The sequence below is a fragment of the Nipponia nippon genome, unplaced genomic scaffold (assembly GCF_047370975.1).
Source record: "Nipponia nippon isolate SJK-2023a ecotype South Korea unplaced genomic scaffold, ASM4737097v1 scaffold_3, whole genome shotgun sequence".
NCBI classification, from domain to species: Eukaryota; Metazoa; Chordata; class Aves; order Pelecaniformes; family Threskiornithidae; genus Nipponia; species Nipponia nippon.
Genome location: NW_028262347.1, coordinates 107886686 through 107958774, shown reverse-complemented (window position 1 = coordinate 107958774; position 72089 = coordinate 107886686). Strand labels below are relative to the sequence as shown.

Sequence of the window (72089 nt, the reverse complement as noted above, 5' to 3'; positions counted from 1 at the left end):
AAATGATTCTGTGATTCTATGATTAATTTTGAAAACCATTGTAGACAGTGAGTGAGCCCTGGTTCTCCCCTGCCCTTCTGAAAAATTCCCCTGTATATCCCTAAGCTCAGTGCACACAAGTCCAGCCCCCTCCTGCCCTCCTGCCCGCCGCTCCCCCCCTCCCCCCCCCCCCCGCCCTTTGAAGCCCAGAAGCACTTTGTTTGGAGTTCTGGGTGTTTTCTTGCTTTTAATAAGGGAGTGAATTCATGTGAAGGCCAAGTGCTATGCTATAAGAGAAAAATCAAGAAAGGGCCAGTGAGACAGCAGCATTCAGGGAAGTACTTTTGTAGGACCCTGTGCTAGCCTCATTGCTTCTTGAGAAACATCTTTCTGGGTAGTTCTCTGAAGAATTCATTATTCCACCCAGTGACTTGAATTTATCCCATATAAACCAGATATATTTAGAAAAAGTTGCAGTCAAAACCATACGATGCCATCATTGATTTACGCGCAGAGCAGCCACAAACGAGCAATGAAGTTAAAAAGTAGTAAGAGAGGTCTAGCAGATAGGCAAAGCACCAAAATAAACATTCTGATAAAATCACAGATTCAGCAAACCACCAAACCCAACATGTTCTTGGGAGTTTGGCTTTATTTGGATTAACTAAGTAAACTTGCTAAGAATGTTGTTAAACTATTATAATACTAAGGCACAGAACACGACCAAGGACAGTTCAACATAATCTGGATATCAGAATATCAGGATCAGAGAGAAAAGGCAGATCTTATTGTAGCTCAGTTACGCTTTGCCCCCATCATGCAAGCTTAAAAATCCTTCTAGAAGAGCTGCCCTTTCCCACAATCTGTGTCACTAAAACTAGATGCTGCAATGGTATTTGTGCACCCGGAGCCCTCAGCTGCTGTTCCTCACATCATGCCTTCATATTTTATATGAAATTGCTTTCATTTCAGGAAACTGGGCTCAAACTTGGGAAAAAAGTACAGTAATGCAAGTGTATAAAATACTGTGCCGTCTTAATGGGACATGGCAACTTGGCAAATAACTTCTCATTAGTAAGGTTTTTGGTCAACTTGGTTCCCATTTTCTGCTGCAGGATAGGAAATGTTAGATAAATAATACTTTTGTTTTGGGGAATGTGGCCTCATTATAACTGGGGAATCCAGTGCCATTACTGCTAGTGGCTTGGGTGCAGATTCTGAAACTCAGCTGCTCCCTCATTTCCCACACCCCAGCTTTGAACCTGCTCACAGATGAGGGAAGTGGGTAACCCCTCCTTTTGATCAGAAAAGGACAGTCACAGGCTCTACTCTGTGATAACAAAAAATGATTTTAAGTGGACAACACTGCTGCACAATCCATTGCAATCTGCAAATGAAATAGAAGGATTTTCAGCAGCATGGTTTTCTTGTATTTTCAGCCTGTGTACAGAACTAACATTTAATTATATCTTTTTGGGTTAAGAACATCTGAAAATAGCCTCCAACTGCAATTATAACCCGTGGATGGCAGACGTATTTCCAGAGGTAATCATCTGTTCTGGGCAGAAAATGAGACTTACATGGCCTGAGACCAAGATCCAATTTTAAAAAGACTCTTAGAGAAATCATTTCTAGGACGATGGTTTCTCAACAGCTCTAAGTCAATCCAAGTGCAAGGTGCCACCAAAAAATTCACTCTGCCCTCCTCCTTCGCCTGTATGTTTCCTCCCTTCTCGTGGGCCTGTGTGACCAGATGGGGATAGGAGCAGGGCACTCATCCAGCTGCAGAACAGACTCATTCTTTGCTGGGTTCAATTTTCAGCAGCCCAGGCTGGGATAATCCCAGACCAACAGTCTTATTTGCAAGAGTGCTTTTGAACAATTCAAATACTTTTTTACTGCTGTAAAAAAATACTTTGGTTTATATTGCAGCAGCAGCTCAGGAGGATGGGAGCTCCAGTGTGCTAACCACACAACCCTGCGTGGTCCCTGTTGCCTACAGCTTGCAGCCTGAAGCCCTGCACCCGGCGACGGACTCTTGGTCTTGTGCAGAAACCCTTTGCATGACTGGGAGCCGGGCTAAAAGGACCTGTCTTTATGCTTCCAGCTATAACGTCTGTGCCTGAGCAAGAGTTCCAGCATGAGAACTCAGGATTAATAGACAGCTATAAAAAAAAAAAAATATGGCAGGCAACTCTTATGAGTAACTTCAATCAGAAACAAAAGCTGAATGCTGTACGAATGGGGAAACTTCGGTCACAGGAGACTGTATAGCGGTTTTTTCAAATATATGTTTGTTGGCTATGGCTGCCTCAGTCTGTCAAATCAGTATTTTCTAAATTAAAAGGTATTTATATAAACAGAGCATAGTCTCTAAGGTGCTGTTTATGGTCTGTCTGGTATAAATATTTATGATCATTCTAAAATTAGTGATTTTTCTAAAGTGTGCTTTTGTTTAATATAGCTCATGACAGTTTCTATGGTAAATATGCAGTTTTGTTTTTTAAGAGAGAAACAGAGGCAACAGAGGAACCCACTGTAAACAGCACTACAATGGTGGGTAATCAACAGAGGCTTGTTCTCATTTAATACTAAGCCTGCTTCTTGAGCACAGTCTATTCATATTCAACCATAACTGGGAAGACTTGATCTTGGATATGGTAAGTGCTCCACAATGCTTGGAGAAACAATAAACTTCCATGTGACATATTCTAGTTAAAAAGCTGCTGTTATGGCATAACTGCGTATGAAAATACAGATAAATAAACTAAATAATACACTTACATGGAAACAGTTTTCCTGCATGGAACCCTCTGTAGGCTCAGTGATAAGCTCCATCTGTCTGTTTAAAAAAAAAAAAAACAAACCAACAACCTTAAAATTAATCATTCTGTGATGTAGTGGTCAAAACTGGGCTGTCCTGAGACAGCTTTTAACATCATTTAGGACTGGATTTAATGTTAAGAGGAACGTTGGCAGGGTAGGTGCTTCTGCAGCAGCAGCTGGGATTTTCCCTGGGCATTCTCAGTTCTGGCAGTCCAGGGTCCTGGCATCAGCATTACGAGGATAAAACTAAGCAGATATTCCATTTCCCTTGGAATTAAAAAGTTTCCATGCAATATGTTCTCAGAATATACTCCAGCAAACACCCCCTTTACACAGGCTCTTTCCTTCCAGCTGTATATACTATACTTTGCTTCTCAGATCTTTTTCATGACCATGTAATGCAAAAGGAACAGTAGCAGCTCTCTTAACAGGGACAAGAGGGACACAGGTTTTCCCTGAAGGATTTTGAATTATCGAGTTGATTTTCCATCTCCCTCTGCTTTAACACGTTGCTGCTTTGTGCAGTTCTGGAACTTCCTGACTGTTCTTTTTGGATAGCAGTCCGCACTGTGCAGCGAGCTGTAGGCTGGCTGCAATGACTGTCTGTCCTTAATAACTGCTCAGGTCGGAACATTTAAAAGCACCGTAGTTAGGCTTTCTTTCTAGTCTCTTTTAAAATGCCTTGGTAAAAACACGCTCCAAATACTCTGACGGCAATAGCTTACATGTCCTTCTGTACAAATCTTAAGGTACACTTAAATATCTATCAAAACCCAGAAATATGGAATTTGCTGCCAAATGTACGTGGGACTTGCAGGCTGTACAATTCAGCATTTATGTGGTAAAATTGAAATTTCACCTGTCTCTTCTGTTCAATAGTGTCACCTGTGTGTAAATACACCATTTGCAGGCTCATAGGTTTCACTATTTGAAAAACAGGCCCTTCTTTATTCTCTGTTTATTAACTATACATTCATAAAACACCCTATAATTATTTGAAAGTATATATAACTCCTGACAAGCTGTGGAGGGTAGGATGCTTCCAGGTAACATAAGCATTGAGTTTCTACTGCCAAAGTCGACAGCCGTATCTCAAATGTGCTGAGAAGCAACTGTTACTGTTGACTGGACAGTACTGGGTTAGGGTTCCAGTGCGCTGCAATAGAGAACATACCTTGCCCTAATGTTCAGCCATGGCCGGAGCACCTGGTTCTTAAAAAGTAATTCAAGATTGCTAAAATTAGTCATGCAAATTTTTTGCTTGTCTTTCAGCCTGGTGTATTCCCCCCCCAAAAAAAAAAAAAAAAAAAATTACTGTTGGCATTTTCATTCTTACCTTCATCACATTAGCAATGGAAAAGTAGCTATAGATTTTAACTTTGCTTGAAATTTTACTGGGGACATGTACAATTGGTTTTCACAAGTCCATTTCTTAGTACTTTTCTCATTATTGCTGAATAAATTTTGTTCCAGGATGTCTGGAAAAACTGACAAATGTTTGCCAAACTGTCTGTAACAGATTATGAAAGTAGTTGTGAGCTTTGCTGGAGTCATGAGAAAAGTTTATCTTTAATTACAATTCAAACATTCTAAATCGAATTATTTGACTATAAATAAAACACCTCACAGCTTCCCAGTCTGATCTCAGCAATTGACCATCTCTCCCAAAGCCAAATGAATCACTTATGCTTCAGGTAACTGAGATTCATCTTGGGCCATTTTCTGCAGATAGCAGTTACTAGATCATACGGAGAAAGTTGCTGAGCTTATGGAAGCTCGGCTCTGAAATGAATTCCTGCTCCCATCACCTTGTATTCTCTTTGCAGCTACTAGATCTAGTCCAGATTTTTTTATCTGTGTGTGCTGCAGCAATACCATGCTGGACTGACTCTGGCCAGAGAGAACATTGCATTCTGCTCCTTTCCTCCTCTGGCACACACTGTGTGTACACAGCTAATTCAGTTCACCCCTTGCTAACTTGGTGGTTTTTTCATGCTGCCTTTTCCCTTCCTCGCCTTCCTTTTTAAAGCTCTTTCTCCTTTTAATAACATCTGTACAGTTTTCAAGTGTTTCTGTTTGTACTCATCTTCACCTCTTTTCTGTCTGATCTCTTGCAGCTCTTCTTTTGCCATGAGCTGCATTTCCAATGTTTCTCTCTCTCTGCTTGTTAGCAAGCCCTGTCAAGACTTGCTGTTGCCACTGGCTGCTGCTCAGCTCACTCTGCAAAGGCTGCTTCTTATTACGTGGGTATTAGTCAGCCCTGGAGAGAAGGGCTGCATTGTGCGACAGGTAGGGTTGAACCCTGACCAAATAAATCAAGCTCCATTTTGCTTCCTTTCAGAGATCGATTTATTTTGCTGCAGCCCGCAGCAGAACTAAAGGAATCGAGTCTCAAGGCCATCTTTAGACATGGAGATTTCTGGAGTTTGTATGCATAAGCTGGCTCAGATTATTTTCTTAAAATAGGACAAACATCAGGAAACCTCTTACAAACAGCAGCAAAAAATTATGCAAGTACAGAGAAAGCCCAGTTGAGAATTAGCTTTTACTGATTTGACTAGATGAGGATTGACTGTTGCCCAGCATCTCAAGAAATGGCTGGAAATTACACCAGAATTGAAATCTCCCTTCTGGGATATCATAAAAGAAACTGTGAAAGAAAAAGCTAGCAGCTACTCAGGGAGGTGGTAAGAAAGACACAGAAGTCATTCAGGCTGGAACAAAACACTCTGTTTTTTGGAGATCAGCTCTTGCTTTTTTAGAAGCAGCTCTCACACCTGGTCGTGTTCAGTTACTACCATTCAATGATCCTGGATGCTGTGCACTTCCCCTTTGCCCTTCTTTCATTTTATCCCTGTTACTGAATGTCATCGGGGAGGTTACCTAGGGAAATTATATATCAGTGGTTCTGCAAGCTCTGGGGAAAGAAATCGGGGAGGTAACGTGAAGAATATTGAACGTCTCCTAAGAGCACCTAGGACTTCTGCCCCTGTTCCAGGCCTGAACCGTAAGAACTGAAACATCCTTCCCCGTTATCACACTACTTTCCTTACCTTCTGAGTTGCCATTCTTCCAATATTAGCATGTAAAGCAATAGTTTATGTTACTTCTTGCATGCCTGGGTAAAACCTAGCCGCAAGAGCTGCCCTGATAAGTCACGGGAACCAGCCCTGTAGTCTAAAGAGCAGTCCTCTTGCTAAGCTGAGTTTCTCATTGAAGTACATCACATCTGACAGTAAGGGCTTTCCTGGCAGCTGACTAAATGAGCAGCATTGCAGCACTTTCTATTAGGGTTTATAATGACTTCCAAGAAGGCTTCAGTTCCTCATTTGCTCAAGATACAGTGACCACCACAGAAACAAGTCTCACACTGCTGCTTTCAGGAGGGGAGAAAGAGCTGCCCCTTTCCTTCCCTTCAGATTCTGCTGTGGAATGAAAACCAAGGCACCAGCTACACAGCACCAGCCCAAATCCCAGTGAGCAGGCTCCCCAGCTGCCAGTGGATCCTCCTTGGCATGAAGGAAACACGGGGAGAGCGAAGCCCCTGGACTTGGGGAACCAAGATCAGGGTCTCACTCAAGTTTGGAGAAGGGCTGGAAACAGTATCAGTCCACTATTTACGTGTGAGAGTGAGACTCCTATCTGTAAAATCTGCCTTTCATTTATGTCTGAATCAAAATATTGGGCATTTTTGGGACCCAATATCCTTTTTGTTGTTACTGCAGATAGCATAAGAGACCGTATGCAACTCATGCAATTTTTTCTCAGCTAAGACCTGCAAGATTTGCTCAACTGTGAACTCCTGTGGACTCTCTTCTCTCTGTTTGAGAATAATTCACTCCTACACACTTTTTCTCAAGCTATGCGATCCTTTTCCCACATGACCATGTAAGCATACCCATGCCACGCAGCAATATATATAGGAACAGAGTACTGAGAGGAAGCACTGGAGTCTGCTGCTGCCTCCTGCAATAGAAAGAATGCGATCACATGGAGTTCATCTACTTACTCAGATCTGGTGTCAGAAGGATAATTCGCGTCCTCTCTGCAGAAGTAAAAATAAATAGGGTTCAGGCCGAGTTCAACAACCTAAGGTTGCATATCAGCAGCTCATGGTTTTCCTGGGAGAAGAGGCACTTTTCGAGTTCCCACTAACAGGAAAGCAGTCAGATAAAAGCCCAGGGCATGGATGAAGGGTCACAGTGCTCACACTGAAGTCACTCATACCTTTTGGTCGTGACTTTAGTGGGTTTTTGTGAGCCATGACTACAGCATCTTTTAGCAAGACTGCCTTGAGTCACTGGCCTGTCTATTCAAGATCTAGAGACGTGTAGAACCTGAGCAAGTTTATAGAATATACTGTTCCTGTTCATGTACTGCATTATGAATTGTAAAGTGCAACTGTGGGTAGACTGTCAATTAATTTCTATCTTAAGCTCTCTTTTGAATAACAAAGCTGTATTAATAAGTAGTAACCATCCCTTTGCCAGATCTTGTAAGTAAAATCTACTCTTAGTGTAGAAATACCAAATGAGAGTAGTAAACAACTGCAAATTATTATGAACTTCCAAATCCCTGACCAAATTAGGTCATCCAAACAGCGTCCCTTCTTCCTCTGCGTCTTTTCTGTTTACTCTCATTTCCATTCCTGGTTATATTGCGTAGGAACACGGACTTCAGAGCAAGAGCAAAAGCAAGTTTGCTACGGTCCTCCACTCCAATCACTTTAGCAAATCTCAAACACAGAAACAATTTAAATTCACGTATGACAATTTACCATGAAGATGGGGAGCTGGCAAACTGTAAAGCAGCCAGTCCATGGCTACAATTCAGTCTGCATGAGCTGACAAACTGAATGATTAATGTACATTAGCGAATGGGAATGAATTTGTCCAAAATGGAAGAATCCAGGCGGTAGTCACTGAAGGGGGAAGAAACGGATTCTAAAAAGAATTTGAGATCACAGGGAGTAATTAATTGAACATCGTATCGTTTATAAATACCTGATGGTTGTGGTGAGCACTAAAGAAGAATGAGCCAGACTCTTCTCTGCAGTGACAGGACTGTGACAGGAGAAGAGGCAATGGGCAAAACCTGAAACACAGGAAATTCCCCTTAAACATAAGAAAAAGCTTTGTCACTGTGGGGTAATCAAACACTGGAATAGGTCGCCCAGAGAGGTTTTGGAGTCTCCATCCTTGGAGATATTCAAAGCTGGAGTGGGCAGAGCTCTGGGCAACCAGCTCTAGGTGGCCCTGCTTTGAGCAGGGGGCTTGGACAAGATGACCTCCAGAGGTCCCTGCCAACATCCACCTCTCTGTCATTCTGTCAGAAGTTGACTGTGGCTTTTCAGTACCTACACGGAGATTGCAAATACGAGAATAGAAGGACCAGAAACTTACCCATGTGACAACATTCAAGAACTAGGAGCTGATACCAGATGATTTAAGTAAACCGCAAAGTTTTGACCATCTAACTTGCTGGAGCAATTTGCTAAGACCTATGGTGGATACTCCATCAATGCCAGTTCTGAAATCAAATTAGACATTATTCTAAACACCGCCATTTTATTCAACTAGGAATTAATTCAGTAAAAGCTCTGGTCTAAGCTGTAATGTGTTTATATTAGATTCTTTTTAATAATGGTCTTTTTATTAATGGTCTGTTCTATCGAAAGTAAATTCTTATACTTTATAAAAGCACATTGCTGGGGCCTATGTTCCAGTGAATGTAAGTATCTTGGTGCATCTTTTAGCTCATGATTTTCATTACATTCTTTTGGCCTCAGAAAATTGAAAAAATAGAAAAAATATTTTTTGCATAGCATTGTCACCATATAGGAAAAACCTACAGTGAGAAGATCAGCTGATGTATTTTTTTAACTCCATAAATAGGTCTTTGAAGAAATAAAAATACCTTTGAAAAAGAAAATATAGCACAAGAGAGCCCTGTACAACCCATATTTCTCCCTGGGGTACCCTGCAGTATTAGTCGTCACAGGGAGAAAAGTATTGGTGCATCTTTTAGGCTGTGGTTTTAAAAAGTTTTTAAGAATGAAGAAATCTCCTAAAGTATAACTGTAACGATGATGCCAAACTTCAGTAATGCTTGTAAATTTATGGAAAATGTGCCCACCTCCTTCTGACTACAGGGGATGATCAGGTGTCATGGGCACAGAACAGAAGCTTACAAAGATCTTTTGAATTTTAAGCTAGCTCGAAACACGAGGGCGTGTGCATCTGTGTGGTGCATTTTCTCGTTCACTGTGTCACTGGGACAGCAGTCAGTGTATGTAGCATGTTGCACATGAACAGAGTGCCTTAAGAGGCCTGATTCAGTTCAAATATTTATTTTGTAGACTGTACATCGATTAGGTCCATGCAGCCTCTTTGTCCATCTATAGTGTGCTGCAAGCATTGATGTTACAGCGCCCAGTTTGCTGCGCATCCTGCTTCTAGGAAAAGCAGAATATCCTTCCCATCCCTCCCTTTGACTCTGGCAATTTTCACAAGTGAAGGTGGTGCAGCTTGTCAGCATCTTCCGTGGGATACCTGGGTGGTGACAGCCTGGGCTCCACACTGGCATGCGGCAGACCAAGAGAGAGCTGGGGGCTGTTTTTCGCAGCCTTATGTCAGGCAGCCAGACCAAATCCCTTTAGACACAAAGAGGACATTTTTAGAATAGCTAATGCTCAATCAGTGACAGGCCAAAGTGATGTGTTTCAGAAAATTGCTGCTCAGGAAGGAAGACTGGAGATATGAGGGAAAGAGGATTCTCAGCTTTACAGAGCCATGTTAAATACATGCTAAAGCTTTCCAAAAAGAAACAAAGTAAAACTAAGTTGGCTAAATGGAGAAAAAATTCTTACAATCCATTAAAGATGAAACCATTCCAATTTTTTACTAAAAAAGCTGCATTCAAAACCCAGGGGAGCAGAACTGTCTTGATCAGCCTCCATGTGTTTACTAACATGCAGATGTCTAAAAATATGTATTTGCCAATCACAGGTTAGTCGAGTTTAACAGATTAGAAAGAAACTGTAATGTCAGTTAAAATTTAACAGTCGTCTTCTAACTTGTATGGCTGCAGACTTTGAAGCCATGCCCAAAATAAAGTAGGAGTTCTCTGTGGGACTAACCTGATTTGAGCATGGTTAGAGGGTAACCTTTGAAGGACTGCCAATACAAATGATCCTTCTTGATAACGTCTGCCTTGAGCATTGGTGAAATATCTCTTGGATCTGATTCACTAAACGGTTCTGTCCTCTCTGAGCACCTTTCAAGTTAAAAAAAAAAAAAAAAATCACAGAATTTTAGCGAAAAGTTTACCCTAATGATAAGTTTAGATTGTTGACCTAAAATGGATTGCCCAAGCCCTTTTTATGTTTTCCTGAATAAAGATATTTTCTGTAGCGTGATGTTAATTAATAACTGTCTGATGGGCTAATTTGCAGACCTCAGGATGGGACTGAACAATCAAAAGCAGAATCTTTTCTCACTTAGTCTGCATTTTCTGCCAAAATCAGTCTTTTGGACCTCTGCTTCAGCTCTCTTATGATGAATTTAGAGCGATGAAGGCTGTTCGCAAAAATAGTTAGATTTGCTTGCTGGAGCTGGGATGTGAAGGCACCGATATTCTCATTCCCTCTTTTTCTTCTTCCTTCCCCAATACAACAGTACTATTTTTTTAGGTATGCAGCTTATGCTGAAAGTACCACAGAGCCCAGATGTAGATGGCTACAACTACGCAATAGAGAATTTTAGTCCACGCTGAGCTTTATGTGTGGTTTAGATAGATAGTACTTTGTCAAATGGGAGCCTGAACGTGCATTGTACCTACCTTTCCTTGCAGCTGGGAAGGTGAAGGGAAACACTAGGTACATCTTTTTGGTCCATTTTTCTCTGTGTAGTTTGTGCTAGTGCACAGATTTGAGAAGGTTTCACCTGGAAGCCCAGGACAACCATTTCCCTTCATTTGCAGCAGGGTTTCCTAGACTTCTGAAGGCTGCTCCTCCTGCTTCAGGAAAAGGAGCAAGGTCCTGGCACTCGGCAGTTTTGCTGTGTGCTGCTGAAGCCCTGCATGCTTCCTCCCCAGCCCTGGCCCACCTTGGATAACCCCGAGGCATGTCACGACTGGTTTGTCCTTTGTTTTTTCAAAAACACCACCTCAGATTGTCCTTTCAAAAAATGCCCCCCCCCCCCCCCAACAGTTTCTCTTTAGTGCCAATATTTTAAGATGTTACTTGTTGCCAGTGTTAATATCGGTATTCGCCCCATCTATACACCTTGTGTATGACACAGATTTCTCCTGCTATCCTATTAGTGACATCTTATCACATTTAAATCCAATTATCGTTAATTCAAAAGACAGCCAGCAGTGGATAGCTTTTCTATGTTTTTAGAGGCTGGAGTAGAAGTATCACAACTCTATGTTTCTTTTTATGGTAATTAAGTGCTGACTTCATTCCCGGGACTGAAAGGATGACCCTTCCTCTCTAGCTCAGGTACAGGGCCCCCAGGCATCACCAAAATGTTACAGGGATCTCTGAAGCCCTGCAGTGAATTTCAGCCTCTGCTCCACATTGGAGATGCCACAAAGCAGACTTCCAGCAGACTGAAGTCTGACTTTACTGACTCTGCTTTCAGTAAAATGGTCCCTAACCGCCAAAGCGTGTCAGCACATCGCAGTGCTTCAATTCCATCAGCCCTGTTCAGCAGCACGTGTAAACTTGGATTTTGTGATATGACACTTAAACATTAAGTCATAAGACATGCGAGGAAATAGTAATAAAGCCATAAGCCTTTGTTGTGGCCTCTGCAGCATTAATGTTACTGCAGTAGAAAGCAGAGATGACTTTTCTAGTTATGGAAGAAATACAGCTCTTGACAAAATGGTGTGCCATATATGAACAACACGAAACGCTTACGAAATGTGAGCTGCTTCTTTTTCTTAATGTATTTTAGAACACATTCTCCCACTAATGTCTTCCAGAAACATACAAGACAGCCCTGCTGCAGCTTAATAAGCCATTCCTTTGCTCTGTGCTTTTTCTATTTCAACACGCTTTCCCAGATGCCACTTTCAGCTGAAAGACATGCGCTGTTTCCACATTTAGCAAACAAAAATGTAAACACTCCCCAGTTTAACGAACTAAAACCATGTCATGAACTAGAGGTCTTCCCTTCCTCTCCTGCCTCCCCAAGCAAGCATTTCAAGTGGCCTCTAAGCAAACATTTAAACTTCTTTAAAGGCAGTATTGCCAAAAAAGAAATCAAAGTGCCTTTCATTCTGTCTTCATACGTACTAGCTATTAAATATGGAAATATCCTGGAACTCATTAACTGACAGGCAGTCCTATTGTCATTTCAGTCCCACAAGAATCTGTTTAGTTTTTACAATCTCAAAGAACAGTAAAAAAAAAAGACAGATTTTGTTTAGCAAAAATGCGTGCACGTTGTTTACAACATTCATAGCAAATGTAGGAAAATATATAATCCTCACAGCTGATATATTAAAATTATTTTGCTAAGAGCCATGAGGTCAGGTGGCCAGAGTTTTCCAGAAAGCTGGTACGTGAACATATAGATGCACTTTCTGGCTACAGAAAACACAGACTCACCTGCAAACAGCCAAAGTGCTGCCTGGTGTTGCATACAACCCTGTTCATGTGATGTGACCACACAGGTCTCATCCACCCACGCTGGAACTGAAGCCAACCCTGAGTAGTTATGCTACAGAGTAAATCTTCACTTATGTTTTACCAATGAATATTTATATCCCAGAGGTACACAGCTGTGATATGAACTCAGACACAGAGAGGATCCATGCCACCACAAACACAAAACACAGGAACTAAGAGTGATATAGCTCTTCCAAATGCAGCCCGTCAGTGCACCCCTGAATTTTGAAGGATGCCAATTGGAACCTCTCTGTTGACTCTGAGTTTCGTCAGAGCTGTTGGTCCTCCCAGTTAAGTGAACAGAGGCAGCTGTTTGCCGTGCAAGAGCAAATGCCTTACCCAATTCTTGCTGAAGTGTTAGGAATAAGAAAACTGTATAAGGTGCTTTTGTTTCAGTGGCCAAAATCCTCATTCTGCATGATTTGTATGGCTAGAAATTACTGTGTCTTATTTCAGTAGTGGACTAATGTAGCTCTGACTGGGGTTAATTGGCTGTGTTGAAAAGATAACATGTTGATAAGGCTCATGTTATCTAAACAAGCTATTTTGCATACTTTAATGTGAGGTAAATGGATATTGCTGAAAGAAAGGAAAAGACGGAGCTAGGGCAAACATTCAGCTATTTCAGGCAAAGAAAAGCCAGCTGGGAGTGCCTGTGCCATACCTTTGGTATCGAAACGTCCTCGCTTTCAGCCAGTGGGTAAGCCTGATTCTGGGCTGAGTCAACCTGCTCACACATCACTGCTGGTTCACGGTGTCTCTCTCTCCTTTCCCCTAGTCACCCAGGGTGTGGGAGGCATAGAAATCTGGTGCAAATTGCCAATATAGGAAGTCCAGGTGAGGTCCTGCCAAGCAGGGGCTGCCCCCAGGAGCTGGACTCTTCCCTGGCCACAGCTTTCCCCTTTTGAAGCAGCTTCAGGATTTTCTTGCCCAAACATCCCCAACCCTGCCTGCGCTTTCCTGCCTTTGCCAGCATTATTTTCTTGTTCTGTTAAACCCTTCTTTAGGGAATTTTGTGACTTTAGGGAATTTCAGTGGTGTTAATGATCCTAGCAGCAGTGCTGGGGCTGCAGCAAGTGGAATGCCAGACAGTGCAAACTTGACCACACCTTACCAGTTGTTGTTGAAGGGAAAGCAGGGCTGTTGCGGTAAGGAAGTGGTGGCAGACAAAAGGCAACTTGGTAAAAAGGAATGACAGCAACACTCCTAGCACCCCAGCACCTGGCTTTGACCCAGGAATAACGAAGGCTGAGGCTGGCTGGGAATTTGTGGTATTGTTACACTGACTCTTGCAGACTCACGACATTATCCTATTTGCCCTCTACAAAGCTTCCCATGAAGAAACAAAGGAGTGTCCTGAGATAATGCTGGTTTATAGCAGAAAATCACCATCAAATACAGAGAGATTGGCTGTACTTTCTTACTATACAAACTATGTACTTTCCTGTACTGACCTCTCAAATAAAAGAGGGCAAGGCAGTGCTTGCCATGGAAAGAAGTGTTTCCAATCCAGAGGATTTTAATTCTTTACTTTGGCCAATGTACTATTTTGCTCTTAGTTCCTGACTGATTTGTCTTGGATTTTAAAGGTGATTGCGAGTTACAAGAATGCATCCAGGTTTTCAATGGACTTCAGCTTAGATAATATTGTGCAAAATATACCTGAAATAGGAAAATGCCACAAAAAGAAATTTTTGAAAGCACTGCAGTCTTTATAACTGATAAAAAAGAAAATCTAACACATGCCAGACAAATACACGTAGTATGTAATGATACATGTCTTCCTTGTGTTACCCTGGTTTGGATTCATTCTAAGTAAGTGCACTGGAAAGACTCTTTTCATGGGCACTGGGCTGGGACCACACTGATATTATCAGGATGGAAAAAGTAACAATCTATTATTGCAAGCAGAATAGGCTAGTGACAAATACTGGTTATATCAACATTTCCCAATACCTTTTCTCACCTGTTTTTGTTGCCTCTTCTGCTTGACTGTACCTCCCCTTCTATCTATTGCATCTGCCAAAGAGGGGGTAACCACTGAACTTCTGACAGTCCTAACCCGGGAGAAAAAAAAAAAGCAATGTTTAGTGGTACTTGCCACTACAGAGAGTGGAAATCAGGGGTCATCAGGAGCCGTTGTATATGGGTTAATAGTCACACACCATTTTGCACATCTATTCATGCTGGGTAAAGAGAGAAGTCAGTAGCACAGAGATGTGTGTTCCAGCTACCAGACTTGTTCTCCTAATGCAATGCTAACAGACCATGTCCTGGAGAAAACTCTTTCTTTGGGGAACATAAACACCCTTCTGCTTAAATATGGTGAAGATTTGGACAAAGAAATATTCCATGTGTGAACAAAGTCTGCTGCTGATTTAAGAACATTTTTTTAAAAGCTGAATATGGATCAATCTGAGGGGAGAATGATCAAGAACAGATTTATCGGGTGAAAAGGGGGCTGCTCTAATACTTATTCAGCATCATTCTTTATTGATGCTATCAGGTTTCAACATCTGACTAGAAGTCATGGGTTTAGCACCCCTCAAGCGTAAAAGCGTCACTGTCACACTATTTTAAGAAAATTGCAAAGGATGCCCAGAAACACAAAGCTTGTTTCTTAATCTATGAAGACATAATTGGGAGTAGGCTGAGCTAGATGCAGAGAAATATGAAACAACCATATAAAGGCAAAGAAAGTCTATTGTAATCACTGGCTGAGTTAAATCTGTATTTGTAAGAAGCGTGTCAACTCAGCCAACAGAAGTTGGCAGCTATGTGTGCTCAGCTAGTTTTTCCAAAGGAAGGCCAAAGAAAAACTAGAGTGTGTTTATTCTGGCATCAAGATACACTGACCCCAGCTGAAAGCTCAGCTATGTTTGTTCTACGTCCAGAATTATCTTCATTCTACTCAGCGTATTATCATTCCTTTCAGATACATATACATTCTTAAAACAAATAATAATTTGCATCCAGAGGTAACGTTTTTTGAGGAAGGTTAATTCTGGTGAGATTACCTGACTACTGAGCAAGCAACAAGGCACATTCTGCAGTTCTCCACTACCTGGTGTCCTTCAGTATCCAGAGCTTTTACTAAAACCCTGCATTGCTCCCACTTTTTCATATGGAGAAACTGAAGCCTAGGGGGATTATCTGATTTACTGTAGGGTCAATAATTTCCAGTCTTGCTGCAGCCTCATTTGAGAAAGCTGACAACATACCATAATTCCTGGTAATTCCTGTTTTGAAAGCAATTGGCTTTCAAAACAGAGCAATAACGAAGCATACTGATGTTTACAAAAGTAATGTCACACACAAAATATGTAGCTCAGGGAATGAGTTAGCCACACTAAACCCCAAAGCAAAATAATCATGTTTACCTTATTAGAGAGAGATCTGTGGCTGCCTCCATTTATGCAGGCATTATCTGGAGGAGTTACCTGGGAGCTGCAATGAGATGGCCTTTGAGATGAGATGAGCATCACTGGAGCTTTGGGAAAGGCTACAGGAGAGTGACTGGAATATCGCTGCGGTTGGGATGAATCCCTGGGGCAGGGACAGAGCTAAAGGGGCCCCCACACTCTGCCAAGGGTGGGGGGGTGCTGCTGTGCGGGGTCTGCGGGTGCCAGGGGTGACACCTGCACGAGGAGCTGCGGGTCTGCTCACCAGCTAAACAGGAGCTGGGGCAGGTCAGTGGGATGCTGGTGAGGCTGCCTAAACCTGGCTTAGCATCAGCTGTGGTCCCGCCGGGTGCAACTCAGTGCCCTCAGGCCTGGTTGGGCTGCTGCTGCATCTCCTGGCTAGAAGGAAGGTGTAGCGTGGAGCCACCGAGCCCTGCCCAGAGCCACGCTCTGTGTCCAACATGGCCTGTCTGCTCCCCATGCCTCGCAGAGCTGCGCCGGGGTGCCAGCCGCTGCCTGCTCTAGGTCACTCAAAAGCCTTGGTACAGAGCCAGGTGCTGAGTCCAGATATCTGGAGCTTCAGGCCAGTACTTTCATCACAAAACCCCTTAATTTCCTGTCAAATCGCTCGCACATACTCTCCAAGGTGTACGTATGTCTGTGAACAGAAAAAAAGAACAGGAAAAATCAAGAGAAACTTAAAAACGGTAATTACTTTATGGAAAAATCTCACAGAATACAAAAAAGAAGCTAGAATTTTATAGAAAGAGTCCCACAGAAATGATAGTAAGAAGTCTGCAGAATTTTATCAAGAATTATTACATGTTCTTTTCATCCAGACCTGTAACCCTGCGAGAGAGTTCTGCAGCAAGGCTGAAAAGTCCAGTTATAAAGCATTAAATTATCATTTGGACCTTTGTCAGGAAAATTATTTCCTTCTGCAAATCAGCAATTTCGTACTTGAATGAGAGAGAATTCACCTTTATTCTATTTAATATAGTTCACTATTATCGTTATAATTGAGCAGTTATAGAACTGTTATAGAAACATATTCTTTTGCTACCTTACAAATGTACTTCAATGAATTACTGCAAGATGGCAAAGATTATTACCTTTGTATCTTTAGATGTTTGCCCATTAAACACACCTTAAAACGTTTTTTTCCAGGATACCTGCATAACTGATGTATCATGTAATGTGAATACATGTTGTCATACTAAGTTCCCACAAACATATTTTTTGCTCATAGCATGAAATGAGTTAAATTCAAAGCTAGATTTGTATCTTTATTCGTATAAATGCCAGCTGCAGTGGAAGTACTAGAGGCATTAGTAACCAATTGTCAGTCCCAGAATACCAGTGAATTTAATAGCCTCCTAGGTGGGGATTAAATAAATAGATGCTTTACCAGCTTTGGTTGATGTAGCCACGTACGGTGTGTGGTTGCTGGAAAGGACGACTTCGGTACCTCAGTGGTCCACAAGAGACTCTGCTCCCAGAGAAGGCAGACACACAAAAGGTATCAGAGCCTGAATCTAAAGTATGGTATCATTTTGCAAATCATATTATCCAGACTTATCATGCATGTATCAGTTTTGAATTTAATCTCTGCATTAACTGACTTTGCCCCAGAGCATGTACCCTGCCAGGAAGATGTATTTTCATTACCTTCCTATTTGATTTTTATAATACTAATCCTGAGGCAAGCTTGAAAAAGCAGAATGGCAGTTAGATCCCCATCTGGGTTTTGCAGAAAGTTGGTGGAAAGGATAATTTAGGATCAGATACATAACTTTCAGACCAGATTTATTAGCAAGTCTGCGATGATGACCGGCCTTAGGGAAAAAGGACAGGCCTTGCTAATGAAATCCTTGCGTAGTTATTGCGATATCTAAGACCTTATGATTTGCGTGAAATGCTGCCACTTGCCATATGCTGCTCAAGATGCTGACGCTTTGCTCTTCAGCCGTAAATTGGCAACAGAGGGATGAGCAGGCTCCTACGATGTGCTGTGGCTGACGCAGCAGATTAGCCATTTCCATTTGGTGGGTTGTTTTTCTTTTCCTGGCACTTGATAGATGAGTTGGCTTTTGTATTCTTCTGAATCCTGTGATCACTCATGGTCTTACTGAACTGGTAACAATACAGGACTTGGGAACGCACAGGGAAAGAAAAGGGTATTTTACCTTGTCTGCCATTTTCCTCCTCATTTGTCTATGCTTGTTCAGAAAGTCCTGCTGCTGCAAGAAGAAAAAACCTGTGAACCCTGGTGAGTGGGCTCAGCCAAATACACTTTGCTCATGGGAGGCTCAGGAGTAGCTGCTGTCAGAGCCAAGGCCTAATGCGAATTTAAATTCACAGAGTAAGAAATTTTAGGTAGAAAGAACGTAAAATCTGGTTTGTTTCACTTCATCCCCCATCTCTTTGTAAGCTGTTGCGCTAGCCTTTAAGAGGAAAGTCTGCAATAAGACGTGACAGTGAGAATATTGGAAAGATGCTTCAAGAGAAGTCTGAAATAGCATTTTCGTTTGCCTGACGTGTGCCCGGTGATCGCCAAGTCACACTAACCCACTACTCGCAGAGCCATGTTACTGATAGCCTTGGCACAAGAGGTTGTTTCTTCAGCTGCAGATCCAATCCAGCTCACAAACAGGCTTTGGCTCCGTCCTGGAGCAGCGATGGTGGGTCACCTCAGTCCCTCCCCCTGCAGATTGCTGCCAGAAGACTCGGAGGAGTGCGGCAGCACTGCCAAGGGAGTGAGCTGTGGGACAGGGACCGAAGGCGCAGCCCTCTGCCAGGAGGAAGCTCCTGCTGATGGACCAGATCACCTGTGGGGCCAGAGGGGCCAGGGAGGCAGAGCCCACGGACCCATCTTTGTATAGTGGGTGCCAGAGACACCAGGGTGCTCTGTACTATAAGCAGTCTGATGTCTATAATGCACAAATCCCAGCGTTAAGTGGAATCTCTACTGTGTTTCAAGAATGCATTAATTATACTTAAAAGATGACGTAATTAGGTGGCGGATTGGTCTTAGATAATGGAAAAGAAAACATTTAACAGTGATTTAAAAAATTTATAATGCAAGACTGGGTATGTTTCTGTAGATTAAATCCTTTCGGGAGTTTTTAAGCACAGATTTTTTTTTTCCCCATCTTAACTGTCAGCACTCTTCTGAGCAAACACTCCTTCACATTAGAATGAGGATTTAATGTGGAGATAAAAGCTTGGGGCGGATTCTTGCCCAGTGTGAACTCGCACCTTTAGGATGGAGGATGGCTCTGCTTGTTTAAATAGCTGTCTTTCTGCTAATGCTGTGAATCTCAGCTTTTGGTGCTGACAATATACATGACCTGAGCAAGCTCCCCACATGAACTCCATGTCAACCTATCAACAGCATTTCTTGCCTTGGACAGAGTCAAAGTTCTTCAATGAGTTTAGAGGACAACTGGCAAACACCTAATCTCCTATTAAAAAAGAGGGAAAAAGAGCAACAGACTAAGTGATTAGTGGACAAAAAAATAACTATTTCAGAATAAATAAAAAGAAATTAGACTGGAGAAGTAGTCTTTTTTGTATGAGAATATTTACAAAATATGATTTTGATGAAGTTAGAGGTGATGAGTTATACAAGCCCATGTTGAGATACCCATACAAACACGTACCTGCAGAAACTGCAAAGGTTACACATTCTGGACATTGATTTACTTTATTAATTCAGCCTGATCATTCAAAACTTTAAACATTGAAAGGCAGTCAACAGTTCTGAAAGACAGTGTTCGTATGCAAGTTGTTGCCTGCAGATTAGTGACTGGGTCTGCACACTCGGCAGCAGCCGCATCCTCAGGGTAGTTGCACAGAAGACAGCGAAGCAGAGTTCGTGTTAGGAAATTATCAAATTCACCTTGGGCAGAATTTTGTCTGGAGCTAGGGGATTATATCAGAAAGTGATTAGGCACAATTGAGCCCAAACATAGAACTGGAGCTAATTTATGTTACTATTAATTTTTACTGAATAGGATGTACGTAAAAAAGTTTAAATATGTGGTGCATAAATACCCATGGGAAACAGGCACATAATTGCTCATGCTGTTTTTCTTTTTTCTGTTTTGATGATTTTTCTCCTTAGTATATTCAGAACCACAATGTTCCTGAAACTTATTATGATCCCTCCCCTCAGACTGGAGAGTTACAAGAGCATTTCAATCTATTTTACTTGCCTTGACAAAACCCGGTTCATTAAAGAACAGGAGGTCTCTTGAAAAAGATGCATAATATTTGGTGTAGTAGTACTTCAAGGCAGGGGGGGAAACCTACAGGAACACTATTTACCTTCTGATACCTAAAACAAAACACCTCCTCAATTAAAACTGAGGGTATTTGTGTTTCAAGGGTATTCCAAGTAGTAACTTAATAATAAGGCAATTTAGGAATATTCAGAGGGGAAAACGGCTTTATTTGTTTCTGGCATGCTCTATGCTTCGGGTATAAACACTCACAAAACATCCAAGCTTGATAAAGGGGGAAAATATTAGAAATTAAAGCTTCAAAAATGCCTTTTCATTGTGCAGGTTGCAATTCTATACACAAAATTATGATTTTCATAAATAAGGAAAGAATGAATGATCAAGTTGTTAAGTTCGGGGAACATATTTTGTAAACTAGTGAGCGTATAAATACTTGTATTAAAGTCTTTACCAATTAGGTTGTCAAACTGAAATTTCTACAGTCAAAACTCGAGTTCTATATTGACAGTATTTTTACAAGTTGGCAAATATGGGATTCATCCAAAGCCTGCCGAAGTCAGCAAGCGTTTTCACGGGCTTGAATAAGGACTTCAACACGTTATGCTTCATAATGCAAATGACACAGTGTTCTCAACACCTATCTCTGCAAAACTGCTTGAAGCTTTATAATCAAAATGGATTATTTTGAGCTTAGAAAGCATGTTAAAAATTCAGTTTCATAGAGACTCCAAATGCCTATTTTTCAACACAGTATTCTTCAAAACTGTCTATATTTCATTTGTCTACATGAAAAAAAACAGCTAATAAGTACAACAGAGAACCAGAAGTCAGGAAATCCAGGTTGGGTTCAATCCTGTATGTGATTTTGTGCAAAATGCTCTGTTCTTCTGTGATGAAAATAGTTTCAAAATGCCATAGGCATGCTCTCCTCCAGCACTTGAAGTGCAAAGGCTTTTCTACTAACAAAATCTGAAAAAAACATACACCAAACTGAACAATTAAACTTCTTTCTTTAATTATCTGCAATCCAGAACAGAGTTTTGCAGAAGAAATGGCCTAGAAAGCATTCATAAGCATGCATTGGCTGGTATGGCTTTTGCAAACACCCACTAAAAAATTACATTTACAAATCTCTCCATATGCTATAGAAGTGGAAATTTTAGGATGCCTTAAATTGCACTTGTTCACACAGAATTACTCTACACAGTGCAGGATGCGGACTGGAATATCGAAAAGTAGCAGTAAGAATTGGTGATAAGGTCTCTTGCTCTCACACAAGAAAACATTTGCAAATAAGCTGGCACCAGGAAAGAAACTCCACACCTGATGTGAAGGGCAATTGAGTCCGGGACCCAGAGGTTCCCTGCCTGCTCCACTTAGTGGCTATCCAGCTCAAAGCCTGACTCCGCACCAGTCCTCCCCAGACAGCAGGCAGTTTCCCCACAGAAAATAACCCTTTTGATGGTTCAGAGGCCAGGCAAGGCCTCGTTCGAAGGTTTATGATGTTACATAAACAGCTAAATACAGCCCAAAGATTATAGTGGTGATATTACAATAAAACATGTCATTTTCTGAGTTCGATATAAAAAAGAAGTTAGTGCTATGTAATAACCAAACAATTTACCATGGTGGCTTTCACAGTATTCTCTGTATTTTCAGCCAGTAAGGTCTTTCTGGCTTGTTATTTTTGCACATTGCTCAGGGAAATTTCATACTGAGACATGAAGAATGATCGTACTTTAGTGATTAGACTTACCACGCTTTGCAGAATGCTTTCCCGTTGTCAGCCCCTTCTGCCTTCCTCTCGGGTCACGCCCGCCTTGCGAGCGGGAGGGAGGGTTTCAGGCAGGACTCCTGAGCATGATTAATATTTTGGTTTAGCCACCAAACCAAAGCATTTTAAGAAAACAAAGATCGAGATCAAATCAAGATAAAAGTGCAGCGGGGGCTATTTTATTTTCCTGAAGTAAGGAAACAGAAGGCCCTGGTTCGCACTGAGTCAGAAATGAAGCTTTTATTCCACTTGGAGGTGTTGAACAAGAGCAACCGCAGAAGTTAAAAGCTAGAGCTCATACAAGCATTCACGATGGTGGGAGAACACAGCGCTCCCTGACCAACTCAGTGGGCTCACCTTGAGTAGGAGAGGGCCAGGCTCCCTCTGCCTGATGCAAACCACAGATTTAGGAACTCATGGGCTATGGGCAACACAAGTCCAAATCCTGCCCTCAGAATACTTGAATGCCACTTCCCCCATCGCTGGTAAATGCTCTGACCACCTGAGTGTTGAATGGAAAGGATGGAAAGGCATGACACCTCCCTCACTTTGTAAATCAAATATTTCTCCCTGCAAAGCTCATGAGCCGAAATTAGCCATTAAATTTTATCAGCAATTTTGGATCAAACAAAACCTCAGGTAGGTTCTGAAGGCACAAAGGAGGATTGCTATAGGTTTGAATAGCTCTAAGTATGCAAAACCCTGTACCTATATTTGATGGGTGCTCTATTTATCAGATGTAATTTCTGATGTATATTAGTTTACCTTGCTGCAAAAATCAGACACATTTGCTATAAAACTAAGTCATTAGTGAAATAAGCACTTACACTACTGGCTAGATGTAATACTGATGGTAGGGAGTAGTTACAAACTAGAACATTGCCCTAGAGTAACCTCTTGTTTTTTAATTCCCTTCAGCCAAAGCCATCCTATGCTCTGCTTGTGGGCAGTCTGGGAACCCCACCAATAAAACCACCAAAACAAAAAAAAAAAAATCCAAAAAACCCCACCCTTCAATACACAAAAACAAACAAACCTTTTTTCATTATATGCAAGTTGCCAATGTGCGGTTGAGTATTTTCTGTGGTTCTCTCTTCACAATCCGCCTATCCTAAAAAAGTAATTGAGGGGGACTGGAAAGGCTGTTACTCAGTTTTACAAGCTATTATAGACATATAATGCCCAGCATGTTAAGATAATATGAGACATCTTTATTTAGCTGCTTTGGACTAATAATATTCAATAATTTTGATGAAGCTCTGATCTAAGCAATATATTTCCACATTCTTTTTATATCACTGCTTTTAGGTTTGATAAGCTATGTCAAAAATTCTTTGCTATTACTAACAAAAAGCACTAAGATAGCATTTGCTGCACATGTTTTGTCTTTTAATCTGCTATAATTAAGACAAATGAAGGTATGATATCAACATTGCACATTTCCAAAAGTACCTTGATTTAAAAAGCTTAAGAAGAGTCACCAACCACCTGGCTGACAACTTGGTAGTAGTATCTGATCCGTCCAAAACACAAGAATCTCCTGCTTCTTGGTTTTCTCTTTTGACCCCTGAGCTGAAAAGACACGGGGGTGCAAACCGAGTGAAGTCATCACAGAGACACCTACATGCACCTAATTAAAGAGGAATGCTAATTGCAGAAATTTAGCACATCAGGATTTTGCATTTATGACATTCTCAGGACAGCTGTGTGTCCACATACTAAAAACAAGAACAAGTGAAACCTAAAAAAAGCAGATAGATTTTTTTTTTTCCCCCATAATTATTTTCTTCAAAAGAAATGACTGGTATTTGACCGACTAATCCTATCAATTTGGCAATAAACCTACATTTCAAATTCCTCTGCTCACCTCCACTTATCAGTTTCTAGCAAAACCTGTTTGAACTGGGTTGGGAAATCAACCACGGAATACCGAGGCAAGATATTCAGCGAGCTTCAGCTGGGATCTAGCCTTCATTGACTGGCTGACATTAACAAGTGGTAATGACTCCAACGTGAAAAACTGAGAAGCGTTTAGAGAGCTGAAGCGAAGGGCTGCAGGCTCTGCGAAGAGGCAGCCAGCTCGCGACGCCCCTGGCAGAGCGCTGCCGAGCGAAGCGTGCTGCCAAGCCCCAGCTGCCGCGGCGGCTCTGCTGCAGCAACAGCAGTCCGTGGCACGAGCTGAGCAAACACCAAAACCTCCCAGGAGCACTGGAATCAGGCTTGGTAAAAAATGGGTCAGACTCGAGGCAGTGATTGTTAACTCTTTAGCTTTCTAAATATTGTCAAATAGGGTGGGATTTCATATAGTCCAAGACAAGTCTTGTCTTCTTTCTCATCTCGTAAGTGGAGCTCGATTGCTCAATTTAAATCTGAATTCTGGCAATCTGAGAGCATGTGAAACCCATCACCAGTAGAAATTAGGTAAGCACAGGCTGTGACAAGATCAATAGGAAAAAAAGCAAACATCCCCAAGATAATTCAAATAATAAGCTAATTGCAAAAAAAAAAGGAAGAGGAGATCAAATTACAATGACTGATCTGAGACTCGTAGTGTGATCCCACAGGGATTTTTCTCCCAGACAGGTTGTCTTCAATATGTAGCCTCTGTGTAGCTCCTCAGAAATGAGAGATGAAGCATAGCAACTCTGCGCTTCCACCTGCCACCACCTTGAACCAGTGTTTTTAAGTAGTCTTTTTTTTTTTTTTTTTAAAGAGGCAAAGACACATTTACAAGTTGTACCCTAGAAACATAGCAACTTGTTATTCTTTCTCGGTGGCTTTATCTATGTGTTCTTCATTAATATTACAAACACTTTGATTTATGAAAATGTGCTGCAAATAGAGGATTGACTGCATGTAGGTAGGATAAGGACTGACAACAGAGCTAGCCAAATAATTCATCTATGTGACAACTCAGTTCTAAAATGTCTGTTAAATTCCCCTAAGTTACCCTATATCTTAAGAAAATACAAAATAAAACCTGAGGTCTAGTAAAAAAAAAAGACAAAAACAATTTGTCACAAATAGCCTAAGGGATGATTTCCTAATCTAGGGAAATTCAAAGTGAAAGCTTCCATTTCTTTATCATTCTACAATTACATATCTGTTTTATTATGAACGTCAGTAGATCTTGAGCATAGTGAAAAGCAGCATCACTATGCAAAGAATGTAGATTGTGGCTATAAGTAATGACAGGAGAAATTAGCCAGGGATTGGTTGTGCTGCATGAAAGTAGTAATTTCTTCTTCACGGTACACCTACAAGTATGAAAATGCTAACTGAATGCATGATTAAGCATAGCGTCCGTGCTTATGTCATATATAATTAATAAGCTCTACTAATAAATTCAGCAACAAATAAATTGAGAAGAAATTCAAGGGCAAAAGATAAATTGAGAATACCTTTGCACCATAAAATATGAAAGCCTTGATGCATCAGTTGGTGCCGCAGAGACAAGGGAGGGGAACACAGGAAGCTCCTTTTTTCTTTTGAGCAACTAATGATATGAAAAATGACGCAAGCAATTCCACCCGCAGATTGACAATTGCAGCATAGCCATTGCAGACAGTTACAAATGGAAAACATACACAACTACAGCTAGCACATAGGGATGGGATATCAAGCAAAGAGCTCAAAAAATTCCAACACTATCACTTTAGTATAAAAACTTACTCCTATTGCATCTCACATTTTGGTTACATGCCTACAGTAGTTTACAAAAAAAACCCAAACAAACAGGGAATGAGGAACAGAAGACCCAGCTCTCAGCATAGCTGAGTTGATGCTGCCTGAACAGCTTTGGTTATAGGATGATGTTTAGCTCTTAAAATCAAGTATAGGAAAATAAAACTGGGTCTTCTAAATGAATTTCATTGAGATTTTAGTTCTGTACCTGTGAGTTCTTGGCCAACATCATAGAAATTGAGTACACTTCTTGAAAGGAAGGATTCATGGGTATTGAATATTTCAGTGTTGAAATACATTTAAAAAATCTGTAAGCACGTGAAACCCATCACCAGCAGAAACTGGGCAAGCATGGGCTAGGAGATGATCACTGGGACAAAAGCAAACATCCGCTATATAATTCAAACACAGCTTGGTTGTAATCTGCCAGATTTGAGCCCCTATCTGGCAACTAACAGAGCAAAGTAAGAAATTATTAACTTGGAAACCTTTTCACAGATTTACAGTAAGCTCCAGTAGCACAGGCTACTGGAAAGAGAATTTTCACCTTCCAGAATGTGCCATTTGAGATAATAGCTTAATGCATTTCAATCAATATGCAGAAATATGTTACTGAATAGATTCTGAATCCTAAAACAAAACCACCCCAAACAAAATGCAGTGAGGTTGTTTATATGCAACAGGAACAAATGTATGTTATTACTTTAAAAGCTTCAGTTTGAATGAATACCAAGTGCTTTCAATGCTTGGGAAAGCTTTTCTTTCACTGTAAAAATTGCCACAAAAGTTAGAATTCCAAAAGAAAAGTGATGCAGAGCATTTTATTTGTTTCAGTACAATTAGACAATGCAATAAGCACTATACAGTGGTGCACATGGGAAAATATTGCCGTTTACTCAAGTTTTAGCTTTATCTAACATGGTGATTGAATTAGAGAAAGATAATGCCAGTTCTTAAACTCTCTAAGATATTAATCACTGGAAAAATTAAACCTCATCAGTTAAGGGAGTAAAATTAGATTTCTGCAACTCAAAAGCAATTCCATAGAACTACTGTGTAAGAAGGTAGATTTTTCTCTTCCACTAACCGAATTTTTCTTGTGCTCATCTCTGTTTTACATAGCTCACATTTATCTGCCATTAATTTTTCTATTAATGAAGTGAAATGTTTAAGAATGAATATGATGCGTTTAGTATCACAGAACATGTCTTGTCAGGGAATATTTAAAATCTGAGTAGGATACTCTTCCATCTTGGAATCCAGAAAGATTCGGGAAAAGATCCCTCTGTAAAGTAGATGAGTGACATGACAAAATTAAGTGCCTTCTCTGCTCACTGTGGCATATGTTACTGGCTCATCTACCCGTCCTTCCTACTAATCAAGGCCAGCTATTAAAACCCCCAAGCAGTAAACATGCTGCCACCACAGTCCTTGAAAATAAGGTGTGTGAGGTTACATAAAATCACTAGAAGACGAGAGCCAAGACCCACATGTCTGAGTTTAAACCACACCGTTTTCAAAATGACTGTGCTTTGGCTACTTTATATCCAGCTAGATAGATTGATTTTCCAGGGGACAAAACACAGTTCCTGCCCTCCACAGTATCACTACTGACACGAAATGAATAGCACAATAAATGAATATTCTAGCTCTCCACTAGAGCAAAGAGATTGGATGTACATAGAGTAAACTCACTCATTGACAAGCTGGTCTGAATAACTTACACATAGTTTCAAATAATTTTGTTCTGATAAAGCCTACAGAGACCAGCGGAGGCTGGATCGTTACTATCCATAGCGTGGTAGCAGCCAGAGATGCTAGTGTAAAGACACGAAGGACTCTGTGAGAAGAGATGCATTTCTTCTGGTTAATATGAAAGCATGCTATAGAATCAAAGCACCATATAAACAAGAAGCCCATAAATTAAACCTGACCATTGTACATCTACCTCATCTAGGACGATTCTCATGGGAAGAAAATATTGCATCAGAAAGTAATAGTCTATTCATCACTTACTACAAATATCAAAACATAAAAATTGATGCCAAAAAGAAAAATGGTAAATGAAGGCTTGCTGTGGTAGAACATAAGACTCCTGAAACACTCAACAAAACCATTAACGTATATATCCTATTCTTACACACATAGGTATTATTTAACATTAGTACTGCCGAGGAGTCCAGAACTGAACTTATGTTAGGTGCTGCCCGGCTTACATGAACTTCTCCCACCCTTCCAGAGTTTAATGAACAACTACTCTACCAGATCCTCAGAGACAAAATCTCTCCATCTTCCTTGCCCTCAGCGTTCTTTCCTAAATATAGTTTGTAGAACAAGTTATTTTTGAATCAAATATCCATACTATAGTTATGAATGCACTAACTATATCAAACTATTATAACCCTTGCCATCCCTGTTCCCTTGTTATATTTTACATAAAGCCATTGGGGTTTATAGTCTTTAATAAGAATTTAATTAACAATTTGAAAGGTGCAGATCTCTGGGGGCCCATTTTTGCTCATTAATTTAACAACAAAACCCACCTGACTATGAATTAGAACATTTCTAATACAAGTGAAACAGCTGTGGCAGTCCAAGTCATCCCGTTATTATTTTCCTAGACACTATGAATCTTTAAAAGTGCAAGGAACTTCAACAACACATACAACAGCACAGATCCCGAACAGAAAAAAAAAATCCAAATAGAACTGAAAATTACTTGACCCAAACAAAAAAGAAATTTTCTTGGAAGAGAACTAGGTGCTCTAGAAGGAAAAACAGATGCTCTTACAGTCTGCCAGTCAGGACATGAAAACAGAGCCTCTGAGGGACCTTTAAGATATTTCAGTTTTTTCAGGGAATGATTCTGAGAGAATATTAGATACTACAGCTATGAAAAATAACAACAGATATAGCATTTGCTTTTGGAGCAAGTCAGCCAGTACCACCACCAACTACAACTACACAGAAGGAACCTCACCTCTTTTGGCGCAAAAAAAAAAAAAAAAAAAAAGAAAAAAATCAAAAGGAAACACTGCATTCAATTTTAAGCCCCAGCACCAGCCATCTGATCCCTAGTTGGAACAGGACAAGGCAAGCTAGGTTTTCTAAGCCTCTTTCTAAATATCAGTCTTGAGGCTATTGACTGTTCAGAGATCAGTAACGATCCATCCCCTCTCTTTGAGGCTTTGGCAGAGTCTCTCATTGATCCCGATAACACATTAGGGAACTCTTCATGGAAAGAGAAGACATTTTCAAAACCCAACGCTAGACAGAAGCAACTGCTTCTCCCTCCTCCATATCCGTTTGCTAGAAACCAATTTATATCTGCTGATTTGGCAAATCTGAAATTATTTGTGATATACATTTATAAGACACAACTTTCTTCTTCATTATTTGTACTTACAATATCTACTGTTAGTTAAGAGGAAAGTCTGACATCTAATTAACTGGTTTCGATCCTCACCTTTGCTGCCATCTGTAGGTAACTTGAGTGGTACAAAGGAGACAAGAAGCAAGTTTGAATCTGGTCAGATATTAGTCCTGTGATCAGAACACCTGTGTCTGTGATGTTCTTGTTACCTGCCCCTCCTGATTTTAGTGTTGAAATTAGTTGGAAAAAGATAAAACATACAACAGCTTGGCTTTGTCTCTCCTTGTACTTCAAAGTAATCTTGCAACTGAGGAAGTGAAAAAAATAAGGAAAATTAAGTTGAGGATCCATGCTATTTTACAGCATTGTTAACACCATGGTATGCACTGGAACACCTGTAATTTTGACTATAAATACGGAATATACTTTTGGGTGTATGTCTGGTAGTTGAAACTCAGTTCTTTTTCAGTGAGCCATGCAATGTTTTAGCAAAACTGTTACCGTAAAGAAAATGTGTCAAAAGAAAAATAAAACAAAAGCAGATAGGTTGATCATATTTTTAAACCCATCATGATCAATTTTGGAAATAAACAAGTGAGGCCAGAAATTGAAATATTTGATTTAATGACTGCACAATTTTAATACATAAAAATAGATACTTAGTAATGAACAAGTTTATACAAACCAGATTTCTTTTGTACGGTACAAAACAACGATGGAGATAAAAAAAGATTTGCTGGATTACAGGGCAAGACAAAAGAACAACAAAACATCATTGAGGAAAAGTTTTAAAATGATCAGAGGCTTATTTCATAAATACAGTGCAATGCTTTCATTTGACAAATACAAAATTTACTATTTAATTTATCAACATCAGGAAATATATAAAATGTCATTGAATGACAATCTTATTTAAAAACTGATGCAAATACAATACCCTTTTTAGAATTCTGAGGTAATATTACACAGTAAATCAAAAAAGCTTCAATAAATAAAACTAAACCCAAGGCAAAGTGCAATTCAGTGAAAATAAGAAGATAAAGCTTTTATTTTAACAATAATAGATAAATAGTTATTAAAAGTGGGCTTAAGCCATAAAAAAATATTTTGGCTAATTTGCCATGTTTTCAGATAAACTGTATAGCTATTTATTCATAAGCCAACCTTCCATGAATCCAATTCTACAGAGAGGGGAAAGGGAGGAGGTGTTTGTTTCCAGATTTCTTACCTACATCCACATTCAGCTGTTAAATACTTAACATTGCTTGAATCTATCTAGTTCATTCAGTGCAATGGTGAAAGTTTCATTTATTTCTTAACATCTGAAATTCTGTAAATTAAAATTTATTTTAAAAACTCCATTTGGGAGAAACGATGTAAAATGCACACGTTTGAAGTGCTGCTTTTAACACTCTCCGTGCCAACCTAGTTTTGTTCCAGGCTGAAGTCAATGGAAGTTTTATTACTGGTTTCAAGGAGAGCAAAATGAATACAGTGCCAAATATTTTAAAATATCCTACTATTTATCTCTGCTTTAATAAAACAGTAAAATCACAAGTACCTTCTCTAGGAAATAGAATAAAATGAAATTTACACTTAGCTATTGAAGAAAATCCACAACAGTTTTGAAACTACGGATTAGGCAGATTAATTTGTTCATCATGTGTAAATCTGTTTGTTGTATGCAAATAATACAGAGAGGGAAAATGAGAACAATATAATATTTTATTCTTATTGCAAATAATTAATTGAGTACAGCCACTACAAGATATCTAAGCATCCATGCCCCAGCAGAAGTCAATGGGGAAAGCTGTCAAATTAGATGCCAAAGTGTCTTGAACGATCTGGGCCTCATTCAGCTGAAAGAAAAATCTATAGAACACACAGTAGCTATGCATATTAAAAAAAAATACTATACTGCATGCTGATAAATTCTTTCCATTTAAGGAATAAAACCCAGACTTATAATTACATCTGCATTTTAGAACCAGTTTCTTTCCCAGCTCCTAATTTACTAACTCAGAGCAGGCATACCAAGAGTTCTTTTCATGTAGTTTGTGCAGTGAAAACCACAAAACATTGTCTTTAAATGCTGGCCTTCAAGTTAATGAAAGCTTCAACATTCTTCTGAAATGTTATTGTATTCACTTTTGTCACAGCTTAAGACTTTCAACAAAGTTGCTGAAAAAAATGATAGCATGATACACTATATCAGTTTTCCATGTGTTGTGGATTTAATTCTTTTCCTGAAATATTTCACTATATGTGGAATTAATTTTAAATATCTAGTTTTGTTTACTATAACGCTACAGTAGATCTGGTTGGTTTGCTGTCAAAGAACGAACATAAAAGTTGCTTAATACCTGTAGTTTGAACTTGAATCCCCTCAAGCTGAAAAAAGTACCTTTTAACGCTCTTGTACAGTCAAGTGTAAAAGCTGAATATAGAACATCTAAAATCTCTTATTCATAAAAAATAGTTTTTTAGCAGTAAATGGCACTATCAAAACCCTATTTGTTCACAGGCAGTTATTTACATGCTTCTTAGACAGCCTGTTTCATTGAGAAGGAAAACCAGAATATTAAAACTGCATACATTTTATAAAGACTAAAATTCATATTTGCCGTTGTGAAAATATGGCTACATGCTGTATGTTACATTTTTTTCTATTATTCATGTTAATTGAAAACATTCTACCACTGGGATTAGCTAATAAAGAAATATTCTGTATATTATCTCCCAGTGGGATACCTGTGATGTAAAGGAATTATGATTAATGATAAAGTGCTATTAAGAAAAAACAGAAACAAACTATAACTTAGAAATTTTCTTAGTTGGGTTTCGTTTATCAAATAGACTAGCTTTTTGTATGAAGAAAGCTACTTTCTGTGACAAAGCAAGCAGTAAATGTATTGCCATTCAGGAAAAAATACACACTTCGTATTTAATTAAAAAAAACCAAACAATCTAAGTTGGGTAAGACTGGCACAGTATCAAGAGACATAACAACAAAAAGCTTAAAGGCACAATTAGAAGAGAGTGAATGCTACATAAAAATGCTGTTCTTGAAGTATTTAATTTTATTCTAGACCAAAACCCTCTGCATTTGAAATTCCAATGATCAACTTTTGCTTCAGTTCCTTCCTGTTCTTGTAAGGAGGGAGACAAAGCTGGTTGAAGCAGGTATGGGCCACAGGTAACCTAAAATAATTTAAAAAAACCCAACAAAACACATTTAATAATAACACAATAGAAGCAGAACACTGCAAACTGCCTACACATTTTCAGTTAAAGATTACTTAAATAAGAAACCCTGTAAAAGGAACATTTATCCTAATGTTGTTGGTTCAAGTTCTGTTGAACATAAACACCACCACTGTTGGTCATATGCACCTCAGGTGAATTTGTTTGCCTGCAACTTCCTCCCTGCCTTTCTTTTTTTGTTAAGTCAGAAACATCTCCTTCCAGGCTTTGGAAACTCCAGGTACCACACGACTTCAAAATCAGTTTTTCTCTAAATACAAAATCTGGATATGATCAGAATTCACAACATGAAGGCGGCAGGTGGGTCCTGCAGTAGGTATAGAGACACCTAGATGAACCACAGTTACTGGAAGGATACAGAACTCGAAGTTCAGCCTGGTAAAACACATCCTTACAGACATATGCCTCAGTGCAGAGCACTGAGGAGCTGATTGAAGCTCTGGAAAAACAACAGTTCACAAATTTTGGTCTTAGCCATACCAACACTTTCAGTTGCGAGTTTCTTCTGAGAGCTGAGTTTGAATATATATTGCAGATGCCTCTTAGGATTGCCTGACTGAAACACTAGAAACTCTGCTCGTCACTAGAATGGATTAGTTTGACGAGAACTGTTCTTCAGTAGCAGAAGCATTTGTTTTGCCATGGGTAGGAGATGCCACTAACATCCTGCCTCATAGCCACAGGCAAAAAGAAGCTACGGGATCTTCTTGCCCTTTATATTCTCAAGTGACAGACAGGACAGCACTGAGGATATAGACTTGTCCTACAACTGGTTACTTGGTGGGAGAGAGGATGGATCAGCTCAACCTGACATTTGGAATTTACCCAACAAACTGAAAAATTTGTAAAACTTGGACACTCAAAAGTTAAATTTTAGTATGTGACTCAAAAGCTCTCTAGTTCTGTTTTCGTTGAAGCCTTTAGTCTTTTGAAAGGCAGCAGCTTGGCCTTTGGTCATTAGCAAACGTTCTTGAAAGGGGGTGGAATCCCCACAGATCTGGAAACCGAAGCTACTTCCCCCTCCCCACCCTTTAAGCAAGCAAGCAAAGATCTGTTAATCAGACTGGAGTCATGTGCTTCAGAATTTGGAAAGTTGGGAAACTGGATATTAATTTGGCAATTCTTATTGCTATTATATTCTTTGATCCTATTGTGTGAGCAATGCATTGCCAACATGTCTACGTTGATCCCTGTGCAGGCAGTCTGACTTCAACAATTATCTTGCAAAACACAGACCTACTTAATTTTAAAATGCACACTATTTCAAAATACGCTTTCCCATTTTTAAGAAAAAAGAATTTACAGCAGAGTGAACTTAAACAGAGATTCAATGTTGACTGATTGTTCTTCATTTTTCATCAGATCCTCATGCTCCTTTAACACATTACTGGAACCAGTTATTAGCTCATTGAATAAAGCATTAAAAATACCACAGTAATGAGATAAACCAAATTTAAAAACAAAACCAAAATTTATTTTGTTTATGCATTTAATTCAGCTCTCCACAGAAAACCCAAGAAAATTTTGAGTTTAAAAATATAGTTCCATTTAAGTATTTTGATTAGCCTAAATGTTTGAGAAATCTAGGTAAAGCCAGTAATTACTGCTTAGCGGCAGTTACTGCTTAGCAGCAGTTACTGCTTAGCAGTGAGCTTTTCTATACTGCTTTCCAAATTATTTAAACTGAGTTTCTCCAATCTTGAGAAGGAAAATACTAGCTGGAAAGTATGTGGAATTTCTCAAGTCAATTCAATACAAAATAAAACACTACCAGAAACATAAGAACTTGGCATGAACAATTTAACCTTCACAAGGAAATTGCAAGGCTGCTTTGTTCCTATTTCTTCTGAGCAACCTCTGTATCAGCCATACACTTACTCACCAGAGATCCTAAAGGAATGCTACATGTTCTCAGCCATACATGTTAAAATTCTTATTTAGACCATCAAGAAAGAATGCAAGCATTTTCTGCAACCGCAGGGGCCATCAAGGAAGAATGCAAGCATTTTCTGCAACCGCAGGGGCTGCTATACATACTGACTAATGGACTCAATGAATTCAGAAAAATTTATAGTAATTCACAGTATATTTTCATTAGCTCAGCTGTCACGTTAGGAACGATTAAACAAATAATTTATTTTAACTGAAAACAAATAAAGAATCTCTATAAATAAAGAATTCCTGGCCTCAAATGTAAACATTGACTGGAAAATCAATTTTGTATTAGATGGTCACCTGCAAAATTTATGCAATCGATAAATGGGTATAATAACATTTTGAAGACAAACTAAAGGAGTCCATGTAGTTTTTTCGTTATACATTAGTTTGCTGCTCTTTAAAAAGATACTCAGGAACCATAAGGGCTCTGAGGAAATAATTTAACAAAAAATTTTAAAAATCCAGAAAAGTACTTACCAATTAGTGGATGTTTCACTCTTTGAAATCTTAAAATTCAAATCAGCCATGCCTCCCACAGGTACTCTGTCACTTCCTGTAGCAAAATGTAGCAGCTTCTTTTGAAGGTCAAGAGAAAATCCAAGTACTACATCCCAAAAGTATCTATGTTCAGGGCAGAGGGAGAAGAACATGGTATAAGATGCAACACCATGACAGAACAGTATTATGGTAATAATACAACCGCAAGTACTACATGATGAATGTCACTTACTGAGAATTTAAATAGCGTAATATATGGGACACTGGTAGTATCCTAATATGCAAGGTTAAATAAATTCCTAAGGACTTGACAAGTACAATGTTTTATGAATTTTGGAATGATGTCTTGTCAAATGATGCCCAAACCCACTTTTCTATAAAAACATATATGCCTTCTACTCACTAATATAAATGTCCTCAGTATCAAATAGAATTGGAAGAGAAAAAGCATTTTTAGAAGACTGGATAATAAAAATAAAGGCTCAGATTTCACTATGCAGGATTTGAAGCTACTCTTTTTAAACTGCCTCCATTTCAATCTGATCATAACCTTTTAAAGGTATTCAGCAACACATTATGCTGTTAAGGATCTAACTCTTCCTACTTATAGATAATTTAATAGTGTTTTTGTCTTATTTGGACATAGGTTTTTAAAACTTCAATCATTCTCAGATTATCCTTGAAGAGATTATTCATAACGGTCTACCATTCTATGATGTTTTTAAACTCAGTAATTAGAATTAAAAAAAGCATACCGTATAGTAAGATCAGTTTTTTGGTAGCCCTCATATTGGGTACTTCGCTGTAAAGCAGACATATCCAGTTCAGGACTGCCACAGACAAGAATTTCAACCTCTTCCGGACGAAGTAGCTGCCAGAAATTAAGGAGAAAATAATGTTTTTAAAAGATGAGAAATAATGCTACTAGATTCAGATTAAAGTTTTCTTTTGGCATTATAGAAACATTAACAGGATATAATTCAATATAAATCTATAACCTAGATACATACTGTTTTATAGAAAAATTAATTCCTCAGTACTTTGAAGAATCTCTTACTACTGTATATAGTAAAAAGCAAATTACTGGATAACATCATATTTTACTGTATTTCTTTTGTTCCTCACTTTTTCATTCTTACATTTGTTACGCTGACTTGCTTGTCATCTGATTAGATTACAAATGGGTCACGAAGAAAATTAAGTTTGTACATATGGAATTCAGAGGGAGGGTCTTGATCTCAATTTTGGTTACAACTTCCATTTCTTTTACACTGAAAAGTCCCAGTGTAGGTTGATGAGTAGCAGTGGCTGACAGAACTTGACTCTTAGTTGTACACAGTGCTGTGCAAAGCAAATACACATAACAATAAACCATGTTTAACAACCGCTAAACTTACACCTGCAGAACCTACTTATTCATTTACTACAACATCGTTAAGTTGCATGAAAGTATGGCATGGCATTTCAATGGATTTTCATTCTCCTTCCAGAACCTTCCCTGCGGTTAGCCACATCTCGCTTTGCTGCAAGCGTGTCATACTTGGCTAATTTCACAGGAATGAAGAAAATCTCATGCAAATTGTAATTGCCTCTTCTTTCTCTTCTTACTGCACAACGGATGGTGTAAATTACAAAAGGCATTCCAACAGCCAAACAGGACTGAATACAGAAGAATGTTTAACCTCAACCTCACTGAGTGTTCTTCCTGCAAAAAGTAATAGGTGTTTTCAGTCACTCATGAGCACATAGACATAGTTGCTCTGCTGCTCATAACTGTAGGGAAGACAGAGAATCCTTGTAAACATTCACAGGAGAGCCTGTGTCTGTGAACGCATACTGATAAACCTAACTTGTGGAGCTTTATTTATCTGATTTCAATGGAACACGACAGAGAACAGTTGATTACCTGCTTAATTTCTTCTGCTTATGTTGGATTAATCAACTACATTGATTAATCAAGATTATTCATGAATCCTAAAATCATCCAGTGTAATTTAATCTAGGTAAGTCATTGTCACATATTTGAAACAGAAGTGAAGAGTCATGTTTCATTTTATTCTTACCAGTAATGCATATGAAGCACAGACACTATGAAATCCGTAATAGAAAGCTGCAAATTGTTTGTAGATTGATTTGTTGAGAAGAAAATCAACATAGAGCTGGATGTATTCTAAAAACCAAAAACATTTTATTTTGTTACGTCATAATAATTTTAAACAATCATTTGTTGTGCTCTCTCAAATTGTACTGAATTAAGAAAAATTAATGCATTTCATTTTAGATACTATTAAATTGGTAGGCATACCAGAAAGGATTACAGTAATTTCATGTTCACACTTTGTCAAAGAAAACCTAGGCTTATAAGAAGGAAAAAAAGGACAAACTTAAATCTGCCAAATATGTGTAGTTAATATGTACTGAAGTACCTCTCCTGTTCTGATTTGTGACTGGAATTTTATCTCCATTTGGCTTTAAGTTGTAAGATTTTATAACACCAAATTCTTCCTGAAAAACCTGGAGAAAGAGAGGAGGCAAGGTCAGTACTGGAAAATACATTCATATACTCACAAATTACAAAGCTCGTATTTATTATTGAGGGTTGTGGGGTTTTTAAAAGTTAAATACTACAATTTTCAACAAATTGCTCAAGAAATTGGTATTCAAAGTAGAAAAATTGACCCTGTTACACAGTGGCATATCAAACTGACTGGCAGGGTCTGGAGCCACAGAGTTTTTCATACAGAAGAACAATTTAGGAGCATCAAATACAATTAAGAAGGAATTTACTCCACTGTAGCTCACCTAGGAACTCAAAACTACCCGCTTTACAAAAATTCTCATATGGTCTGACAATAATGTAATTCAAAGCTGAGGAAGAAAAGGTCAATACTAGTCCAATATACATCCATAAACCGGCATGAAATTTTACTAACTAGTATGTGTTCTAAGACAATGAATCAATGGAAAAGGCTTTCTTGACTGAAGTAGCAGTTAGATATACAGGTCAGGCAAAACTATCGTAACTTGAACAAGCTATTGTTCAAGTGACATTTCCTGAACAAAGCGTATAAAATAACCAGAGTACGCTTTGACTGCCATCTGGGTTAGACAGAGAAGGGATCATTTTGCAGCCAGATGAATTCCACAAACCAGGTCACCGATTGAAAGGTGATGGTGTCAGAGCATGCAAAGAGCTGGAAATGCACCAGCAGTTGGCAGTCAGGACTTGGATCCACCTACAGTGCCAGGGGACAACAGCTTAAAGCCCCGTAATGGAGCCGGCCTCTGTATGCCCCAAGGCCCCAGGACTAGACTGGTTCTTGAAGCAAGCTTTAATGCTCATGCAGTTATATTCCAAACAATCAGCAATCAGACAGTAGTAGGCCACTCCATTGCAGAAACATTGGTAAAAATTACTCAACAAATGTGAGAATCACTTATAATTGTGTATTTAATGACCTGAAAGGTTGAGTAAAAATCCTCTTCGACGTTGCCTTCATAGGATAAAAGTTCACTTAGTCCATGGGCGAGTTCCTACAACATGAGTAAAAACTCTTTAGTAAATCTACAAAACTAAGCGATGTACTTTGCAAGTTCGTGCCAGAATCATTACTTTATACAGAAAGTATCTTGGAAAACACTGTATATTCAAAATGCGTACACAAAGAAAAACTCACTGCTTAATTAATATGTGTGTGTGTGTATATATATATTTATTTTTATTTCAGCGTAAACTGTTAAGTTTTTCTTTTTACTACAGAAAATGTGTCTAGAATGCTCATACCAGATTTTGGTATTCTAACTTCAAGTAGATCAACGAAAATTCTGCTATGCTAGAAAACATGAATAATTTCTGTTTTCAACAGAAGAGCAGGAGACTTTATCAGCCTGTGCTAAAGAAAGGCTGTTTTCGAACAGTTTGTAATTCAAGCATTAAATATAAATAAACCAGGTTTTAAATCAGTAATCTAGCCTCTTAAAAAACATAATACTTACAGGCATAATCTGAAACAGGTCATCTAATGTGACGTCACAAATGCCTACAAGTGTATTATGATCGCAAGGAACAATGGGAGGACTCAATAATTTCTTGTAACAGCAAGGTGGGAAACGAATATCCAAGGTGATGCTATTATATACAGCAAGTCCCATAAGCTATATATGTCAAATGTTAAGGGCAAACCCCACACATCCTTATTATAGTTAATATGTTAAGTAACTTGGAAAAAATATTTTAAGATTTTACTCAGCATACTCCAATACATGCTAAACAAACAGAAGAAATGGAAATTATATAATTTTTTTGGACTAACAATTTTAAATGCAGTTTTGTGTTACAATTAAGTAGTAGTTAAAATGGTCAAATGATGCACATTGACAGAACACTTGAGAATCTTCAACATAATGTTCTATAGAAGCATTTCTAGAATAAATTGTTCCAGAGTATTGTTATGAAAAAAGTTTTTAAAGAGAACTGTAGATATATATATTTTTAAACCAAAAATTCTAGAGAGCTCAATTTAGCAATTTTTCTTTTAAATAGATCTAAAGGCATAAAGACAAACCTGCATTGGCACTACAGCTCATCAGCTAGCACATTTAAGTGTATCTTGTGCAACAAATTTGAAATTATACCAAAAATCAGAAGAATCCAGTTCACGATTCAGCTTCTCACTGGAATAGAATAGTTCAGTTGGAAGAGACCTACAATGATCATGTGGTCCAACTGCAATCAGTAAAATGGGGACATCATCATCTCATCTTAGTGGAGTTATAAGCGTATATTATCATTAATCATTTGTGTGAGGACTTCATAAATGAGCACAACAGAAAATCTAGGAAATAAACTTACGCTCAAAATAGCATGTGGTTTCCATTCAGTTTAAAAAAAAAAAAAAAGGCCACATACTGATCAACTGGGACTTAAACACGATATTAATGCACACAGGCTCATTTATGCTTACTGAATGAAACTCAGAGGTGTAAGTACATAAAAAATTACAACTTATACACAAAAAAGTTGTTATGTTTAATCTTAATTCTAGTATTTTCTGACTCTAAAATGTACCATGTACCCACATATGACCATTTTCTTCCTATTTTTAGTTCACTTTCTTGAATGACGTTCTTTTTATACATTTAAAATGGAACACACTTGTATATACAACAGCTGAGCGAGCTTTAATCGATGCCTTATTTCATCCCCGTACCAACTCATTTAATGGCTGTTCATTTAGCACCGTCTAGCGGACATAAAAGGATACAGCTCCAACCAATCGGAATTCAGAATAGTTATCACACTTAAAGCTGCTGAACCAATGGCAGTGCGAGTCCTTGTGGTAGGTGAACATGCCTGCAGAACAGGAATGGCAGCCTTTACAAAGCCTGACCTTCAATAAGAAGTCATACAAAACTTCATCTTTCTCACATATGCACACTCAAAAGTGCTCCTAGGAGTGGCCGTAGCTCCCCATTTGTTCTCAGCCCCATCTTCCCACCCACAGCAGGAGCCTGCTGGTGCTTGGGCAGGGACCACCACTTTGGTGCCAAGCCCGAAGCAGGCCCAAGCCCACCAGCCCTGTTGGGTGCTGATGCAACGTGTTCTTCAGTGCCTCCAGTCGTGGGTATTCTGCACTGTCTCTGTGCAATCTGTTTCTGCATTTTACTTCATCATCTCTACAGCCAGAAATGTTAATTGTCTAACCAAAAACTTCCCTGCTGCAATGTAAACCCATTTCTTTCTCCCTTCCTGGGTCAACAGCAGATAACAATCTTTAAAAAGGCTGGCATGAATCCCATGATATAAATACCATAAGCTTTACTTTCTTAGAATAGAAAGCTGTAAAAGGTTTATCTTATACACGCACTAGCAGCAAAGGGGTATGTTTCATATTTTCTGTCAAAAAATTATATCAGAGAAGTTAAAAAAACTCCAAACCACAAATACCCTAAAAAAGCCCCTCACTGGTCTAAATGACAAGCTAGATCCTACTGAAATCATGACTATAGACTAGCTTGACTGCTACTTGCGTCAGATATGGATCATTCCGTTTTAAAGAGTGATAGAAAGTAAAAATCCACGTAATGAAACCGCATAATAGCTTTAAGATGCCTAGGAAGTACTGCTCAGAGAAGCAAGACACACTCTAGTTAAGTGTGTACTAACAGTGAAATTAACTTCAGTGATGCAGAAGTAAATTGAATAAAACACAATGACTGGTTTTAATTTGTTGGGATTGAATGGGCTGATGGTTTATTATTGTTTCTACAGTTAGTGTACAAACCAAAGCACTGAATAGTTCTAAGGACATCTTGTATGCAGTAGCTCACCGCATTTCTGTTTGAAGACAAAGCTGGGGAAAAATAATATTTAAATGAAAAAATAAACTCCTTTGGATTAAAAAAAGAATAAAAATCCAACTGATGTCTCAGGGACATCTAGTTTTTATGAAAATTTATAGGTAAAACTCTGCCTTCATATTTCCCCCCCCTACTCTCCTGAACAATCTTAACTTGATCTTCAAAAAGGTGCTCATCACAAAAGCTTTAGACAGCGCCTTTACCAGAAGCAACAAAACAGTTGCATGTAAGGCAGAGCAAGGTTCACATACTGAAAGATGGCAGGGATGCTGGAATAAAAGAGGTTTCAAATCCCATTTATTAATTATCTGCACCAAGATGAAGAAAGCATCATAACTCACATAGGAGGGCAGAAAACTGAGCTAATTGGCAGTTCCTTAATTTCAGGTGTTAAATCTGCAGGATCAGCTAACCTGGAAAGGGTAATCACAGTGATGTTTTCCTATGTTTTTCCTTCCAAGCTTCTGACATACATTATTTGCAACTTAAACATTAAAGACAGCAGAGTATACAGTCCCTTTCCAAGGGATGAGAATGTTTCTGAACTCCTCCCACACTTGGCTGATGGTCATATCAATGGAAGAATTTACACTGTAAAGTGAGGAAGCCTGCCAGAGCTGGTGAAAAAAAAATTACTCTCAAATGTTTCCAAACTCATCAGTTACCAAGCTCTGCTGACAACACATTTTTACTAAAAGAACTGTCAAAATTACAGAACACTTTCTCCAGGATAAATTGTTTCCTATTAAGGTTGTTATCACCAAATGTCATCTCTCCATGCAGACCTCTTTTTACTAGAAAAAGGGCTATAGGCAAATAATGATCTCAGCAGATTTGATGCCATATTTATGAATTAAAACTCTGGACCTTTAGAAGGAGTCCTATAAACAACAGAGGACCATGCATTTAAGGGACTTGAACACTTCCAGGTAAAGACAGACAAGCTCTTGCATTCTACCAACGACTATCAGATGTTATTCTGAAGTCCCTGGAAATCAGTGTTTCTAGTTTAAGAGCCAGCCTGGGAACGCTTCAACCCATTATAACATCAGTAATGTACCCGTGCACAGCTGAGGCAAGCTGACTCATTTGAGAAATATTAAGAGTGGGGAGAAAAACCCACCCAGATCCCTCTTCAGCAATATAAAACAAGTAGATTCAACTGCTTGTTAATGAATGTTCATGTCTTCCAATCTCGTATTTACTTAAAAAAAAAAAAAAAAAAAAATCTTCCTTTCTTTTCCTCTTGGGCCTGCAAATATCATTATGGGCTCACAGGTCCTGGTAACAGCAGAGGCAGGCTATTTCATTCAGTCTCACATCTGCCTGTACTGTCTCTGCACCTGACTGAAGGACCTTTCTCTCCTGAGGGGATCTCGGAGCACACACAGATACCCCAAACAGAATATACAATGACAAAGATTCAAGTAAGAACTAACCTTTACCTATACTAATCACAGAAATAGCGCTAGAACTTGCAGACACAATCAGTGCAACTATCAGTGCAAATGGAAACCATTGATAAATGTGAGGACAGAGCCCGCAGTTTGCCAGAACTGAGCACAGTTAACGGCATCCAACTGTAGCTACTTACAAAAACCAGGAAAACGCCCTAAACTAGCAGTATGAAGACAGCTGAGGGCAGTGTAAAAACAGAAAATGAAGCATGAGAAGGAAGAGACAAGGATGACAGGTGACAAATAAATACATTTGGCCTTATCTCCACTTGAATACTTGCTAAACCACCAACTTCAGAGACTGCTATATCACAGAATCATAGAATGCTTTGGGATGGAAGGGGCCTTTAAAGGTCATCTAGTCCATTCCCCTTGCAATTGGCAGGGACACCTACAACTAGATCAGGTTGCTCAGAGCCCCATCCAGCCTCGCCTTGAATGTTTCCAAAGACAGGGCATCTACCACCTCTCTGGGCAACCCGTTCCAGTGTTTCACCACCCTCACTGTAAAAAATTTCTTCCTTATATCCAGTCTGAATCTACCCTCTTTTAGGTTAAAACCATTACCCCTTGTCCTATTGCTACTGGCCCTGCTAAAAAGTCTGTCCCCATCTTTCCTATAAGCCCCCTTTAAGTACTGGAAGGCTGCAATAAGGTCTTCCCGCAGCCTTCTCTTCTCCAGGCTGAACAACCCCAGCTCTTTCAGCCTTTCCTCATAAGAGAGGTGCTCCATCCCTCTGATCATTTTTGTGGCCCTCCTCTGGACCCGGTCCAACAGGTCCATGTCTTTCCCATGCTGAGGACCCCAGAGCTGGATGCAGCACTCCAGGTGGGGTCTCACCAGAGCGGAGTAGAGGGGCAGAATCACCTCCCTCGAACTGCTGGCCACACTTCTTTTGATGCAGCCCAGGATACGGTTGGCTTTCTGGGCTGCAAGAGCACATTGCTGGCTCATGTCCAGCTTTTTCATCTATCAGTACCCCCAAGTCCTTCAGTACCCTTCAGTACCTCCCAGTCCCCCATATGCCTCTTCCTATTTTGGAACAGGAATATCATATTCCAATTGCAATCAAACAACATATTAAGCTAAATGGAAGAAACTTATTCTTAAATCCAAATATATAAATTCAAACATATACTTGTGTGAATTCTAGAAAATTTCCAAGGGGCAGACAAGTGTCTGTGTTTCAATGGCTTGCATAGCTTTTGCTTATTCTTGTTAGCAGGTTTAGCAATTCACTAACACTCATAGAAAACTCATAAAAGAGTTTTCTACTCAGAAGAGAAATGGAAACAAGCCTTTAAAGGTCTGATTCCGTTTGAGTTACAACAGATTTAAATTATTCTTGTCCTGCTCGATAAAATAGTTGATGGCTTTCTGCTGTCTGCCCAGAGGTAAGTCAAGATCCTGTCTCTGAATAGAGATGGAAACACTGTAACAACACAGATATATAGGAGGAAGAGCTTCAAGGAAAATCTACTTCCAGTCTTAAATCCCCCTACTTTGTATCCAATATGCTCACTGGCCTAGGGATACTAACAAACCATGAACATTGAGCCTCTGGTTTCTGAAACAAGGTTTAGCATGACTGAAGTCTTAAAAAGCTGAATCCTAATTTTGATTCTAAATCTTTCCATTGATCAGAGATTTGCTTACTCTCTAATTTTGCCATACCACTGACGCAAAATCTCAGTTTTTCAGCAATGCTTGAACCTCCTTGTGAAAAGCCAAGATCTTCAAAGCACTTGAGGTACTTCCCACTCTCTTCTACCTTCCTCTATGCCAAAACTTCTTCTCATCTATATACAATTTTAACTTGCCTGCGTTTGTTTTTATATCAATTAGTAACTGGTCTGCTTAATACTGGATTAATGAAGAATTCTTATCCATCACTGTTTTGATAATTTAAAATGAACAGATTTTCACATTGTACTTAAGAACATTTATGAGGACTCACCATAATCTGGGTGAAAAATCTGGCGAATCAGAAGAAGAAACCATTCTTTTGTCAGGCCACCCATATCAAGACCAGCTTCCCCTACAAATGTGACTTTCAACTTCTTTTTCAGATCTGCCCTCTTCCTTGCTAGCTATTGCAAAATAGGTAGGGAAGAATTAAAAAGAAATTCAACATATTATCACTACGTCTAGCCATAGAGAACACATCTGTGTCTCTACCGCTCTTGCTTTGTTTTAACTAGTAATTTGCATCATCTCCTATTGATGATATGGTCAAAACTATATTATGGTCAAAACTATATTAAAACGATGATTGAATTGCAGCAGCAAGACGATCATGACTACTTGACGTCATCAACTACCTTGCACATGGTGCCACTCTCTAGGCTTGAAAAGAAGTTAGGTGGTATGAAAACAGACTTTTAATAAGCTACTAGATACAATGAATTGAGTCTGTCTGGAATATTTTGGACTCATATAATTTTTTACCTACATAGAAGACATTCTGCCAGGAAGAAATGGTAGATTAAGAAAAAATAGATATCCTTTGGAGATATTTAGAAATAGGGAGGTAGCTAAAACTTTCAATATTTGGACACAGTTCTGTTCAGCATAAGATACCTGCCAGCAAGTATCGGCTGTTTTGTAAAACTGTTTTTTAGACAATGGTAACAGGCTCTTTTCATTCCTTTGTCCTAAGAGACAGCATTTCATCCAGGTATGTAAAAGACCTGCAAAGAATTAGATTACAGCCTTTCACAATTAGCAGTGATCTTTCAGATCAAGTCTCTATACAATTTTTCTTTAAAACCTTAATTACTGGCCAGCTCCAGAGAAAGTGTTTAAACCAGTCAGGAAGATGCATGTGCTAAAATAATTTCTATGTCGTTAGCTGCTCAAGTAAATTCCTGTTGCACAAATTTTATAACTGTAGGTACGTTTATTATTTGACACAAACTATTTATTAGCTGAAGCGATTTTCCCTTGCAAATTATTTTTTTTAATTTGAAATACAAATAAGACATCTTTCCCCCACCTTCCGTTCCCCACACTTTCGAGAATATGGATAATATAATACATTCTTACTCATCCCTTAGACGGGCAGAAGAACATATCAGAAATAAATATGAGAATATTTTGGCTATCAGAACTCTTGAAGTTGCTCTTGGTTATTTCAGTGTGGTAAAAAAAACCCTACAATGCCTGAGAGAAAGCAGTATTACCACTCATTTTTCTTCTGTCTTAGGAGAGAAGGCCAAAACACACAGCCTTTAACCTAGGGAAAAAAAGTTTAAACTTATGTTTTCTCAATATGAGTAATCAGAATTTGTTTGGTCTTGTTTTCACCACTTGGACTTATTTTTCAATACCATCAGGCTGTTTTTAGTGTTGAGAAAGAGTAGAGAACTAGATTTCATTAAATAATGTTAATTAGCAAGGTTCAGTGGATACTGAAAAATTGCCTACTTTAATGCACACATCTGTTTCATGTCTAAAAGAGGAAAAATTACATTCAAGAATGTGAGGAATTAGTTAAAACCAAGGTAAGAACTTAAGAAAAGAAAGCCTAAAATAATTCTTATAGGATAGAGAAGTTAGTGAAGGAAAAGAATAAAAATATTCCAAGAATTAGAATAGAACAAACTCATTAGTTATTAGTCACTTACTATTCATGCTCCTATCATGGAACCAAGTCCTACATAACCTGATAATTATGCACTGTATTCTTAAGACAAAAATTGCAAACACAAATACACACCGCGTGGCATGCAAACATGCACATTTATTGTGGGTTTAGCCATGGAACAGTATGAGGACGGAAAATAAAGTTCAGAACGTTCAGTTCTTTTTATTTAGTATTATACAGTTATATTCCCAATCTCTTAGCACAGAAAGATTTAAATATGACTTATCAAACTGAAATCTAAGTGCAATAGCTATTCTGCAGGAACACACCATCTAATTACATTTTTTGTTACCTCATCAAGTGAATCACTAACAAGGTGCGTCCTCCTCACTTTCACATTTAGGAACAACATATTCATGTCAGGTTTCTGTCTGCGAGAGACTTTATCCACAAGGCTTTGCTATTTGAATGAAAAAGAAACATCATACATGCAGTATCTTCGTTTAAAAAACAACATGCCACACTTGTTAAATGTAAAAAGTCCTTAGTATCTTGCATTAAAGACATTAGCTGCTTCAATATCTTCTAAGAGACGGAGAGCAATTTCTCTTCTACTGCAGAGAGCATTTACACCGTATTTGAACTAACTTATCAGGAAGTTTAACAAGAAGGCAGCAATTGTACAGCAACCTTTTAAACTCCCCAAATAGTTAAAAACATACCCATAAGATTCCAGAGACTGGCTTGTGCTTTACTTAGCTATTCACAAGACACATCCAGCAAGATAGGAATGGATAGGTGGTGGTGCTGCCACATTGAGCACCGAGGGAACCAGTATCACCTAGCACCTGAAGAAAATTACCACTGAAGGAGGCAGACAACTCCTCTTTCAAAACAAAAGAGGCCGCCCAGAAGCAGTACCTCTTCTGTGACTTGTGAACATACAGTTGCATCTTGGTCTTCCATGACAACATATCTTCACAGAATAAAATAGGAAACAGTCCAAAATTCTCATGGAATTTTTCTTCCTTAATTATCTTGTTAATTTAACATGCTAGCACATTGTGCTGGTTTCTCAAAAAAGAAAAAAAAAATAAAAATTACTGTAACTCTTTCTCCACAACACTGGTAGTTATAAGCATCCTGAAACTAAGTACATTAAAACAAAAAATATTGAGAGAATCCAGCATGGACGTCAGTAGACTAGTAATAGTAAAATGGCTCAAGTTCTTTTTCAGGGTAGTCTGAAATCCTAGAAGTTGTGATGAAAGGCTGTATACAATATGAGTCTAACAAGAGCTTATAAAATACCAATGGATGGGAGACAAACATTTATCACTAAATGACTTACCCGTGCAATACTTATCATCTGTTGTTCTGAGTCCCTTTGAATAATAACTTTTTTTGCCGCTATAGAAATAATAAATGGGTATTGACAGAAAGAAAACCTAACAACAAGAGAAAAGAAGATAAAATATTTCCTTTTTAGCATCTAGCATATTATTTTCTTTTTAAGAATACAGGAGTGAATCTTTGCATTATCATTCAGTAACTACCTTCCCTCCACTGACAGTAATTTGCAAATAGCTGCTGGTTTTTGTGTGTTGTATGTACAGATACTCAATTCAGTAGAACAAATTGTTATTTGCAAATACTACTAGAAATTGTAATAATACTTATCCTCAATAAAGCTCTTTTTTATTGCTTATCATTATCAATAGACCTAATAAAACCAGTCATCATCTGCTTTAAGTACTAAATTATAATTGCTACACTGAATTACAGAAAATGATAATATCTTCTTATTAAATGCTAGAAGAACAGCTATCTCAGTGAAGCATTCTTAGGTACACAGTAGAAATATTTCTGGTTTGGCTTATTTGCTGCAGAATTGATTTTCAAAGGAACTGATTTGCCACAGGTCCTTCAGATTTAACCCGGGGTTACAAGTGTTTTGGACTTCTAAAATATCAGACCACAGAAACATTCCACTGCAATCAAATAATACAAATAATTTTGAAAAACTTTAGAAATCATCAGGGTAGAAGTTTTTTTGTTACTAGTTATTTTGGTAAGTTTTTTGTTGATTTAGCTCATGCATCACCTAGCAGAAGTTTATATTGAAATACCCAGAGCTTCAGACTCCATGTGTGCATCTTCAATCCAGACTACACGTGCACCCTGAATCCTGCCTGTGAGAAGCTCTGGATTCCAATATCTTTAGGAAAGAAAGGAAAAGGAGGAAAAATATTCTCACTTCGTCTCCTGGAAATCCTAATCCAAAACGTTTTACCGAGGAATGTTGATTTACTTTGAAGAATTCTGTACTTCAAAATATTTCATGTGGAAGGTAAACCAGAACTTGCTCCTACATGGCCTTCTTAGTTCTAAGAATATAGTCTTGATTGCAATTCTTTGTTGTTGTTGTTTTTTGTTTGTTTGGTTGGTTTTTTTTAAGTGGAACAACAGAGAGTTAAAAGATGTGAAATTGGAAGAAAGTGTGGTTGTAACAAAGTAAAAGAATTAAATTTACTTTAAGAATAATAGAGCTAGTCTGCACTTCAGCTACTCTAGAAATTACTTATCAAGCAAACTTTGTTTTGATATATATTGAGTTCCCAGTGTCCCAGCTAACTGAAAAGAACTGGAGCAGGTAGAAATCTCACAGCCCTTTTATAAGTTTAGATGTGGGTGCCAAAACAGACAGACGGCGCCAATGAAAAAAAAAAAAAAAAGTTGAAGCTCAGCAGTATCCAGATTCCAATGCTTTGACTGAGACTATGCAAAGCCTACTGTACATTTGTTGCTATCATTTCTCATGGGTTCTGGTGTAGGGGTTTTTTGTTGTTGTTGTGGGTTGTTTTTTTTTTCTTCCTTGCCAAGCAGAATGTCAGGTATCAGACAGAAGCCTAGCCTAAAATACCTGCTTTCATGGAGCAAATTATGCTCTCCAAGTTTTCCTCAACTGCTGCTAAAGGCAAGGAAAATTGCAGATGCAATAAGCAAAAGCTACATTTGGGTGGCTGAAGTCTTAAATTAGCTTACTGAAAAGTCTTGAAATATGGGGAACTTTTAATTGATCTTGTGATTCAAGCTGTAAAGACTGAGTGATACATACTGATATGCTGAAAAATACAGCCATACAAAATAACATTTTTATTAAGAAAATGATAATAAGATTTTAAACTTTAGCAGAAAGATGAAATGCCTGTTTCTCTAGATGTTTCTAAATCATACTGCTAGCTGCCTCTCACAAGAAGAGAAATACCTTTGCAAGCTTTGAGTGTGTAAAGATTTAACTTGCGTGTTTATTTTCATGTAACAGAAATAGTACAATTGATTTCACTGGAACAAATATGATCAGAGCCACATATATACAGGTAATTAGATACATTTTCGTCATTAAGTGGTAAGTATGCACCAAACACCATTTTCTATGAATGTATTGGAGGTTAAAATATGCTTGTAGTAAGACACAATTAGATGTCTATACCAATAAATAATAAACTCATATTATCTGTATTTTACATCTTTTCTCCAGTTTGCAAAGGCAGAATGAGATTTATTACAGTCAACCTCGCATCCATGCAGTAGCAAGTATAGCAAGTAGTAGCTATACTATGTTTTCCAATAAAATAAAGTATTTAATGTGGCTACACATAAAGGGTACGTATATATACACACACTATATATACATTATCTATAAGATAGATACACATAGTGTAGATATGGTGCTTTGAAATACGACGTAACAAGAAACAACCAGTTATTCCTCTTACCTGTGAGAATTTCCATAACATTGCCAGTTATGATATTCTTCCATGAGATCAATATGATCAAGTGTAGAATTATAGAAATCCGTATATGAAATAATAGGAGGACTGATCAGACTATTTGCAGCATCTACAAAGAAAACACAAAACTCTTAAAATACTGCCTGGATTCGGCACATCTGTTTTCTAGGCATCCTGAGCACCAGTGACCTCAGAAACTTTAAGCCAAATCAGCTACTAGTAACTTTGCCTCAGTCTTAGCTACAGAATTACAAGAATAACGTAACACCACATGACATCATATTAATGGCTGTAGAAAATAGTAAATCCCTAGTTCAGCCCAGTTATGGTAAGAGAACCTCCATTTGACTCTAGCCCACTTAATGACACACACTAAGTTAAGGTTTCATGGATAAAGAATGCTATGTTCTGCCGAAATCAATGAAAAAGCAGTTTGATAGATGGATTTCTTAAACACCTTCATTTAATTTCAAACGTAGCTATGGATGTAACATCTACATGCTTTCCAGTTAAAAATTATCTGTTTCAGTTTGATGCCTGTTTGCAAAAGGGATGGCAAGGGAGGTGCACAATACATAGTATGCAAAGATATGCCTGTTTCCTCAGGTAACTATTATACCATCTAGACTCACCAGTACAAAAATTAAGTACTTGACCAAATGATGAAAAACAATTCACGTTAAAGCTGCCTATCTCATAATGTAACATTCACGTAATGTCAAAGAGCTAGTACGTTTTCTCTATTTGCACTTAAACATAATTTAATTTTGATCAGTCAGACAGAAAGTAGTGTCGTTTGAATTACTAAATATTCCTTTTCCCAGAATTAAGGAATTAGCAATTCTTTCATAGATGACTAGACAACACGTCTTGGTTTTAGATACAGTTGAGCTTATGTGTCTAAACTGTCGCTCTGGACAGACAGGACTGCGTAGAATGCTTTTAAGTAAAAGTTTTAAGTTGACATCAAAATGAAAACATACACATTCCAATCTTAATTTTCACTTGGTGGTTTGATTTTCTCCTAGAAAGGAGAAAGGGTTTTTACCCCTCAAGAAAAGGGGACTGACCTTAAGCCTCCCATTTCCATAGTAAATGCTCTAATCACTAAGCTACTGGGGATAAGTGGAGGAGGTTTGCATTTGCAGTGGTCAAATTTGCTGTGCTCTATGTTGAACTGGACAGGGATTTACTTTTAAGCTGTACTTTCGGACTTAAGAAGCATATGCATTGCCTAACTTCTCTTAGATGCTAAATACTTCTGTGGGGGTAAGCCAGTTACAGAAGAAATTCTGGCATTTACACCTTTAAAACTGTTTCTTTTATAAATCTAAGGGAAACCTTAACCATCGGTTACTTCTGTGGATTTTTGTTTGAATAATCTTCCGTTGTTGTTACAGGAAAATTATGCATAGCAATTACGCTCTACTGGAAAGCAAGTACGAAGACTTACCAATAGAACAAGTTTTTGTTGCTTATTACTTTTTGGCATTTTATTGTAGTTCATACTGTGCCATCATCATTGTCAGTCTCCCCCAGAAGAGGAGAGGTATAAACTACTCCCCCCATACCTATATATAGACACACACACACGTACAAATATATACATACACATACATATGCATACACAGTTCAAGAAAAATACCTACTAAATAAAGCCAGGACTTTGGTTGCTGATGGAATCCACCAGGTACATTTCACCATAGGTGGAAACTCTTCAGGTTTTGCAGGAAACAGGCGTAAAGAAATAAATTGCAGTAACCTGTCCACCAGCTGCTTGAACCTCCTCTGCGAAATCCTAAAACAAACACACTGCAGTTACTCTCATGTGATCACTGTCCACACTAGTTTATATTATCAGATTTCAATGTTATTTTTTGAAAACATGCTTTGGTCCTATACATAAAAACAAAATTCCAAATATAATGTTTGAAGAAGCATGCTTTTAAATATTGGCACACAGCAATGCTCTTCAGTGCACCCCTAACTACGCATTTTAATGTCTGTAATTTAAAAAAATGCAATAGAATCATTACTTGTTCTTGACTTAGTAAACAAAAAGAAAACAAAAATCCTTAGCTATTTCACTCCACAATCTGAATACTGAGGATTTCTGATTTTTTTATTTTGAGTCCTATTGAATAAAGAGTGGAAAGTACTTCATACATTTGTGACAAGTGGACATTTCAAATTATGTGCTGCACCATGTCCATAATATCACAACAATACACATATATGTGTAGATATATTAAAGCATCCTTTTCTAAATAAGAGCTCTCCTATTTTAATGGTTCAGTTTTCTAATACATGTTTTAAGAATAAAAACATCAATATGCCTATTGCATCCTTAAGCAAGAGGGTAAACCTTATTTGTAACCACTGTTTCAAGTGAAGTCATACATTACCACAATTTTAAGTAAATCTAGACACATTACAGGGTAGGGGGAGGGAAATATAATTTCCATCCTTGCAGAGAAGAAAATCCTCTATTGACAGATTCCCTGGGAGATAAGGGAACTGTGAATATGGCCATTCAAACTTTTTTTCTTACCCCAGACTGAACTTTTTGCACAGTCATTATAAGGAAGGCGACTTGCATACCAACTTGAAAGCCGCTCTTTGGGCAGTTACCCCCATATGACTTTATAAGTGAGGTGCTATTAGAGTTATTTCAATTAATTAAAAGTCTAATGCCCTAACTACACTCTCTCACCACCTCTATTACACTATGAAGCAGGGACTCGATTTCATTTGTGGTTTTCATACAATAAAGTTACAGTATCTTTTGCAAATTATGCAAGATAAACCTTTATTTAAACAAAGATCATAAAGATGTTTCTATTAATAATACCGTTTAAATATGTATCGAAAAATTTACACACATAAGTTATTTTGCACGTGTTACGGAAAAATAACTTACATAAGTTATTTTGCAACTAAGGCTTTTTTGCATATTCATTTTTATACATTATATACCGTTTGCATCTATAAATCAGTATCACTTAGTGGAATATGTCCAAATGTACTTTGAAAACAACAAAAACAATCTCTTTAGTCAATTAATTTAACTTTCATATAATTTATAAAACAGTCAACATCAATGGAAATACAGTAGCAATTGTAATCCTAAAAATGGAATTTTTAATTTTATTTTTTTATTTTTTTTTACTTTTTAGACCAGTGCACTAGGAAATGATGGTCAGCTTCTGTTAAGGCTGCTATCTGTCTTAGCAAGTGAGCATAGATGACATAAGTAGAAGTGTTACTAAATTGAGGATTCTGAAAAAGATTAAAAAAATGTGTTAGGTTAATAAACTGCATAAAGGGAAAAAAGTCATTAGGATTTTTTCTTATGTTTGTTGTTGCCAATACAATTATGCAGGAAAGGAATTCACAAAATTGCTGTGACAGTGGTAAAACTATGAAAAAAAATATTTGCAACTTCTAGTCAAATAAAAAATACATAACTTCAATATTGTAAAAGTATGATTTTTTTTTTTTCAAAAGAAAGCCCACAGGTAACAAAGGCAGTACTCAATATATTTTTCTGGATTATCATTTACTCTGTAGCACGCAAATTACACTCCGACTGATGTGCTTTCTGTCTCAGTAATAAGGATTCTCATAGCTCCTGTCTTCCTGCACATCGGTCTAAACTTATTTTCCCTCTTACGTATGAGTTCACACATTCCCACTTTTCAGCAGGATATATTCCTTATAATTCACAGCTAGTATACCACCCCAGAGAAGAAAACTATGGTCTCAAAAAAATAAATTACCATCTGATCTTCTCAAATAACAGCAAAAACCACTCCTTGTGTGGAGAGGCGTTATCTACACTGGCAAAATTTAAAGGGGAAATTTGCTACAAATGCAACTCAACTACAGTAGCAAAGGTAATAGGTTAACACAGACAGAAATCAGACAACGTAGCCTGTCAGATAGACTGGAGAGAGTCTGCTGGATAAAATGCAACACTGGAGAAAGTTACAGCAATATCAAAAAGTGCATATACTGAAACTTTCTGGAAAGATCAGAGTTACAGCATACCAATAAAGCAAATCTGGGACTAAGGAAGAAACAAGAATAAATAACCTGCTAAAACATTTGTTCTTTCACCCCACAAAATGATAGGAAACAATTACATGTCTAACTGTTAGTTCATAGTTTTAACCTATGCAAACTTTCCCCATCGACTATCTTCCATTAAGCTCCCATTCCCATCATGCATACCCTACACTTCTTCCATATTTTAATACATTCTTATAACAGGAAATTAAATGTTACGTATCTCAGCTATACAAAGTATCTTGTTTGCATAGTATACTGGTTTATAGATTATAAATTAAGCCGACATATACTTAAATAAAAAGACTGTATTTTTCTTACCTGTAAAAGTATACAGTATGCTCTAAGATCATCTTTTGTTCGTGGCCTATGAATGAATGAAATAAGCAGAACCATATGTATACATCATATACACACACTAAGAGTCATGAAAACACACACCCCATGATTTAACCTTGCTTCGCCAATACGTGTTGAATACTGTATTTAAAGATCTTCACTGCTCTCAGAAATTGAAGAGGACACTTAAAGATTCTGACTACTCTCTAAAGGCAGTAGCACCTGTCTTTTGTGGCATAACACAAGAGAGAAGGCAAAAAAAAAAAAAAAAAAAGAAAAAGTCAGAGTTGAAGAGTAAGAGGTGTTCCAAAGAGTGAAGTCCATGCTGTTGTCTACCTTGGGTGACACAACAGAAGAGTCTATTTGCCCCATCTTAGATATTTCCTGCCAGAATTCTCCATAGACTTCTACCCCTGCAGCCTCTGTATTTCTTGCTGTTTATCTGCTTCAAGGCTTTCACATAACCACAAACACATGTGCAGCTACAGCACAGAAAAGGTAGCATAGGGTGGAGAAAGGAATAGCCAAGGGCCGGGACACAGGTGAGGCACACCAAGGCGCTGTCTCTTGCTATCTCTTTTTGTGAATCAAACTATGCGTTCTCGCTTCTATTACTTCTTGCTAAAATGTTGTCATCTCCAAACCTCCTGCCCTTGGGCTATCCCTTTCTGCATTCTGCACTGCCCTTCCTATGCCATTGCCAAACACCACCAGTATTGAGAAGTAAACTTCAGGTCAAGGAATTATCTAGGTTAACACATTAGTTGCTGTTGCGTGGTGTGCGGGAAGAGTATGTTTTACTCTAGAAAAATTCCTTAATTCATCTCACAGTTCAGATGCCCGAAAGATTGCCCTGCAACAAGCAGCTGAGATTTTGTGGGGGAATGTATGGCTGGGTCTGGATCTGCCTCTCACAGGCTCAATGTCCGCTTACAGAGCTGAAGATATATTTCAGCAGATTTGCCTGCCAAATGGAGATAAGTTCTTACGAATCAAATAAGTTGTATCAGAACATTTTCTTTCTTTGGCTAAAACAATAAAGACAAAACGTATATCAGTTGTAAGTGCTGGCACAGCACTACTGCAAGCATTTGTTATGATTACCCTTTCCATTCTTGTAGCAGACCATTAATTATTCCTTTTAGGACTGACTTCTGAACATCTTGAGGCTATGGAAAAAGGAGAGGAAAAATCATGTCTGATGTAATTATACATATTCGATACAAGATACTGTACAAACAAGCAAGTTTGTTTTGCTTGTGATTCAAGCCAGCTAAGAAATCTTTGTGTTATGATGCTGAGCTCCTAAGTATCTTTCCTCACAAACTATTAGCTGAGGCTTTAAACAACTTAAAAACTGTAAATATAATTTTAAATTACTCCCGTCCTTTGTTTACTAGGCACAGTACCTACTTTTTGCTACCCCCATCCTCACATTTTCCTTATTGCCCACCACGCAGTGTCCCGTCACAGTCATGTCATATCTTGCAAGCGGTCTTTGAGATCTACCACAGTATAAACTGTGCGGTACTAGTAGCAAAAATTTCCTTCTCTTTTACTAGAGCAGTTTTCATGATTCTATGGCAATTCTCATGGGACCATTTTAAGTATGTTTTGAGAGATTCTTCAGAAATCGTGCCTATCTGAGAAAAACTTTTGGTATAAATTGCTTCTTAGCATATTTCTTTGCTGAAATAATTGTTAAAATGTTTTAAAACATGAATTCTTTTCTTCTACTTACAGTATTTAATAAGGCATCATAGACAACATTCACAAATTTTGCATTGATTCCAGAGTCCTCAATGGTATTAAATGGAGAATTGGTATCTTTCTGTAAGTTAGATAATACATGAAGCATTTTGGTTTTGAAATATTTTGAATATTTTAGCTGTCTTTGAAAATAAAAGTTTAACAGCACGTTTAAACAAAACATATACAGATATAACTATTTATTTTCCTTATCAAAACATAAGAATCTAAGTTGCTTTTATTAATATGTGAAAGATGAAGCTAAACAATATTAATCTTACATGATGGCAATATTCATGTAACTCCATTACCTTGTTGTTCTATTTTAAAAATGTAAGAGGGTGTCAAATAATGAGTTACACTGAATTTCCATCTTTCATCTTTGTTGTCGATCCATCATTGGACAGGAGCAACAAAATTATAAGCATTCAATATTTGTTAAGTAACTAAAAGTCACAGGTTATTTTGTCTAGGTTCAGGCCCTACTGTCCACATTAAATATCATAAGCCCATTTTGCTCTGTAATAGTCAGGAAATATTAATTACCATGAACTCAGAAAGTTTTCACACAGAAATATGATCTTTCCCAAGGAAAACTGAGTATGCCATCACAACACAAGAACAGCTATGCTACTTGAGCCCATATCACAGTTTTTTTTAGGGACAGAGAATTTCTGTTTCCAGATTTGCCTGGGCCTCCGTATTAGCTGCATTAGCTTGCATGTTTTTAAAATGCAGTTTGTGTACAAAGTATCTACACAGTCATAGTGTCACAAAACGAACTACGTACTGGAATTTTAAAGCTCCACATATGCTTGAAATATAGATGCTTAAACTGGAATCAATAAATCAATGCAATAACAGATTGTCTACCAAAGGCAGAGTGAGAACATGGCAAAATGATCTTAGTGGCCTTGAGTCTAGCTGCAAGCCTTTAACTGATGTTTTCGTAGACATTTTGAAGATACAAAGCACTGTAAGTACTAAGTAGTATTATGAATTACTTTCTACCTTAAATGCAGCATTTATCTCCAGGAAAGAATCAAACGATGTAGAATAAAAATCATGTACAGCTTTCCAGTCTCCTGATGACTTAGCCTTTTCCACATCATCCCTAGAAAGAATATATTAAAATATCAGTAATATAAGGGTTCAATCTTCCCAAACACTTAGACTTTAGACTGCACTGTAACTCTAAGCTTTCCTCGCTAAGCATACTTAGGAGACAGACAAGTATAATATCAGTGTCTTTCTAACATCTTCCTTGTCATTTTAAGATCATGGTATTACAAGAGAACAAAAGCATAGTTTGTGTTTGATACACCTCAGCAATGTCTCTTATTCAAAATGTTAATTCATGGTGTCACGGTTCAGTATGTTAAGATAAATAATTAGCAGAATAGAATCACGCTGAAGATACACTGACATGATAAAATTTCTGAGACTAATTTATTTAAGTATGCAGGCTCCTAAACTAGTCAAATTCATTATAATTTGTACAAAATTTTATTTCTCTTCAAATTTTTCAAATAAAATTTAATCTTTGTATGTGAAGGTACACGTTCCAAAAATCAAACAACAAAATCTATGGATTTACTGTTAAAGTCCTTTTAAGTATTGGACCTTAAAGCAAGTATCTGTATATGAAATTTTGTATAATATCATACATTTAAAAACAAACAAACAAAAAAACCCCAACCAACCTTTGAAGCAGAATTTTATTTTAGCTATCCACAATTCTGGTGATACAAATCCCAGCTTGCTACCCCCTAGATAGTTTCTTTGTACTAGATATTAAAAAGAAAAGTTATCAGTGGGACATCCAAAAAATGCTAACGACTTTTTAATACTTTACTTGAAAGAATAAAATTCTTGATAATTACATAATTAGGCAACAGTCAATAGATACAAAAATCTGAATATGGAAAAAATTTCAGCTCTTCAGATCACCTGAATACCAACAAAGGATCACCTCACCTCTTGTCAAATTCTTTTATACCTGTTTCTTTTTCCACCAAACACACACACTGACTAATCAAAAAACATTCCTCTTCCTCACTGAATGCACAAAACTTCAAACATAGAAAAGAGCAATGAAGAGTATATGCTCATATGCCTCTTGGAGCAACTGTGATATTTTTTTTTTCCCATCTGTTTGAAAAATAGAAGAATCAGGCTTCTTCCTAGGAATACTACTCCCCATTTCCTGACCAAGATTATCCTACTGTAAAACACTCAAGGGTATTACAGCAGCATAATGCTGCTCTGTGGGTGCTAAGGCTAAACAAAAAACAAACAAACAAGCAAGCAAGCAAAACCACACTTCCAATGAGTTAGTAAATACCCCTCTAAGAACACATCCACTCTAAAGAAACACTGCCAATATATGTTCACGTATCACAGGCAGAATCCCCTAGTGTAGACGCACCATATGCCATTAGTTTTTCAACAAAGTTATGCTATGTCCTCAAATGACAGCATCAACATCACAATTTTTGGTAATGTTAAGTAGAGGAAAAACATTCTCTATTGCCTTGTGACCACAGCGAACCAAGCAAAGCCAGCAAAACGTTGTGGTGTAGACCTGACGTCAGGGAGACGTAGTTAAATACAATTCAGGTGGTTTCCCTGGGGACTTCTGCTAGCCTAGCTAAGCTGATCAAGCATTGTGTACTGAATATCATAGCAGTGCTGGAAGAAATTGAATGCAGATACAGTTTTGATACTAATCTGGAAAAACAGAGGTGGAAAACAAGACACTATTTCACATCAGTTCTACTTTCCTTCTAACTAAATCAGTGTTATGGGGCAGCAGCACAAATATTGTCTGCACAGACTCTTTAATCTTAAAATTCTTTTTACTTAGACAAACTTAAAGCATAGTGCCTCTCATAGAGAAGTGCTAGAACAGCTTACACTTACTTAAAAGCTTACACTTCCTTAAAATTGTGGTCACATAAGCAGCAAGTATACATGAAAAAAGAAATCAGTTTTTGCCATAAAACTAATATTGAAAATTAATGCTCTTTAACATAATGCATGAAGAAAGGCCATCTGTACTTTTGCCCAAAGTTAGAAACAGTGCAGTCCATGTAATTACCGCTTCTGGTCCTCAACTATGATGTTGTATATTTAAGTGTCTGATGTGCAGTGTTTCACACAAGACCGAGAATGTTCAGTACCTCAATGGACAGGACACATCATAATTGGCAGTACAAACAAAATACCTACAATTGAAAGGGATTTTCCAGCCTACAATAAGCCATACATATTTTTTTCCAAAACTAAACATCCACTGAATGTCAGGAACTGAATTTCTCTCTCTGAAGTACAAGCTTTGTATTGAAATACAGGAGACAGTATTTTGATAATTTTCACAGTAACAGTTATCAATCCCACCATCACAACCAGACTAACTACTACTACTACTAGTCAGTCTTACTGAACTGTTCCCTCATTTGAGATTAACAAAGTCAAATGTATGAATTAGGACAAAATGAAGAAAGTCCAAAGAAAGAGAGTACACTTCTAGAAATACCAGTGTAACTTACTGAAAATCTTTCACAGTTTTGGTTCGGATGGGAAGGCAAGGTTCAGGAGGAATCGGTGCTTTCAGTTCTTGGGGTAGTGTATCTATAGAGATGCGCTGCTTTTGCCGTACGTCGAGGCAAATAGGTGGTAGGTCTCTCACTTATTTAAAACAAAAACAACCAACCAATAAATACAATGCAATCATATAAATAACAGCTAGTAAAACACAGAGATGTAGGAATGGGGAGGGGAGGGATGGGGGGGGAAGAGAAAACTCACACTGTCTGATTCTACATCTTTAAACCCCTACTCATCCAAGTACTTTTCTTGCCATATGCTCAGCCCAGACAGGACGGAAACTTCCATTAATTGAAGGGAAATAAAACCCTACAAACAAAAATTGTGTCCTGAGTTCATAACCAAGTCTTTGTGAACAAAGTGCTTCCTTCTGCCAATGGAGGGAGAATATTGGCCAGTCTGTCTCCTATCTAAGGCTTTCTGAAAGACAGGAGTCTCTACTATTTTATAAATGAACTGCTGGACAAAGTTACAAACACATTATTTGTCTATTAAAAAAACAAAGAAAACCAGACAGATTTTCACAACTGAGTTGCTGGCATACTGCTGACAAAAAAAAAAAAAAAAAAGCTGGCGATCTGTATTCCAACTCATTATTAGGGAAAATAGCGAAATACTGTACTTGCGTACTTACATAAGATGCACTAGTATTACATCAGTAATAATGCACTGGTATACATACAGCAGCATCCACATAACACAAGAAAACCTCAAGTTCATATATAATTTCATTTTTAGAAATGAGTGCTGCAGAATTTTCATTAATCTATTTGTAGCTGTAGATGCTAAACCTTATGAACATTAAGCCAAGTGCCTTCTAAAGTCAGATGCTTAAAGAAAGTGTCTATTCTGAACATCACATCTACATGAACCTGAGGAACTCTAGCTAAGCAAGTTAGAACATAATTAAAAAAAAAAAAAAAAAGTCAAAGGATGTAATGGAACTACAGAGCTACCCAGGGTGATCCTGTTATATTTGCTGTTTGAAAGACAAACCAAGCAGTCCATGACTGGTAGCTATTAGTCACAAACAATAATGTCATCCATTACTGTATTGTACCGATAACACCGGTGTTCCCTACACCTAAGAAAAATCTCAAGCACAATCACACCAAAGTCCAACTGTTTTCTGATGTACAAGGAAAAGTCTTCAGTCAGTTTTTCTACACCGTGGTATATAATTTTAGGTAGAGCTGACTGTGGATCATCTACAGCCTCCTAAAAGAATCTCTCCAATAAATTAAATGGGAAATGCAAGTTTTCTGTCTTGCAGAGAGTTACTGTTGAAACAATAGCATCTTTAAACATTTCTTTTCAATAAATTTGGCTGCCTATTCTAAGTACAAATAGCAGTGCTTTAACAAGGTCTTTCTATTCTACTCCTTACTTTATATTTGATCCGAGAACATTGTATAGGGTTTATATGGCAAGGTTTTGGCAGAGGGGGGGCTGCACGGGTGGCCTCTGTGAAAGGAGACCTGTGGCTGCCTCTATGTCAGACACAGACAGCTCCAAAACAGACCCACCACTGCCCAAAGCTGAGCCCATCGGTGATGCTGGTAGCACCTCTGTGATAAAATATTTAAGAAAGGGTAAAAAACACTGCACAGCAGCTGAGAGAGGAGGGATTAAAAAGAAAAGAGAGAAACCACCCTACAGACACCCAGGTCAGTGGAAAAGGAGGAGGAACTCCAGGCGCCAGAGCAGAGATTCCCCTGCAGCCTGTGAAGACGACCACGGTGAAGAAGGTTGTCCCCCTGCAGCCCATGGAGGACCACAGCGGAGCAGATATCCATCTGCAGCCCGTGGAGAGCCCATGCCTGGGCAGGCTGCTGGCAGGAACTGTGGCCCATGGGGGACCCACACTGGAGCAATCTGTTCCTGAAGGACTGTACCCTGTGGAAAGGGCCCCCATTGGAGCAGTTCTGGAAGAACTGCAACTCATGGGAAGGACCCATGTTGGAGCAGTTTGTGAAAGACTGTATCCTGTGGGAGAGACCCCATGCTGGAGCAGGGGAACAGTGTGAAGAGGAAGGAGTAGTAGAGATGAAGTTTTATGAGCTGTCTGCAACACCCATTCCTCACCCCTCTGTGCTGCTTGGGGGAAAGGAGGTAGAAGAGTGGCAAACGAAGGAGTGAAGTTGAGCCTGGGAAGAAGTGGGGCATGGGGGGAAGGCGTTTTGAGTTTTGCTTTTGTTTTGTTTAACTGGAAACAAATTAATATCCCCAAGTCAAGTCTGTTTTGCCTGTAATGGTAATTGGAAAGTGGACTCCCTATCTTTATCTCAACCCATGAGCTGTTTCATCTTATTTTCTCCCCATGTCCTGTAGAGGAGGGGGAGTGATAGAGCAGCTTGGTGGGCGTCTGGCAGCCAGCCAAGGTAAACCCACCAAAAACATGAAAAAAAAAAAAATTCCAATGCAGTATACACAAACATCCATGCTACTGACAGTCTTCTCAAATATCCTTAAAATGTGTTTTTAGTCTGATTTATACTGCATGTTTTTAAAAGCATTTATATGAATTATGACGCATGTTCGGGATAAAAGACACTGTATAAAATAGAAGTGTCCTCAAAAGTCAAACATATTAAACAAAAATCCTCTGTGAATTGCCTAAGAACCCTCTAAGCCTTTTAGCTACAATTCCAAGAGTTGTTGTTTTTTAAAATTAAATAAACATCGAAGTAGTATCACTACTCCGCTGCCTACTCCGTTTATCACAGCAGGGAAATAGTTGCTAACAAAATCCCCCAAACCCAAAGGCAGGTTCTTTTCACTCATGCTAATGACAGAGACACTGTCATTGTGACTTAACTCAGCCACCATTCATCAGACGATAACAGATCAGAGCTGCCCTCAATCCCCTGAGTATGGCACCAATTATTATTATTAGATACAGAACTTTGCCCATCCTCACAGCTGGAATTTAAAGCTATTTCAAGAGAAGAGTAGTAATTTAAAAAACAAAGTGGACACATAGATACTAAATTAATTCAAGCCAAGGTGCCGAACAATCCCACCATGCAAGTGCTCTCCTATTGCACATCATTCTCTGAAAGCAGGATAGAATAACTTAAAAGAAAGTAAGACTATGTCTTATTTTTATACTCTGAGAAAGACAAGTCATTTTAATTTAGCTCTCATTCTGTCTTCTCAATTTTAAATGGATTAAACATTGAATTATAACCAGCTGAATACACTGAAATGAGCAAAATATTCTCTCCGCATCTGCAGAAGAGACAGCTGCTGACAGAAGCTGTTAATCATTTCAGTAAATTGAGGCTGCAGGTGCTAAGCTGGTAACTCGCACCCTGTCAGTGACGCAATTTTCTTTGAAATATACGCAGCTTAAATTAGATATACTGAGTTTTAATAATATGTTTAATAAATACTGTCAGCTTCAGTGTGTTTTGCCATAATTCAAGTTTATTTGTAAATAGATTTATTTGCTTATCTGACATTCAAAAATATTAATTAAGATCTGTCACTTGTATTCATTGAGGAGAAACTTGAAACTTTATGTATTGAGTTGATAAGCAGCAATAACACAGTATTACAAGACAAGAAAAAGCAATCATTTCTGGCTGTTTGCCCAGTTACATCATGTAAAAAGACTTAGCAATGCATGACTGCTTGGGGAATGATCAAAAACTTTGAGGAAGAAAATCTCATTGATACAAAGCAGAATTGACCACTACAAGGAAATTTAGGGTGAATGAATAGCAGTTTTTTTCACGGTGACCAACACAGCTACTGGCAGATGAAAATTTTCAAAGTAGGTAAAGCAAACAAATCTCACTTGTATCTATAACATTATAAAAGAACTAGAACAATTTAGTTCCTATACAGATTTCGTACAAGGTCATTATTGCATTAGAAGACTTGCTATATAAATTCAATCTCTGTGGCAGCTATATAGGAAACAAACATCACCCTAACTTTCATGCTGTATTCACCAGCATTACCTTTCCCATGCTTTTGTTTTTCAATGAAATTACCATTCTTTGAACTCAAGTATTACCAGTATATGCACATATATATATATATATATACACACACACATATTCAGAGAGATAGCACATGTATAGATAACCTGAAAAAAAAACACCAACCAAGCATCGTTCCTCAATTCCAGAACAGCAAAAGAAGCATTTTTAATGGAGAAGCTTGTTTCAATGATTGTTTTTTCCATAGAATATACATACCTTCTAAAAAAATTCTGAGTGCACCTTGGACTGTTAGTAAAAATAATCTGTTTTTATTTAGGCAGGTTACTCTGATGCTGAAATTACCAGAACATCCGTTCAATTTTACCTATTGAGCTCAATTTCAAGAATACATCCTTGACTATAATAAATATTGCCATGCATTAGCGTGGTGAAAATTAACAACTAAGTACTTATGAGGCAGTAATTACAACAGGGACAGTATCATGTACAGCAAGAACTGAGGGCACTTCAAGAAACAGAGGTGTTTAGAGTTTACCATTCTTGTCAGGCACAAAAAAAAGGGGGTGTGTGTCAGATTTCTTCTGTTTAATGAAATACCTTTTTGCAGAATTCATTGTATTTGTCACATTGCTTGGCCCAATACTAGATTTAATTTTACTTTGTCCTAAATTTTATTAAGCAGCAGGCTTTCATATCATAACAGAAGATTGTATTAAGCAACTATTCAGACAAAAGCTGGACAGGAAACAATTAAGGCTTAAATAATGAAAGACAGTATCTTGGAGTCAATGAATCAACTGCATGCATTTTTCTGTTAAAAAGGCTAGCAGCTAAGTAGGTAGTATTGACAAGAGGTCACTTTTAGCTTCTGAAGAAAATAATGTTATCCGAGAAAGGCAAAACATTTTATTTCTCTGAGGACTTTCATATTCCAACAATATTGCAATTGTTTACATGCAATTCACATACGAAGACTTGCCTTTAAAAATGTATAGGTTAGAGCAATGGCCACCTGAAGGTTGTTCTTCCAGCTTTTTTAGCTCAACCTTACAGCACTTTGTAAGAATCAGCAGAGCTCTGGACCTGCTTTGCAGCATCTTCTTTTTGCTTTACCCCAAGTATTGCCCTCAAAACCACCACTTCTACCTTAACTCCAGTAAGTTATGCAGCAGTCAGAGAATTCTTCGCTGGCCATCTCCAGCCACCTTGGTTTCCTTTGTGTAGTACAAAGTGACTTGAGCAAAGTACAAAATCCTGTCTGAGCTGTCTTTTACACAGAATTGCCTTCTATGTTTCAGTGATTGCCCCCCGCCCCCCTTTTTTTAAGTAGAAAGCACCTCCTTATTCTGTAACAAAAATTGCTACAGAAAAAAAAAAAAGTAGTCTTGCATTGACTTTTGCAGTATAGCTAGCATGGATACAAAGATTATTTTAGTAAGGATCCAATCTTGCAAGGTATAAGCCACCTTTTTCTACACAACTTTGAAACTGGCAATACCTGTCCATAGTTTTGTTTCAAACTCGGGCTACTGAGATCTCTTAATTAATGCAGTGTCTTTCTTTCTAGCCTCGAATTCACTGAGTGCTATGAAGACTTAGAGAACCACAGAGGCAAGATTAGTACAAGCCTGACGAATATTTGTACAGCCTGTTATCAGAAGTCCCAAATTACTGAAATTCCATATCCTAGCCCAAAAATGTAATAAAAATTTCAGGTCTAACCACAATGTCATCTCATCAGGCTTCACGATTCTATCTTACCATACTGAATACACAGCTCCACTTTCTATCTTTTCATCAATTATCGTTACCTCATCATACCAGAGCCACCTTCCTTCTCACCTTTAAAGCTCTTCAGAGCTTACCAGTCTTTGCCTCTGAATTTTATTTTGTGTCATCACTGGCTTTCACCTTCACTGAAAAACAGCAGCTCTCACCAACTGTCTCCCTTAAAAGCCCTATGCTTGCCTCATCCCTGCCATCCTTCAGATGGTGATAGAAAAAAATCTTTACCACAAAGTTCTGATACAATTTCTAGAGAAACCAACATCTGACTGCAGTTAGACAAATAGTATCTGCAGATGGACTACTGAATCTGTAACTTTCTTTAAAACTTCAGATGATTATTTCATACTCCAGGTCTATTTGTTTTTCTTATCTAACTTGTCTCTGTGACATAACTTCTACAGAGGGCGGACTATCATATATATTACTGCCTGTAAAATGTACAGCACAGCATAATTTAACGAAATCTAGATTTTCTGGCACTACCACAATACAAATATTGGCAGAACACTGAGCACCTTCTTAAATTGGTAACTAACACAGGGCTTTTATTCTCTTACCATTTTTGATGTTGGGTATAACAAGTTGCGTAGGCGAATTTCTGTTTCCGATGCCTTCTTTCTTTTGGTTGATAGTTGTGATAAAATTGCTGAAAGTGGAAAACTGATTTTTGGCTCCTCTCTCCAACCCCTGTAATTAAGATGACAGCATGCTATAAAGGGCTAATACATTACTGCAAGAGTAATCTTACTAATGAGGCATTACACAGAATACTTAAATATCTTTTACCTTGAAATCAGATTGGTAATACCTAAATAAGACATAAATAATGATTCTGCAAAGTTTGTTTCAAGTTGAATCAGGAGAAGTACCATAAAATTCCTTTAAAACTCAAGTATTAATTTGCAGGATATGAAGATATCCTTGGAATACTGTGAGGAAAACACAATACTATTAGAATGCTTTCAACAATATTCTAACTTTCTATATCCTAATTTCTAACTACTTTTGTATTCCTCACTGCACCCAGATCAGTTTAAACAGATGAAAGGCGTCACATATTCCTCTTTCCAAATAACCCTAATATACTGAAGTAGTTTAGACAAATTTCCCAAGACTTGAAACGTGGGGCCAAAAATTCTACGTGAGCTAGCCTGCTAATAAAATCTAAATACTGGCTACCTGGGCAAAAACTCCGATGAATCAAAATCATCAGCTGCCGCTGAAGAAAGGCTAGCCAACAAACATTTGTTAACACCATGTTAAAAAAACCTGCTTGAGTACCTATATGTGCTGCCACCGAGGAGTCTGCACAAGCCTTTGCTATGAAATGTTGAGTGCTAATGTGTTTTAACAGTGAACAGAAGTGAAATCACACAAAAGGCTTCCAAAAGATTGCGCCAATCGGTCTGTTTGACACTGAGTGCCATTAGATATAGTTATTTACTCTGGAGAATTTGCAAAGCACGGGTGGATCAAGAGGCTTGCCCAAGATGACAGAAGTTGCACGATGGAGATTTTAATTTCCATCCCAGCTCCAAGTCATCAGTTGATATCAGGCAAAGGTAGATCAATTCAAAAAAATATACGTACTCTCCCTGCACATCATGATTTTCAGCCTCACATTAGCATACAGATTCCTTTGCTTGATATCTGGTATCTGCAGTATCAGTTAAAAAAAAAAAAATGTTTTCATGCAAATCAAAACTGTAATTCCCCAAATGAGAATAAAAATTCTAGAACAATTAACGTAATATCCTACCTTTTTAAAAAAACCCATACATTTCCCTTTCCCCTTAAAAGTAGTAAATTTGGACTAAGACATGCAGCCAGAGCCCTGAGGAAAGCACTTCACTTCCACCACAACATCCTGAAATACCACCAGGAGGGTAATAACACAGCCCATAAACCTGCCATGCCACAGTGTACGCAAGCAGGTACACTGCCAGGAATTCTAAATAACTGTGGCACAAACAGCCATTTTTCCATGACTTATAACTCAGCAAATTATAAATTTGAACAATCAGCAGGACTTCTGGCTTTAAAAATAGCAAGTTTCAATTTCTAGCTCCAAATTCCTTGTGTGCAACAAACATTCAAAAATAAAACATAATTACTACTATGATTTCCACATTAAGTTTTTCTTTTATTCTATAACCTTTGAAATATCATTAAGGTGCTTCTTAAAAATCACCTGGCACATGACTGGAGAAAAACAGACCCTGAAAAAACACGGCAAGACATGATTGACTGAAAAAGGACTTTTAAACAAATCCAGATCTGGGGTTAATCTGCTATGTCACAAAATGTACACTCTAGGTAGAAAACCTCTGGAACTTGGACTAGTCTAATTATGATTAACAGGGAATAGATATCATAGATAATTGGTAAGAGGAGCTTTTATAAAACAGACTATTGTGACAGCCTTTTTGACTGACTCAGCTTTCCTGGTTTTACTCCAGCCATGTCACTGAAATAGTATAGTTAGACAGTTATTGTAAAAGGTTCTTCTTAATGCCGCCTTCCTCAGCAGTGATCAGAAAGAACAAAAATTGCACGTGCTATTTAACTCCATCATCCTGCTCCAAGTGCAGTTCCAACACTATTAAACAAACGTATGGACAAAGGCTTACTGGAAAGCCCTGGAGGAATACTGAGAAACTACATGCTCATTAATGAGGATCTGTGACATCTCCTGGGAGAGTAATCTAGGACAAGCATATAGCACCATGTCATACTCACAAAATTTTGTAGGAGGTCAGTGAGCCTCTAGAACCCAAGACTCTACACATACTGCCATCAGAAAACTGAACTCCCACATAAAGAATGAGGATGCTTAAAGGGAGTAAGTGGGTCAAAGCAATCTTTAATCCTCTTTTTTAAGAGCATATTAATAACTCACAACTCTGCTGGCTTCTTAGTGGAAGTTTTCCAAGGCATTAAACCCTCCATAAGACTGGAAAGGTACCAGCATTATACTTTATAAATCTATGTTTTTCATTATTGAAGTTAAATTAGGTGGTGAAAATAAGCCAAAAGTGTTTGCAAAGAGCACATACAGAGTGCTTTCTGGGACGAGGCAAAAGACCATCTAGAAGAGTTTCTTGAAAATCCTACTCTTTAGTCCTAATGTAACACTCAAGACCCATATGTATGTGGCAAGCAAAGGCCAGCAAGGAGTAAAAGGTTTTCTTCCTTGTGCAAGAAGACACGGCAGACACTCAGATTACCTAAAGGCAGCTGTCAATTCAACACCCTACTCAAGAAGTAGGATTTTCCCTTCCATTCGTATCCTGCAAGGTGTAACATAGGACTGGTTTAGCTTTACAGAAGCCTCTACTTGTTTCTGCTTACTAGGGGAAAAGCTTCCCACAAGTTTTTTTTCAGAATCTGAATACTGACCTCCACACAATCGCCCCTTATGCATTATTTTTAATCACCATTTGGCCCATAAGAAAAGCCAGAACTCCTTGCAGGATCATGTTAATTTATTCATGGACTAATTTAATCTCCACAACTTTCCTTAGAAATAAAAGTAAAAAAAAAAAAAGTAACCATTCTTCCACAATGCCACATGGCCCTTGGCTAGGAAAAGCCACGATATGAATGACGATAGCAATAGTCACATAATCCCTTTATTCCAACTTGCAGCCAGCTTAAACTCCATGTTTAACATCTTTCATGCACATGTTCTTAGGAGAAAAAGGATACCACGGTCATCTATTGACTTAGTAAAATTCTGACCTTTTCCACAGCTATTGCGGAGAACAGAAACTGTTTAGAGGATGTGTCACACCTTCACGTTGCCTTCAAGGAAGCTCTACTCATGCCACATCAGTTGTACAAATCTATGCTGGGTCTTTAGTGCATTGAAGACAATGTCAATTACACAAAATCTGGGGAGATGTTCTGAGACAAGGATATCTGAGGCTCACTTCATATAGAGACAAGGTATAGTATCTATATCACCATAGTCATCATACGATGGCTATAAATTTAGAAATAATAGGCAGAGAGAATAGAAAAATTAAAGTCATCTGGAGTATCACTGTATTTGTATCAGGCATGTTTTTGTAAAGGAAAGGAATTTTAATGGGGGAAAAAAACCATGAATAAGCAAAGATTTTTTTTTTTTTTTAAAGACAATAATTTCCCCCTTGTGTCATCACATCATATTACAAACTTTTCCCTAGTTTAATGAGGAGGAGGCTGAGAACATATTTCTCTCTTTAAAAATGTTTGAGAGGATTCGATTAAGTAACACTCATTTTTTGATGTTCAATCAGAACTTTTAATACAAGAACTTGTATTAAAATCATGCTATGTATGATGCATCTCACAACATACTTCATGAAGCCCTGGAATTAGATGTGTAGGCTGGTCACAACTAGGGCTTAGCAGACCAAGAGTCCAATACTTTCTTTACAGCAACTCATAAAGGTCTTGCAAAAGCATACCTGCATTCCCTATTTGGTACATTTGAATCAAAAACTGCATTCTGTTACAGAGAAAGCCAGAGCTATAGAAATATCTATTACATCTGTCCACATAAACCTCTCTGTAACATGCTATTAAAACCTATATGCAGCTCTTTGTAAATTCAAAATCCCACACACATTTAAGAAGCAAATCACACCTAGCCAGATCTGAGCTCCTCTGTACCAGGTCAACTTAGACAACTAATGCCTGTGGGCAACAGGCCAGAGGTACAGGAAGGATGTCCAGCTACAAACAAGTTCTCCTGGTTCTTTAAGGCAGCAGGAGTTCTACATGGCTGCCCAGCTGCACACGTTTTTCACTAGCTGAGCTAAGCCTGACACGTTTTAGACCAGCACTTGTATCTTTATGCTAAGGAACTGGCTTTTGCCATTCGAAGTCTGAAGTGGAGATTTTCAAAGGTACAAACAACTCCCGGGCACTTGTCCATTACAGACTTCTCCCACCAAATCTGTATTTGAATCACAAGAACAAACACATTCTTCCACATTCAGGCAGATTTGCAAAGCTGAAAGTCTTTCAGAAGATTGGAACGGTTGTAGGCAAAACACAAAATTGGCAGAATTGCTCTAGGGAGTTTGCAGTTTGCCTACGATTACTTCATTTAATGTAACAATTATTTCACGACAGTCATAAACATTAGATGCTCGATCTTTTAAATTACATAAAATGATAATTTCTAGTAAGTCAGCTATTTATCAGAACTGTTGAATTAAAATCTCATAACTGTACTACTACAGGATTGGTAAAATTTTTGCTCTGTTGTGGGACTTAAGTTACAGCAAGCTTTAAGGTTGAGCTATGTAAGATATTAAACTCATGCCAGGAAAACTTTATGTTTCATAATATTGTATGGTCAGCAGAAAGAAAATCATAACTCCAGTAAAATTAAAAATCTCAAACGAGGTTTCTGAAATGAAATTATTCTGGCAAATATCCTTCTCTCAGTTTTTTTACCCGTGTTAACTCATTCATCAATTATCGAAATGTTTTGTCATCTGTGCTTCAACACATTGTAAAAACCGGAAAAGACCTTTTGAGAAAAAGTTAAAAATACAAAAGTATTTTCCAGCTAGCTCTCTTGCCATTAAGCGTATTAGAGCTGAAACTCTCCACCCCCGAAAACCCTTCACGAACATTGACAATGCTGCAAACCCTCAGTCATGACTAACCCAAAAGAGCAGACCGTTGTAAAATGTTAAAGAACTATAAGTAGATGGAGAATTTATAGCTTCATTATGTCACTGCTTACAGATGCACTTGTTATTTTTAAGAAACTTGAATGAAAGCCTCCCAACGGAAAAGTACATGAAAGAAAATGAACACGATGCTCCCCCACCACCACGAATAAAGCGGCAAACACAGAAAATGACAGCGGGGACGGCAAAGCCGGTCCCGCTCCCCGGGGCCGGGGCCGGGGCCCGGCGGGCGGCAGCCGGGGCGGGGAGGGGTCGCTCGGCCCCGCCGGGGACCGCAGGACACCTACCCCGGCAGCCGCGCTGGATGCCGACGGGATGGGCGGCAGTTTCTCTCGCTCCTTTTCCTTCTCCCCTTCTTCCTCCTCTTCTTCCTCATCCTCGCCGCCCTCCTCGGCCGCCGGGGACGCCGCGGTGCCCTGGTTCAGCTCCGCGCCCGGCGGGAGCCCCGCGCCGGGGCCGGGGGGGAGGTCGGCGGCAGCCGTGGCCGCCGGCGGGCTCTGCAGCGACATGGCCCCGCTGCCGGCCGCCCCGCTCCTCTCTCCTGACGGCAGCCCCGCAGCCCCCGCCGGCACCCGAGCCCCCGCGCCCTCTTCTCCTCCCTCCCTCCCTCCCGCTGCCGCCGAGCCCCTCCGAGGAGCCCCCGCGGGCACCCCAGGTGCCGCCGCTCTGCTCCGCTCCGCTCCGCGCGGGGCCGCCGCGACAATGCCGCAGCCGGGCTGCTCCCGGGCGCTCAGACACCCCCGCACGGCGGGGCGGGGCGGAGCGCGGCCCTGCCGCCCCCGCCGCGGCCCCGGCGAGGAGGGGGAGTGCGGAAGGCGGCGGAGCGGGGGCGGCCGGCGCCGCCGGACCCCGTTACCCTCGCGCCCCCTCAGCCACCGCGCCACCTACAGACCGCGGGCAGGAAGAGGGCCCGCGGCCGCCATGTTGTTTATAGGCGGCTCATAGAAACGCGCTTGGCGACCGGGGGCGCCGGGCGGGGGCAGCGGAGGACACGGCTACGGAAACTCCGTAGCGCAGGAAAAGCCGCGGTGC

General features: G+C 38.6%; 1 protein-coding gene and 1 long non-coding RNA gene across 4 annotated transcripts; both read right to left on the bottom strand.

The window, feature by feature from the left end:
- Positions 1-19733: 19733 nt before the first annotated feature.
- On the bottom strand, positions 19734-23495 carry LOC148054825 (uncharacterized). Of its 3 annotated transcripts, XR_015706937.1 has the most exons (5): positions 23356-23495; positions 22940-23014; positions 22261-22405; positions 21886-21983; positions 20353-21098 (listed from the first exon to the last, which is right to left on the bottom strand). It is a non-coding gene; the product is annotated as an uncharacterized LOC148054825 (long non-coding RNA). The 3 variants fall into 3 exon arrangements; XR_015706938.1 differs by lacking the exons at positions 20353-21098; positions 22261-22405 and adding an exon at positions 19734-19809; XR_015706936.1 differs by lacking the exon at positions 22261-22405.
- Positions 23496-29567: 6072 nt separating this feature from the next.
- On the bottom strand, positions 29568-71635 carry HECTD2 (HECT domain E3 ubiquitin protein ligase 2). The gene is made up of 21 exons (XM_087766899.1): positions 71345-71635; positions 65922-66051; positions 59566-59704; positions 57026-57128; positions 56007-56096; positions 55370-55434; positions 54248-54293; positions 53028-53137; positions 51508-51656; positions 49844-49967; positions 47416-47512; positions 46417-46524; positions 44436-44568; positions 39925-40013; positions 38657-38815; positions 38120-38194; positions 37087-37174; positions 36724-36830; positions 35416-35531; positions 34640-34783; positions 29568-32161 (listed from the first exon to the last, which is right to left on the bottom strand). The coding sequence occupies exons 1-21, from the start codon at positions 71564-71566 to the stop codon at positions 32041-32043; spliced, it is 2415 nt and encodes an 804-aa protein (XP_087623025.1). The 5' UTR covers positions 71567-71635; the 3' UTR covers positions 29568-32040.
- Positions 71636-72089: the final 454 nt, after the last annotated feature.

Bases quoted from the DNA above. Each gene is read 5' to 3' on its own strand.
- HECTD2 (XM_087766899.1), bottom strand. From the start codon at position 71,566: ATGTCGCTGCAGAGCCCGCCGGCGGCCACGGCTGCCGCCGACCTCCCC. The intron at 57,129-59,565 runs GTAAGTTACACT...TATTCTTTCTAG, and splicing joins AAAACTGTGAAAGATTTTCA to GGATGATGTGGAAAAGGCTA. The intron at 37,175-38,119 runs GTCATTAAATAC...CTCTTTCTCCAG, and splicing joins ATTTTTACTCAACCTTTCAG to GTTTTTCAGGAAGAATTTGG.